This window comes from Heteronotia binoei, unplaced genomic scaffold, assembly GCF_032191835.1.
Source record: "Heteronotia binoei isolate CCM8104 ecotype False Entrance Well unplaced genomic scaffold, APGP_CSIRO_Hbin_v1 ptg000323l, whole genome shotgun sequence".
Lineage (NCBI taxonomy): Eukaryota > Metazoa > Chordata > Lepidosauria > Squamata > Gekkonidae > Heteronotia > Heteronotia binoei.
In genome coordinates, this window is record NW_026800017.1 from 327,447 (window position 1) to 399,535 (window position 72,089).

Sequence of the window (72,089 nt, forward strand, 5' to 3'; positions counted from 1 at the left end):
AACTCATTGGGCGGTAGAACACTCACCTTAGAACATTAAAAAAAATGAGTCTAAGGAAGATTACACAGCAAAAAAAGGGCAGGGGGAAAGCAGCACTTTTTGAAATGACCACAGCACTTCAGAGACAGCTCATCAATGGAAGGAAATTCACTGTATGGAACTCCTGTCCTTGTATAATTTTACTCAAAATCAGACCAACAACAAATAGCATCTGGTTTAGAATGGTAATGTGAAAAGGGTTAGTATTTTTATCTTTAGCCATACATGAAAAAGACAAACATAATTCAAAAGAGGTGATGCTTTGGCAAGTTTATACAAAGCCCTTTTGCAAGGGAGGATCAAGCCATTACTTTGTTGCTAGGTGATTGTTAGACTAGATTACCTTCATTACCTTTTATTTTTACCAGTATGGGTTTGTATCAAGGACTGCTAAGTAGTGACATTAGCTTCAGTAATTTTGCCCTCATTACATTTTTCCACTTTACAAATACAGATAGGAAAACTGAAAAACCTTTGGACAACTAAGCCACCTGATGAGTCTGTTTGTGAGAATGTTATCTCGCTAAAAAGTAGCTGATGGGTGATTTATTGGTTCATTTGAAAAATGTGGATTCCATACTGTCAACCCACTAACATAAAATAATAAAAAGTATGCTACAAATATCACATCAAACCCATAAAATAGCAACAAGCCATATTTATAGAATTGCCAAGAATCTTAAAATGGCCCTAAAATCAACAGTAGCATTGTAAAAAAAAAAAAGTAAGAGGAAAAGCTGAAACCCTTTATTTGGGGGGGGGGGGTGTCTCCTAGGGTGTGGAATACAGACTACAGGATGGTCTCATGAAAGAGGGCTAAAAAACCAGACCTGTAGGAAGATTTGCCATTGGGCCTCTGAGTCTATTTTTTATGGTATGGAGAGACTGTGGCATCTTAGCCAGGCCAATTAGCTTTCTTTCAACCATTTTCTTCAGTCAGCAGCCATTTATTGTGTATCTGCTGAAATACACTACACTCCATACACTGAGCTACCCAAACATAGGTTAGAACTGCAAGACTTCAGAACCTAGGTCTTCCGTGTACAACTGGTTCATAGCACCTCTTCACATTCCCTTCTGAAGAACAAACAGGGTTGGCCCATCCTTTTGATGCACCTGGGCAATTGCCTAGGATGCCAAAGGTGGAGGAGTGCCGGCCAAACCTGCTGCTGCTCTGCCAGCCCACAGCATCAGGGGCTGCCACAGTAAATGGCAGGCCCAGGAGTTCCATCCCACCCCAGAGGGTATCCTGCTCTCTCCTTCCCTCCTTCCATGGTTAGTAGGGCAGCGACTGGGGTAGGGCCATTATTACAGGTGCCAGATTCTCACCTACCCACAGTGTGTGCAATAGACAAAACAAGAAAAACTTGTGCCAGTAGCCACCCCATTCCCCACCTTTATTTACTCCCCTCTTCCCTACTTCTCTGTCTCTCACTCTTTCTCCTTTCTGCCACACTTACTCTCTCTCTCTCCCAGATGCCTGCCAATTTCTCCCTGTTTCTGCCCCCTACCCCATCACTTTGTCTTTCCACCCATCACTATCTCTTTCTCTCTTTTTCAGCTTTTCCCAAGCCTTCAAACTTTCTCTCATTTTCCCCTTATCCCACCACTATCACCCTCTCTTTATGCCTCATCATACTCTTTTTGCCTCATCCCTTTGCTTCTCTTTCTCCTCTAACCCATCACTCTCTGCCCCAGCACCTCATCGCTGTTTCTTTGTCTCTCTTTATGCCCTCACCCAATCATTCTTTGTTTCTGCCATTGTCTCTTTCTCTCTATGTCTTCATCTTCCCCTCTTAGCATCCTTCTCCCCCCGCCCCCCGCCCACCACCACTGAAAGACATACCACGGCTTTTCCCTTCCTAACCACTTCTGTCATCACCAGGATGCCATGGCTCCCAGCCACCACCCCACTCCCATTAATAGTGTTAGGCTTGGTACAGCTCCTGGCCTCCATTGCCTGGCCTGCTGTAGTTTCTACTTCTCAGTTGCTCCTCACCATCCTTACTGCCTGGATTATAGGTAGTGGATTATATGTATATGTGCAGACAATGCTTTTGTTTGACAGGGGTTAAACCACCAATGTAGGATGGCCTTGAAGTGGCTTACCTCATTTCTCCATGTCAGGGATAGATGGTGGTGTTAGAATAGAGGGTGTTGCCTCAATACCCTGTGGTGTGGGGCGTGTCCCTTAAGGAACAATCCTGTCTCTAATGTTGTTTAACATCAATATATGTCTCCTCACCCAGTTGGCATGGAGTTTTGGGCTGGGTTGACACCACTACACTGATGACACTCAGCTGTATTTGTGGATGGATGGACAGACAAATACCACCCCATCCATCCCAGCTGCAGGGTTGGAGGCCATGTCATGACAGTTGAGGCAGAGCTGGCTAAAATAGTAGCCTTCTAAGATGAAGGTTCTGTAGCTGGGTCAGGGGGCTTCTGAGTTGGGGTGCCATGGTACCTGCTACGAGGATCCTGGGTTTGCTCCAGGTCACAAATGTTACCAGGCTAGTGTTTCTCCAGTTGTGCCCCCTACCTGTCTCACCCTGCCCTAGCCACAGTAATCCCTGCAACAGTCACCTCCAGGCTAGAAAACTCACTCTATGCAGAGCTACCCTTAAGACTGACCCAGAAATTACAACTGGTCCAAAATGTGGCACACTCTGTTGCACTCCACATACCCCTCTAACAGCACATACCCTACTGGTGCTGCCCCAGCTACACTAAAAGGTGCTTTTCTAAGAGGGAGAACGCAAAAAGGGGGGGTGTTGCTCATGGTGGTAGTGAAAGGTGGTTTGGGAAGCAAACCCCTGGATATTGGAAAGCATGCCCAATAGCATCTTTTGGACACTCAGTCACAAACCTAATGAACCATGAACTGGTTCAGCAGTCCAAAAAGTTCATGGAGGTTTCCCTTTAGTCACCATGGCTAATAGCCATTGATGAACCTATCTTCCACAAACCTGCCTTTTAAAGTAAACTGTGCTCATGGTCATCACTACATCCACTGGCAGTAAATTCCTCAATTTATTGTTATCAGTAATCCATTAACTTGTGGCTTCATTGGACTACGGTCACATCAATTTCAGTCACTTATTCTGGCAGAGGAGTGGAGGGCAGTTTGGTGGAATATATCTGCTAGATGAATAAGATCTGGGTGGAGCTTCTGTTTTCCTTCCTGTTTACAGGTATTGAAGCTTGGCTGTAGCTGGTGGCAAGAGCATTTTGGTTCCATTAGCCCATGGCTTACAGTTTATGAGCCTGAATAAGCCAACCAAGTGAATGTGGTGTTTGTTTTTCTGGTTGTTTAAATTTTAGTGTTGCATTTTGTAAACCGCTTTGGGTTCCCACTGAGAACATGGTAAAATACTTAAATAAATGAGTGAGGCTTCTTTAGGTCAGTACATAAGGCCCCCATCAAGTGTAACAGATAGAAATTCCCATTTTGAACTTGAAGTTGGTTTTAATCTTTTTTCTTGCATCTGTTTCTAAGTAAGAAAAATGACACACTTCTGAAATCTGAGTGCTGTCCATTTAACAACAGAGTGGTGCTTTCCATTAGATCAAGTTGCTAGCCATATATCCTGACAAAAATGAAGTCATTCAAAGATATTGTTATCAGTTTATTACTAACAGTTTCTAAGGTCATGCACAATTGTGAAACCTTATACTCACAAAAAGTTGGACAACCCACTGGAACACATTGTGAGAGGAGAAGGGCAGTTGCACTAAAAGAAATGTTTTCCCAGCCCTTCACACCATGGCTCATGATACTGCAAAGAATTCTCTGTCTAGACTGGATATTTTTAGAATTTGCTGTCATTAAAGAAATGGCACAGTCAAGAAGCAAAACATTAAAGAAAAAATGCAGGGTTTATATTTTAGTGAGCAGTAGGAAAAGGGTGCTGTACAGTATGTTAAAGTGAAAGTCTCCATCTATTTTTTAACCATACATCCATTTAACCAAGAGTGGAACGCGGCCAGTGTATTATATTGTATTATCAGCCTTTCTGAGTTCAGATACAGGCTAATGGTTTATATGTTCAGTGGTAGCTTGCTGCTGCTGCCGGTTTCCCCCACGGATCAGCTGCTGCCTCAGGGGAGGGAGGTGAGCTTTTAAAGAGCTGGGAAGATGCTTTTCCCGCTTAACCTAATAAACAAAGAGGGAAGAGGAGGCAATGTGGGAGGGGAAGGAGGTGGCACGGGGGGGGGGAGGCTGTGGGGCACCGTGGGGGGGGGGCAGGCAGCTCAGCTGGCAGCCCAGTTGCTGATGGGCCTGGACCAGTACCAGTCCGGGGCCTGGTGGTTGGGGACCGCTGCATTAGATGGTCAAAATGGTCAAATCTGAAGGTGATGATCAGATATGAGCTGATACCTCAGACTGTTTGGTTGATTTCGAGCATCTGTGAACACCTGCCGAACATGTTCAGATCTGGGGTTTTTTTTCAAAACTGCAAATGTGCGAAGACTTTTTGTTGATTCAAACCGATCAGCAGGCAACAGCATCAGTAAGGACTATTTGGACAAATACTGAAGGGTAGAATTTTATTGAAACACAGCGTCTCTGGATGCCTGAGTTATATGATTTGTGAGTGATTTAATTATTTGACAATTGCCTGCTGAGCAGAGCAGTTACGCATCAGGAATAGGGATGGCAGGAGAACTCAACGGGGCTGTGTGAGAACACATACACACTAAAAACAGTGGCACTATAATGCATGGTTAGTAAGAAATACAGTGAAACCATATACTGAAGACCTACAGAATGGTAGTCCAATTATTTAACTGATTGTCAAAAAATCAGGGCTTGTTGTCAACAGCAAACTGGATGTGAGGTGTTCAGTCAGTGTTTATGGCTGCTCAGCACAAATAAAACAGACTAAGTGATTGGTTCACACGTGATTGCTACCTTTGCCTGTAGCTAGTGTACATGTATTCCTGATCATATAGAGTAAAATAACTAACAGGGTCTATTTCTGGAGATGCCTAGGAATGTCCTGTATATTGGGCCACAGAAGAGCAGATCAGTGTTGTCAGCTGGCAGGAAAAAGAAACTGTCTGAGCTTGCTTTTGATCCTTTAACAGCCATTCAATACATACAAATCAACTGGCAATTCTTTCCACAGCATAGAGAAATTTTTTTTGCATAATCATCTACTAATGGCTCCATATCAAGCTGCAGTTAGTGGCACAGCTACAGTCGTAGACTGAAAAGTTTGTAATCCTGTGATCAGCAGTTTCAGCTCTAATCTTCAGGTTCTGAATATACCTGCTGTCCTTCCCCTCTCCTTCTGTTTTTGATTCCAGTTACTTTGGGGGATCCCCCCTTATCCTGAGAAAGAAACTTCTTTCTTCGCCATCACCTGTAACTCCTCTAAGCCCTGTTGACCTTTACTCTACCTTAGGCCTTTGAAAGGAGAACAACTCTCATCCTCCCAGACATTAAAACTGGCCTCCCTTATGCAATATGCAAATAAATCGGCTCCTAAATTGTTGGTTGCAAAAGTATAAACCTTCCTATCCACTGGGGCCATCTTCAGGGCCCTACTTTGAGTGTCCCCAATCAGGGGCGTAGCTAGGGCTTTGGGGGCCTGGGGCCCAAGATTTATGTGGGCCCCCCTATGTGTGTGCACGCCGCCAGAAACAGGATATGATGTCACTTCCGGTGATGTCACTTCCGCAAGATGGCCACCACTTGCGAGGGAGCCCTGCTGGAAACAGGAAGTGATGTAACTTCCCCAAAATGGCCACCACTTGTGGGGGGGGAAACAGGAAGTGGTGTCACTTTGGGGGCGGCACTCCCCCCAAGATGGCACTGCTGGTGCGATCTAGGTCATGTGATTGATAACCTGATTACCCCACCACACCATGTGACAGGGAGAAATGCCACAAGCAGCCTGCTGGCCCAGCTGTTCCCCTTGTGCCCTGAACTTGTGGGACTTCTATATTAAGCAAGCTTACAAGGAAAACAAAAACAGGCATGCTGATGTGGTTTTCAACAAGCAAAGCTATAAGGAGGTCCCCATGGAACGTCTAATCACTTAGATTTTCTCCCAAGCTAGGATTTCCCTTGCCTTTATGCTAGTTGCTATTATCAGATCTTTCCAGGGATCCCTGGATGTCCCATAAGTAAGAATAAGCCAGTCAGCTATTTGTTAAATGCAGTTCTTTATCTATAACTTATAAACATATAGATACAAACAATGCAGGTTAAGATGTAACACATTACTGTTTCAGATGTTATGGAATAAGAATCAATTAAGGGGCTATCTGAGCATGTGCAAATTGCCCTCTCTCCAGGCTCCATTCCTAAAGCTTTAGGAATCTCCCAGCCCAACTCTGTGGTCTAATTATCATTTTTTTACATGCTAGATCTTCCTATGTCAATTTGTCACCAGAGAACAATGATAAGGAGTGGGGCACAGGTGAATACAAGCCCTCTGAATTCATTCATGCCCTGCATAGTATCGTGTTACCCATATCACTATCCCTTGCACTGCTACATTATTTAAGCTCCCTGAGCAAAAACACAATTATTTTTCTTCTTTATTCCCTGTTCAGAACGCACACAGTTAGATGGCCACTTCATGCATCCGACAAAGTGGGTTATGGCTCATGAAAGCTTATGCCACATTATATTTGGTTAACTTTAAAGTACAACAGGATTCTTATTTCTGTAAAATCAGTAAGGCTCTCCAACCCAGCACCTTACAACCCCCTTCAGAGAAATCTGCAATTTCTCTGGTGACTTTGTCCCTGCGGGGTTTCATTTCTAAAGGAGAGATGCGGCCCGCTGCTCATGCCTGCCTGGAAGCCACAGCCTCTGCAGATGCAATGTAAGCCCTTCCCCCAGTTACATTTGTGATGTGTGGAGGGGAGGAAAGTATTCTCTACATAGAATTGCCTTCTCTGGACTGGGAAATCCCTAGAGATTTGAGAGTGAGCCTAAAGAGGGGAGAGTTTGAGGAGAGGAGAGACTGCATTGAGGGATACGCTACAGCTATGCTATCCACCGTTCAAAACAGCCATTTTCTTCAGGGGAAGTGATCTCTTGTGGTCTGGAGATCAGATGTATTCTGGGTAAACTCCAGGCTCCACCTGGAGGCTGGCAACCCTAATGCCTAAGACAGCACGTTCTTCTATTATTAGCTGACCCGAGCCAAGCTCCTGCAGACCAGTCTTAACGAAGCTCTGTTGCACTTACCCGTGCAAGCAGCCCCCGAGCCCCAGCTGCCATTGCCACCGTTAATACGCATCGGTACAGTCAAGGCAACAGATTCGGCGTTGCCCATGGCTGGCCAGTGTCGATGGCGCCCTCGCTGAGGGAGAAAAGAAGCCGCTTGCAAGGCTACGAGGGAGGTTTGCAAGACTTTGGCCTTTGGCAGCTGCAAGTTCTCCCGCCGGCTGGCGAGTTCAAACGCGGCACGCGGGCAAAGAAACCAACCAATGGACAGCGGCAAGCGGGCGGCAGACGCCCTCCGCGCTCTTCCCCGGGCAGCTGCAATAGCCGGAGAGGTTCCGGGGGCGCGGAGTAGCGCCGGGCGCAAAAGGAGAGTTATAAATAAAGTGGCTCGTTGTCAACGCCTGTAAGTGCCAATGGTATAATGCAAAAAAAATCCGATTCCCAGACTGTCAAGCCTCGCCTTCCCCCCCCCATAAACATTTGCCCTTTTCTCCCCCAACGAAAATGCTGCCGCAGCGCAGCAACACAGCCATTGTTTGGGACCCCCCCTTGGCAATGCGGGGCCCCCCAGACCTGGGGCGACCCGCCCGCCCCCCTACGCCACTGTCCCCAATCATCTGCAGCTAGATGGGCGACAAACATCTATGTTCTATATTCTCTCCCCAAGGAAATTCATCTGCCTCTCTTTATCATTCCCTTCCACTATCATTTGTTTGGCATTCTCTCACTGACTCTTGCTTATGCGTGTTCTGGGGGGGGAGAGGGTGAGACACCACCAGCCCACCCTTCTTGGTTACCCACATTGTCAGGCCTAGCATCTATTAGCATCCATATAGGCTCAAAGGGGTCCTATATGCACTCTGTAAAGATCAAAGGCAGCCAGCCCTTCAATAGTCAGGCAGACACTGACAACTGGTCCTTTGTCAGCTAGCTCTCTGATAATTAGCTGTTGGGAAGCCCTGAGGAGTGACAGGGCAGAAAGAACACAGAAGATACTACTGGTCCCCCACAGGCTTAGCCAGGGGACATTTTGTAGAAAAATAGGTGGTGTAGCTCACCCAGCAGCTGCACCTACTATTCAATGGACAAGGAGGTGGAACTCTCAGGAGGAGGTGGAACTCTCAGAAAGCTGTGCTCCTGTGAGCTCTCACTGAATCCAAGGCCTGGACTTAGCTATCACTCCATTGGGCATCTGGGTAGAGAGAAGCCACTGAGCATGCCCTGGGTCTGGCTAGGAAGGAGGCTGGGGAGGACAGATCAGCTCTGACTCTCACTCAAGAAGAAGCAGAGCTACAGGAGAAGACAGCAGAGGAGAGGATGTGTTTCTCTGTGTGTTCTAGCTTAAACAGATTGTCGATCAACCTATTTCTGGCTCTTTAATCAAATATGTATTAGATGCCTTCAAGAGTATTATATCATCATTTTAACACCTGATTTTCCTGGAACAGACATCTATATAAGTCCCAAGAACACTTCCCTGGGAGTAAGCTCTGTTGAACATACCTAAGTAGCATTTTGAGTAGATCTGTTTAGGATTGCTCTCTGTTTGTCTTTAAAAGAATATTTGACTGAAAGGATATACCTTAGGAGGGAAATTATTTCCTGGAATGATCATGTTCATTTGTTTGTTTAAAAGCAAACTTTTTTTTCCCCTCACACACTTTCTAAACACACAAACTAAGCAGTGCATTTTGTTTGTTAACTGCTATGGGTAGTTGGATATAATCCTATAATTTCCCAGGCAATAATGAGAGGTTTAATTTTCCATTTCTTTCCACTGCATGGCACTGAACACTCACTCATGCCTGCATGGGTACACACTTTGCATTTGCATTACTGCGAAGTCAATACCTGGTGAATTCCTTCTTTATGATGGAATAAACACTGAAAATCCTTAACATATTTGAAAATTACCAATCTAATTGTTCTAGTTCTCTAGCACTGTCCAAAGAGTTGTGGAGTGAAGCATCTCTTATACGGGTGTGCAAGGAGAAAGGAAATAAAATTCAGAGCTGAGTTCTATTTCTTTAAACCATTATTTTTTAATATTAAAAACAAAGCTAGTTGTCTTATGAAAGCAATGCAATAATTGTTTCCATTGGTTTCAATGGAAAACACATTTCTGCTATAACTTTACCTCTGCTGGTACCCATTTGAGATGATATTCTCAGAGACTGAACTTCTCACCCAAGAGATCTTCTCTCCAATAAGGCAAATAGAAGAAAGTATATTCTCACTTTCAGAACACATGAAGGTTTTAAATTGATCCTGAGTTAACTTTACCATCCTTTCCCAGAATCTTTGAGTGGCCAAAGAAATTATCTTTAGTTAAAAGAACATAATATGCTGGTGAAGAAATCAAATCCTGCTCTTGCCTTCAGTATTTGTCTCCCAGTGGCTGACTTCCTATATAGTGGCTGGAGGGCAAGGAGCACTTCAAGCACCAGAGTAAGATGCTGAATAGACAGTGGAGGTCTTAGCCACAGGGCAACCAAGGCAGTTTCCAAACAGTAGTGGGCCCTGTAGGGGCCTCCAACTGCTCAGCTGCCCTGATGCCACCACTGATGGCCTCTTTGCAGTCGCAGTGGGCAATGGTGGCAGCTTCAGGGCAGCAGGTGAAGTAATAAACTGTAGCAAGACAGCAGGGACTTCCCCTCCAACTGCTGTGCAGCTGGTTCCCTGCTCTGAAGTTTCCCCTCCTCCACTATCAAGAGCAGACTAAAAGGAAAAAATGGCCCTGAAATGGGCTCTGCCACCTGGTCTGCCCATGGGCCTGTCCCCCAATGGAGAGAGAAAAAGAGGAAGAGGCAAGCAAGCTCCTGCAGGGCTACTGCAGATGGCTCACCACATTGGCATCAAGTACTCCATCACTCACTCACTGAAATGTGGCATGTTCTCTACCTGCCCACTCCCTCACCATTCTGGTGATATATCCCCTGCCCCTCCTCCCCACTCACTGTGGTAACTGCCCCACTCAGCTGTTTTCTCCTTGCTTGCTGCACCAGAGAGCACCTCTCACTCTTGTCACACTGGCAGCAAGCACCCCATCCAGAGTTCATTTAGTTGTTAGACTCATAACCCATGTGATACACTTTAGGTTACAAATAGACTCCACTGCCCCCCTTTCAGTGGCCCCATGTGCCCCCACTGGCTTTCTAAAAACACTTGGAAGGCACCAGGAAAGGTGTTGATGAGGTGTTATGGCACTCATAGTCACTATATTGAAGAGTCCTGAGTTAGACTGGCAAACTAGGATCTGGGAGACCCTGATTCAAATCCTTTCTGCCATGGAAGCTTGCTGGATGACCTTGGGCCAATCATGCTGTCTCAGCTTGACCTACTTCACAGAGTTGTTGTGGGGGAAAATTAAGAGTGGAATGATGTAAGGCTCTTTGGGTCTCTACTGGAGAGAAAGGCAGGGTATAAATTAAATTTTAAATAATTAAATAAACCTCAACTTACTAAAAGTCTGAGTTGATTATTTCCCATTTTGCATTTAAGAAAGCAGGAATATGTCTGTTCAAAAATGCAGACATATACTTTCATTCTACTTTGGTATTAATATAAAGATCTCTCTGTCATCATAAATTCATTCAACACTGCGGCCATTTTCTCACTGCCTTTTATAAGGTGGCTGTTGTACCAAACAACTGGATGCTGGATGCCAGTGGATGCTGTTTCCTGTCCACTCAAGGGATGTTCGGATCATGACTCTGTTTCCTCCCCTTATTCACTTACATCAGTGGAAGTTTCTCTACATGACATGGGGAATAACACTAATTATTAAGAGCATTATAGTGGCAAAGAAAACAATCTTTTTAAAATGTGGCTTCAGGGGCTGGTGTCATTGCACTGCCTGGGTGCTGAGAAGGAGGAAGAGTTGGTTTTAAGCCCCATTCTTCACTACCTGAAGGAGTCTCAGAGCAGCTTACAATCTCCTTCCTTTCCTCTCCCCACACAGACACCCTGTGGTAGGTAGGGCTGAGAGAGCTCTGAGAGAACTGCTCTTGAGAGAACAGCTCTGAGAGAACTATGACTGGCCCAAGGTTATTCAACTGGCCGCATGTGAAGGAGTGGGGAATCAAATCCAGTTCTCCCAGATTAGAGTTCATGCTCTTAACCAGGACCCTTCTAGCTTTTGAGGCCTCTAGCCACATACAAATAAAAATGGTAACACATGAAAACAAAATAGCTACTAGAACAAGAGAGTGAGACATAATTTGAATTGTTTAAACCCAAACTGTAGAAGCATATAACATTTTGGACTAATACGGATGCACAGAGAAACAAGTTGCAAAATGTACCAAATGCCAAACAAGTATTTATGTCTGAGGCTCCCTTTCAGCTTGAGGCTGTTACCTGAATTGCCCAAAAACTAGGCTTGGGGAATTAGAGGGTGGGGAATTAGGCTTTAGCGAGATCAGAATCTGTGTATACAGAAGGTTTCTTCTTTGGAAGTCACCCAGTAGCGAGGAGAAGTTTGGCTAATAATCAAGGGTGTTTATTATAAAATAAAGGCAAGCATACAAGGGTACAAATCCTACAACATACGGGGATGGACAAACAGGGTGATAATTACCTATCGTAGTCTTCAAGGAAGGCTCCAATGGCGATGAAAAAGGGAGCTGAGGGATGGACCCTCAACTGATCAGGTATCAGGGGCGTAAGGTAGGGGTTCTGTCAGATGCCCACGTGTGGGATGTAGGGTCAGAGGTTATAAGGTCTACCTTGAACCCTTATGCAGATTGCCTTATGCAGATGTTTGGGGCAGATGTTGGACACATGAGCCTCTCACTTCTCTCTCATGGAGTCTGGCAGTGCAGGAAAATGGTCGCTGCTGATGTTAGCCTAACAACACGTCTTTCATGGACAAGGCTGGAAACTGCTTGACTGGACAGTTCACGGCAGCACAACTTCTTCCACTGCAACAGCCAAGATTGTGCACACACGGTGTGGCAGGGAACTCATCTGTACTTCTGACTAACACCCTTCCAGAGAGAGTGCTGCTGTAAAGCTGAGGCTGTTAGTATCCACATAAGTCCCTTAGAAAATGGCAGGGAAAACCCACATTTCAGAGCAGATGTGTGTGAGCTGAAACTCCAGGCACCCTGGCAACCAAACGAGTGATCATGATGTCCATATATAAGTGAAAAATAGGGGTCTCTCACTCACAAGGCCCAGGCCAACTTGCTCCCCTACTTCCAACCCCAGTTCACCATGCATAGATCACTTTTGAACTCATTTACTTTGGAGTAAATCTTCCTAAACTACATTCAATTGTATGTGCATCAGGCAGCAAGCCACTAGACTACTCAGAAAAATACACACCGAAATTCTCACCAACATTCCAAGGCCTATGGGGAAAATAGATAAATTATAAAGTACAAGAGAAACAGAAAGAAGAGAAGCAGACAAGAGGAGGGAAAGATTAGAAGCTCAGTTCTAGAAGTACTACTTTTCAAGCTGTCTAATGAGAAATAGTAGAAAATACAGCAGAAATGTTAGCAAAGGAAGAGGAAAGAGACATTGCCATTGTAGAAATGAAAGTGAACACAAAATAATAGATCATAAAACTAAGGATAGAACTACTTGCCCCCCAGTCAGAATAAAGAGGCTGACACAGTGTGTTGGGTAAACCAGGCTGCTTTATTGAACATAACTGAACGAACTAGAATGGCAAGGGCTATAGGCCTAACAGGACAAGCCCTGGGGTCAACCCCATGACCCTGCCTTGTCCTGGGAGGGCGAGCCACCCTGCCCCCAGCACAAGCTCAAGGTATTATGGCTCGTGCTAGGCCAGCCAGGCCCAAAACTCCACCTCCACCTAGCCCAGCATCAATCCATCTGGAAAGATCCGCTCCAGTAAGACTTTGCTGTGATCTGCATTCCCAGCATTGAGCCGTGAAGCCCATCTGCTGCTCATACCGACCACCTGCACCAAATGGTACCGGGCCTTAGGTGCTCCCCTGAAAAACACTGTAGCCCATATCTCATCCTGTCAAGTGACCAAAGCGAACATAACTCCTCCCTTATTCCCTAACACTATCAAGCAGTACAAGGTAGGCAAAAAACACTTCCACGTACGCCAATTATGTGAAAATGAAAAAATTCCTACATGGCCCCTAATAAGGTGACCGGTGATAACCTGTACTGCTACCGGGTGGGCCGAGAGCCAAGAAAGAACTGTGTGGAGCTGGGCGAGGCTGGGGCTTTTATAGCCCCGGCTCCAAACCCCCCAGCAGTTCCCCAGATACTCGGGACAGCGGGACAGCCTCCCATCCTTCCAGGTCAGCAACAGCAGCCCCCAGCCTCTAGCTGCCATTGCCAGCCCGGCCGGAGGGGCTGACTTGCTCCCCCAGTCAGAATAAAGAGGCTGACATAGAGTGCTGGGTAAACCAGGCCACTTTATTGAACATAACTGAACAACTAGAATGGCAAGGGCTATAGGCCTAACAGGACAAGCCCTGGGGTCAGCTCCATGACCCCACCTTGTCCTGGGAGGGTGAGCCACCCTGCCCCCAGCACAAGCCCAAGATATTATGGCTGTGCTGGGCCAGCCAGGGCCAAAACTCCACCTCCGCCTAGGCCAGCATCAATCCATCTGGAAAGATCCGCCCTGGTAAGGCTTTGTTGTGATCTGCATTCCCAGCATTGAGCCGTGAAGCCCATCTGCTGTTCATACTGATCACCTGCACCAAATGGTGCTGAACAGTAGGTGCTCTTCTGAAAAACACTAGCCCATACCCCATCCTGCCACCACCAATGCCAAGCCTCTGCTTAGGCATTAGCGCCCACCGGACAGCCCAGAGCCGACTGCAGCCCCTGCCACAGATCATCCAAAAAGGCCCAGTTACCCAACTCCGATAAATGAACCCCATCTGGCCTATACAGGTCGGCATTCTCAACCCATATGGTAGGATGGGGAAGGAATATGCCTAAACCCCCCTCCATGGCCTTCTGCAGAGCCCGGTTTGCCTTGCATCTGGCGCGCTCTATCCCAGCAGGGTACAGGGCAGCCTGCCAGACCCTGCGTGACAAAAATGCTGAGCAAACCAAGATAACCCCTGGCCACCTGTGCTTAATGGCCTGTAGAGCCACCTGCGCCTGCACCGAAAGGGCCTTCCCTTTCATCAATCCAAGGTCATTCCGAGGTGTGCGGAGGAGGCGCAATCCTCCCACAGAACAGCAGTGGCATGATCCCAGGCCAATGTAGGCCATGGCGACCCAGCCACTCCACTGTTGCCTACTTGCTGAGACCCAGCAGCTGGGTGCCAACTGGCAATTTCCTGGCCTGGTGGGCAGCCCAGAACACCATACTGTGCCCGCAAATAAGGATCTGACACCTCTCCTTACGAGCCAAAGCACCTGAAAAACAGAAAACAGTCACAACCCAGAACAAACACGCCAATAGGCAACCCAACTGCTCAACTTGCACCCAAACACATCACTGTAAGATCAATGGGCGTACATATGATTTGTAGGCTGCTGATCGCCACCGACCCATCCACTCTCTTGCAGGGGGGGTGTAGCCTATTGCTGCCGCTGTGGATGCGGCTCCGATTCGAAATGAATGTGTGCCAAATTTGGCACCCCCTAACCCCAGTTCAGCCAGTGCCCTGCCGCTCACTGCCCAAAATTGATATTTTGTAAGGGGGGAACCGTCGCTATGGCGAAACCAGGGGCCATCACCCTCCTCCCTAAGCGGTATGTACTGCTCCAGGGCCTTGACTGGGCACAGCTCTCGTGATTCACACGGGCCAATCATAATAATTGCACCCCTCTGGTGTTGGTCCATTTTAGATCGCTGAACCGTTAAGCTGGCCTGCCCACCTGTGAATTTAATGTCACTGGCACGCAGTGCCCAGTCAGAATTGTCCTTTTTCAACTGCACCACCAACTCACTGATCCTAAGTGCTCCGAAAAAGGCAACCAATGAGGCTGTATGAAAAAGAGTGGCCTCAAAAGAAGATGAACATACTTCAGGCCAAACTCAGTATAGCCCTTTAAGCACTGATGGAGATATGGATTGCCGGGCATCCGCCCGTAGCCCCTGTTCCCGTGCCCAGTCCTCCAGCATCTTTCTAATTCTGAAATCCCAGTGCCTTCAGAAAGGCCCTGCGCTTTACTAATGAAGGCAATTGCCACCAATTGCCCCTGATTGACTTAAGCCCTAACCCTCTGTCTTTCTGGTGAATGCAAAACTGGATGAGGTGGGCAACAGGGACTGACCAACTATCCAGAAGCCCAGCAGAACTTCTAAAAACCCCAAACTGCAGGTCTGCCCTTCTATAAGCTTTTCGAGTACTCGGCGCCAATGCTAATCGGATTGCCCTCCCAGCTTCAGCCCTCCAAGCTGCCAGAGTTCCTGTAGCATTCGCACTGGCCGAGGGTCCCCCTACCAAGAAACCTCAGAGTTGCTGAGGACAGGACAGGCTGTCTCAGCTCTTAAACAGAGCCGCACCACCACTCCTCGACTGTCTAGCATGGCCCCATGTCCGGCAGTCCCTGCCGCTGCACTCCGCTGCTGCCCCAACAACCGGCTGCTCCCCGCCACCGCCGCGTGCAGCCACTGAACGCCTCAGCTGTGTGCCGCCTCCTGCCGCTGCTGCATGAGACCAAATGCCCCCGCTGAGCCGCCTCCAAACGCCACAGGCAGTCGACGAAGCCTGCCTGGGATGTCCCACTCTCCCATGCCTTGCCTCCACCATGCGTCCTCGCCCCAGACTCCGGCCCAGCCCAAAGGACTCCCCATATGCGGCTCTCTGCCGAGAACTAAGAAAGAACTGCGTGGAGTTGGGCAGGGCTGGGGCTTTTATAGCCCTGGCTCCAAGCCCCCCAGCAGTTCCCCAGACGCCCGGGACGGCGGGCCAGCCTCCCATCCTTCTGGGTCAGCAACAGTGGCCCCCAGCCTCTAGCTGCCATTGCCAGCCCTGCTGGGAGGGGCTAACTTGTTACAAGAAACAAAAAAGTACCATCAAAAATGGCAGACCTGTTTCAAGTTCCCCCATTTACAGCCATAACATGTAGTTCAACTTATTTTGTGTTTTGGCATTATTATATTGATTATATCCCTGCCTCAGGTACATAGTTTTGTTACTTTATCTAGAATGGTCATGGAAATGTGACAATAGAACATGAGATAATTTTAATTACACATAATGGATTGGGAAGATGGAACTCAAATATGAAGTTATTTTCAGTGAAAGCCCAGTGCACTTGAGTTGTGTTTGCTTGTTTATTATAAGAATGCATAAAGTGGGAAAAAGGGGACCCCGGACAGTATCTGGGTATAACACTAAACAACAAGAAAAGGGGAAAGAGAAACAAAACCATTTGCAGAGACATGAAAAGCTTATTGATCCCAAAGCAATTCACAGTGTCGTTAAAGCATTACTGATATTATAAATTGAACATTGTAAAGACAAGCCACCAACTGTCATTGTTTGTCTTTCAATGGTACATTTTTATCAGTGCGGTGCAATGCCCTTCTACAAAGTAGGGTCACGCACATCCCCTAAAGTTGACAAAAAGTACTGTCAAGATAAAGACTTACGAAGGTTTGTGATATAAACATTCTACTGTAACCCTACTGAGATTTTCAGTATTTCTGCTACATGTTTACTATTAGACTTGCCAAATCTATTTATTCCACCTGGAAAGCTGCTGCTTGGCATACCACTGTGTTCTGTAAACAGACTCAGCAATGCACAGGGTTTTAAATAAAATCATTGTGTAATCAGACGACTTCAATGCATCTTATCTCATCTCTTCCAATCCAGGTAGCGGTATGTCAAATTGGTATCTTTAGCAGCTTCAGTATTAGGCATTTCAGCTGTATTGGATTAATTCTCTTGTTTTTCTGTCTGAAAGTTGGCAGATGATACATTGAATTATATTCCAACTTTGCCCAGGATAAATATTAGTCCTCCATTTCACAGTACTATGGCTAAGAGAAGGATAGAAGCAAGGATATCAAATGTCAAATATGACCAGGTGAAAGCTGGCCTTTTATTCACTATTGCCAGATCATTCAACCAGTTTGTCCACTGTCTAGATGCAATCACCTTTTGTTACTTTTCTGGGAAGCGTCTCTTCCCAGTTTAATAAAAGTCAGGAAACCTGCAGATTCTCATCCTTTCCACCCTACACTGAGCTTAATTCACCCAAACTGCTTCTGGTTCTGAGACAGTGTCCCAAACTCAAGTTAGAGAGCTAGTATAGTGGTTAAGAGTGGCAGACACTGTTCTGGAAAACTGGCAAGTTTGATTGCCCACTCTTTGACATGAAGTCTGCTGGGTGACTTTGGGCCAGTCACAATTGTCTCAAAACTTTCTCAGTCTCACCTACCAGAAGGAAAGGCAATTGTAAACTGCTTTGAGACTCCTTAATGTAGAGAAAAGTGGGGTATAAAAAGAACTTTTCTTCTTCACACATGAATGGGAACATAGATGGTAACACGGCATTTTCTTTAATTCAACTGATTTTCTTTTTTCTCAGAATAAACAAAGTTGAGAAATATGGAAACTTCTTTAGATTACTCCATATGGCATCATCGCTATTATATCCTAGGAGCAGGGGACCCGCAATGCCTTGCAGGGGGGATTTCATTTTCCCACCCTCACAATTTTCTCTTTCCCTTTCCTGAAAGGTTCCACAGACTCTCCCATTTTTCCTGCTTCCTTCTCTCCTTCCTACCCACCAACCACTCTACCTTCATCTGCTTCCCCCATCTTCATCTTTCCTTTCTTCCCTCTCCCTGGTTAGACTCTGCCCAGGAAAACTATGGCCCAGCTGTGTGGCACCAGATGAGTGCTGTCCAGCTGTGTGGTGGGGAACCTGCAGGGACTTCTCACTTTCCCCTATAGCCCCTCCCCATCCTAGTTCCTTTTTCCTTCCTTTTGGCAGCCCTCATATCATCACCTTTCCTGCTTCTCATCCACCAATCTACCTACTTTTTAACTGCTCCCCCCATCTTCAGTTATATTTATTATTGATTTGCTAATTTTAGAACCTGCTTTTCTCCATAATGGGGGTGCGAAGCCAATACATCATCAGGAGAAATAAATTCTCCTCTCATCCATGTTATCCTCATAACAACCCTGTATCCAGCTGAGAATGTGTAACTCCCCCAAAATCACCCAGTGAATTCCCACAACAGTTCCCAAAACTATAACAAATACACCTCACTACGTCTTGTAAGTTGGCTGTTGTACCAAACAACTGGGCTGGGTGAACTATGCAAGTCACATGGCAGAAAGTAACCCATTGGCAGTCCTGCCCAATATGACCTCCCTCAAAGGCCTGAACAGCCCCAGAAAGAGCCCCTCTACATCTCCCTGCCTTTCCCTGAAAGAAACCAAAGTTTAAATAGTGTTGTGGTTGCTTAGCATTGGTCACAAGCAGCATCTTTTTCTTACAGGTATCTCTTTTATCTTCAAGGGGGGGGGGGGTTGTACTGTGTTTATTTTAGAATTTTCAGCAAATCTATGGCTTTTCTAAGGTTGTAGAAAGATTTGTCTTGTCTGTCCATGGCCCCAGTTTCTGGATTTAAATATCCATATGTAGGGTCATCCTTATTAGCAGTTAGTACTGTGACTACATCATAACAGGTTCAGATAATTAAACTATGGGATTTTCTTAAAATTATCTGTTTCTGCCACCATCCACCCCAAGCACTTTCATCCTTTCTATAAGTTTTAAGAGTCTTCCTTTGTGCACTTTTCCACCTCACCTCTTTAACTGGTGACTTTAACAACTCAGTTAAGCTGGTGACTTTTTTAAAAAATCGGGCAAAACTTTCAGTGGGTTACTACATGACACACTTGTAAAGAAGAGCATTTTTGTTTACTACGTTTTCCAGAAATACATTGCTCAAATTCTGTTTCAATACTTCAGCAGTAAGGTTTTCTGCAGTATACAATTGCCAGCTGCAATCAGATTTATGTAGTACTTTTTCTGCAGTGCTGTCAGTCCAATCAAAGCTGCAACTTCTGCAAAGCACAATCTTTGATACAGCTCATAATATAAAAATCAAGAATTCCAGAAGAAAATCATAAAGGCAACCTAGCTGAAGCATATAAATAAAAAGGGCTTAAAATGATAAGACAGGAAGGCAAGCTTTTTAGAGTTGATTCTACTCCTGAATAGAAATGATGTATACTTCACATTCCTATAGAACTTGCTGAAAAACAGATTTGTAAATGAACCTAATTTGCACACTTTGTAAATCTATTATTAGGGTTTATGCAGTACTTAATTTTGTTCAGAATGGCAAAACTGCTTTCCCAGTGTTGGCAGCTCACCTGGAGCTGCTTCAGACAGGTTCACCAAGGCCTCCTTCCCCTCCCACTCTTGGCAGCTCACCTGGAGCTGCTCTGGGCAGGCCTACTGAGGCTTCCTTCCCCTCATACCCTGTCTCAGCAACTCACCCAGAACTGCTCCAGTGGGCCTGCAAAGGTTTCCTTCCCCCTCCCTACTCTTGGTGGCTCATCTACAGTTCCTCCAGGCTGGCCAGCTGAGGCTCCCCCGGAGCTACTCCAGGTAGGCCTGCTGAGACTCCCCTCCCCACTAGGCCTGCCAGCAGCTCCAGGGCTCTGTTGCTGCAGTAATTGCAAGGCCCCTCTCCAGCTGCTCCACAGTAAGCGTGTAGCCTTTATGCCAATAAAGGTATGAATTGAATTGAACTGAAATGTGTAGCCTGCATGTATGCAGACAATGCTTTATATTTGGGGGAGGAATTTAAACTCCCCAATGGCTGGGTTCAGACTGCCATTTTACGCCGACACAGGGACGGGACGTGGGTGGGCCAAAACAGCAAAACCAAATGCATGAAGCTGCCTCCTGTCCCAATCCCGCACTCACCCCCTCCCAGTTGCGCCTCAAAAGGCTTTGTGTGTTTTGTTTTTAAACTTCAGATGGTTCTGCAAACCCAAGGGGTCACCTAAATCTGCAGAAAAATCTTTTTGGATAAGTGTGTCTCCTATCTACAGATTTAGGTACCACAAATAGGGGGCACACTTGAGAATTAGATATACAGATATAAATCAAACAATTGTAAAACAGGTGCTGAAGCTCAGACATCCATTGCTTCTCTGTAGATTTTGCAGAGGAACAAGATGAATGGACTGACACTTCCACATACCAAAGATGTGTATTTTTTTTAATTTCAACAATTTCATTTGGTACAGCTTTATTTAAGAATACAATCAACAAATTTCAGACAGATTGAATAATAAGGGTCCATATTTATGAGCTACTAAAGGCTCAGCATTTTTGGCTAAAGTATCTTTGCTTTACATGCAATTTGTACCCTTCACCAAAGGGATCAACCCAGCCACATTTTAGATGCATGGCAGACAAAACTCCCTGCGTTTTGGACACTGTGAAAATGTTGTACACAATGAGTACACAATGAGTATTTATACCATAAGTAATATACAAAAGACAACCAAGCTCACATTGAAATGAGGCAGTCATACGCAGAAACAAAGAAACAGACATACTTCAACAAACTATTCAACCACTGACTACTTATACGAAGAGGAAAGAAATATGCTAGGAAATCTCACATACTTGCTATAGCAAAGCACCAGAACCCCTGGAGCACACAACTGACTCAGGCAAAAAAAAGTTGGGATGGGATGCTTATATAGAATAAAGAAATCCTTCTCCAAGTCACTGAGCCAGCATGTTGATTAATAGAAACACCATGAAGGAAAAAGACCTATGAGCAAAATTCCTTTCTCTTGCAAGATCCATGTGACAGTGATTGGTAAGCTCCACAGACAGTTTCATCTCTCCTGACTCTCTGGCACAAGCTACATGTTACGTGTAACATGTGTTCATTCACAGCAGGACAGCAGCTGCATGCTCCCCATTGAAATTCAATTCTGAAGTGCTGCAGAGGCCTGATTTAAATTCACCTTTCCATGGGCCATTTTCCTACACAAACAGTCACGGAGGGCATAATATGTCCCAGGGAGCCGCATGTACAAGTATTCAGTGTCTGTGCAGCCCCTAGTGGAGCAAACAACACAACTCATATTAGGAAAATGGCATGTGAGTAGGTTTGCCAACTCCACATTGGAAAATTCCTGGAGATTTGGGAGTGGTGTCTGAAATCTGGGGAGAGAAGAGAGCTCAGTGGAGATGTAATTCCACAGAGTCTGCTTTCCAGAACTTCCTCCTGGGAAACTGATCTCTGTAGTCTGAATATCACTTGAAGATCTGGAAGAGCTCCAGGCCTCACCTGGCCCATGTTGGGTGGGAGATTTGCACTGAATGCCATTTGAGGTGAAGAAGGCAAAGAAGACTCTTGCAATAGAGAGGCTCTTCAGATGATTGGATTGTGCTTGTTAACACTGTAGAGTCATTCTTTGATGTTTATGCCTATGTGGTTATACAGTAATGTATTAATTGTTATTGAATATTTTGAAAATTTTATATAGTCTTTTGTAAATATATCACGGTTGTTACTAATTATTTCTTACTTACTAATTCCATGGTCTCTCTTGGTCACCTTAACCCACCTGGAGTTTGGCAACCTGATGTGAGGCAGCCTGATAAGAGAATACTGGGATTAACTGCCCAGCAATGTTTATTAACTTCTCTTTCTATCTTTTGTTAAACCAATTTTCTCTCTCCCAGCCTTAGAGAGAGAAGGATCTTTTATATATACGCCCCACGGTATCTAAAGGGGGAGGCACAATTGAGATATTTTTCTGAATTCTCATCTTCTCCTGATTTTGGGTCTAAAGATACAAATTCAAACTTTTGAAATTATGCAAGAATGTCTCCACAAACAAAATGAGTAGTTCAAGAAGACCACTCCCAGCCAGGAAGATGCCTGGAGGGAAGACGTGCATATGTTGAAAGAAGCAAGCCAGTTTGAAAGCTCCTTGGCTTGGTCAAAACACTACTTTGTTTTGCAAGGGTGCCACTCCCAAAAATATAATGTAATGCCCAGAACATTAAGGCCAGTGCCTCTGGGAGAGAAAGTGTCCAAGAAAATGGACTGCACGCCTTCAAATTTAATCCAAATATTCAGAAATCTCCAGCTTGGAGCTGGCATCCCAAAGTTCCACTTACAGCTAATCCTTCTCTGCTAGAGAAAAGGCCCTGTCTGTAAACTGCCCTGAGGCTAAGAGTTCTCCTAGATTTGAAGCTTTTCCTCTGATAATTTTTTTTTTTACTTTACCTTTTGAGTCTGAAAATATTTTTCTAGTGGCTGTTATCAGTTTCCCCTGTACTTAGATTTTGTAGCTTTAATTTTAAGGGGAACACTTTTAAAATATTCAGCTTGTGATCTCCTTTGTTTTAAAGAAATTGTGTACCTAAATAGAAGATCTTTTGTTAAAAAAAATTTAATCTGAAACAATGGGTTAAAAGTTTATATTTGCAATTTTGGGTTACATGGAACATCTTTTTCTGCTAAAGCAATACAGTATCAACCCTTTTGGAAATTTTATTTCTCTTGTGATTTTTGTTAAGTATATCTCATACCAGGAGCATGTGGTCTTCAAGTGTTACATCTAACAAAGTTTTCTATCTTACTTTGAACTGCTTCCCAATTTTTCATTCATTTAAATCTGAAAATTCCTTTTGTTGTTGGTACTGAATTTTTATTTTCTGAAAAGAACAGTGTTTTAAAATTCTACCTCACAAATTTTGGTTCCTACAAGACCTCTTTTCATTTGAAGTTATAGCATGTGTTATAGAAGAACATCTGTACCCTTTCTTGGGTAAAACTACCCTCTCACTGTGCATCTTCTCTCTTAAGTCTTGAGAAACTAATACTTTGTTTTACCAGTGACGCAGTTATTCTCAGTGTCATGTTTCCCATAGAAATACCTTTTCTAGATTTGTTGGTAATTCACTAGGCAGAATTCCTGAAAACTCTTGGTCTTCATTAGAAATCTGGACTTTAATAATGTTCTGCATTCCTCAAATGTATATCTTCATTTGCTCTCTTAATGTCATTTATAGTTATGTTCCATCTTTGAAGTGTGAATATCAATCTTCCTATTTAGCTATTTGGTGAACCTCTTACCTGTGGAAAGAGGCATCTACATGCTTACCTATCTTATTTTATGCCCATCTATAGTATCTTGTTAGAGCTTGACCTTTTCTGAGTGTTTTGTTTAGAAAATCCTTTCTATGTTTCATGTTCTTACCATGGTAGGACTCCAATTCTGCTTGATTTTGTGTTTCAATCCAGTCTCCAGTCCTGGCCAGGCTTGCTACTGGATAACACATTTCCATTTCCTTGTTTAAGTTTCTGGCTCTCCATTATTTCTACCTTCTTCGTCAAGGTGCATGTTTTAGCACCCTGCTTTATGCATCAGTTTTGAATTATATCTTTGCACTACCCCACACATCTCCTTGGCTGTGCAAGCTCCTTACTAGGTTTTCTCCTAAGTTCATATATATATTGCATGCTTATTATAAGTAGATTTAAGAATTGTTTTGTGTATTTGTCAAGGTGTATTAACCAGAATTTGCTTTCCAGGATTGTTTTGTTATATATGAAGGAAACCCAGACCTGCAATTCAAGTTTAGTGCATGCTCATCATTATATAGTAGTTTTAAGAATTGCTGGTATGTCTGCTAAGAATTGTTTGTTCAAGGATTAACTATTATTTGCTTTTAGGATTTTGTTGTTAAAGTTTGTTGATGTATTTTTTAAACCTTTCCACTGAATGATCTGCATTTGCCATCACCCTTTCCTTTCCTTCACTTTCAGAAAGGGTGTTGGCAAATGCAGAGCATTCAGTGGAAAGGTTTTAAAAATACATTATATGACATTCACTGTAAGAGCACATAAAGAAATCAGATGCAATCAGGAATTTTTTTAAAAAAAATTGCAGTGGCTGGCACTTTCCAGCCAGACCAACAGCCTTCCCCCCCATAAGAAACACTGTATTGAGGGGTATCTACTGTAGGGTCTATAAAATCAAATGTCCATTCTGTCTAAAAGTTGGGGATTCTTTACATTAGGACTGCATGCCTGAACAGCTCCTACATCATGAAGGCAACATCAGAAGGAATCTCTAGGGTTGCTTCCACATGGGGGTAGGAAAAGTCATCCCTGTTGTGGAAGTATTGAGCAGTAGTGTGTCAGCTTGCAGAGGCACCATCCACATATCAGGCCCTTGTGCTGCTCTTGGCTGATGCTGTCCCTTTCCCTCCATTATACATGCTCCATACAACCTGGTAACCCCCCCTCCCTTTTCTGCCTTCCCCAAAGTATACTAAAATTCAGCTGCAATTTTTTTTTAAAAACCACCTATGAGAGGACTGAAAGGAAAGCAGAAAATTCAGATCCTAGTTCTGCCATTTTGAAGCAGAGCCCAGCATTAGTCACTCCCTACATTGGCTGAAGGCAGAGTGACTGCTAAAACACTCCACTTGCAGCCACCCCACATTTCTTCCAGTAAGCCAGGTCAGAGGTACAATTTCTTTGATCCAGCCAGGGCTTTTTTTTTTAGCAGGAATGCACAGGAACGCAGTTCTGGCTGGCTTGGTGTCAGGAGGTGTGGCCTAATATGCAAATGAGTTCCTGCTGGGCTTTTTCTACTAAAAAAAAGTCCTGGATCCAGCTAAAAGGAAAAGAGCCCAGGAGACTCTCTTGAAATAAGTATCCAATTGTCCACTTGGGGTGGGGAGAATCCATGTCAAAGCAGCATAACACTCCGAACAGGAAATGGCCAAGAGAAGCACAAATATCTTTTGTTTGTTTGGCTAGTTATAACCCTGCCTTTCCTCTTAGCTCAAGGCAACTTTTTGTCCTCTTCCCTCATGCTATTTCTCAAACCATCCTGAAATGCAGACAAGAATGAAAGATAGAACAAGGCTTTCAAACAAAACTTCACTGTCTTCGCAGAGGTTTCCAGCAAGCCTCCCATTCAGCTTCAGATCTGCTTAACTTTTTCAGCCCCACCCAGCCGAGCGGCCCACCGAGCGCCTTAGGCTGGGGGCCGTCCATTGCCTCCCCTACTGGAGGAAAGACAATGGTCTAGCCCTGAGCTGCTGGGGGCTGGGCGACCTTATATAGGCTAGCCCAGCCCCTTATGTCGCAGTTCGGCGCTCAGGGTCTTCGGCGTGGTGCAGCTCGGCCGTTGTAGCTGGGCGGTGAGCTGTGTGGGCCTTTCTACAGGCCGGGGAGCGACCGGCGTGGGATGCTTCTAAGGGCGTCAGGAGAGCGGCGGCTGGAAGGATCAGAGCGGAGCATTCAGGCGGCAGCTTCCTTTCAGTGTAGTTTGGCGGCTGTGGCTGCATCCTTTCCCTACCTCAATTGTGTTTGGGGGGGTGGGGCCCTGTCGCCTGGTGGGAGAGTGTGTGTTGAGGCTGCTGGGGGTGCAGGGTGTCAAGGGTGAGGTAGTTCCCCCCTCCCCTTCCCCCCCACCCCCTCACCTTCCATCCATTAGTTGCCTGATTAACAGGCAGGTGGAGTGGAGGGGGCAATTTTATTGCTTTGAGCGTTTAGGTAATTTTTTGGCTGCTTAGTGGGTGCTTGGAGGCTAAGCAGAGGGGTTTTGAAAAGGGAACAGGCCTGGGGCTTTTAGTCTCTGTTGGGTGTCTTAGAAGGGTAGGAGAGCTTGGTGACCTATTTAGTTAACCAAGTAGTCTGAGGAACAGCCATGGGGCCGAAGAAGGGTCAGGGCCCTTCAAAAGGCAAACAGCCAGCTAAGAAACCCGTTAAGAGGCCCACTCCCGCTGAGCCTCCTGTGGAGCATTGGGACGATGCTAGCACGCGCCAAGCCATTTTAGACTGATTGGCAGCTTTGGAGGGTGAAAGAGGTGTGGCGGGCCCTTCACGGAGAGTTACGGGGCTCACAGGTGCCGGTAGGGCTGCCACGATTGCCTTTCAATGGGAAGTTCTTGCGCGCCTTTCTGCTTTACAGGGCGGGGCAGACAGCAATGCACCAGACTTGGGTGACGCCGGAGGAAGAGCACAGGCAGGAGCCTGAGGAGGTGGTCATGGTTCCTCAGGATCAGGAAGGTAGGTCACCTGTTCAGCAACGGGGGACAGTGGGGCCCTTAGGGCCCGATCGTGGGACCTGGTTTAGGTGCAACTGGGCCACCCCAGTCGATTGGTTCCCCTTATGCGGTTGGAGGCATGTCTACGAGTCAGCAGGCTGTGGCTGGATAGCCATCTATTCTGCCTTCCATGTCTGGGCAGCCGGGGACCTGGTCACCCTGGTCTTCCTCTTCATCAATTGTTGGACAGTCTGGTAGTGCAGGGGGGGCAGTGAATCCCATGGTTGGCAGTGGTTTCCCATGAGGACTTCAGCAGACTTCTTTGGCACCTACATCGTGGCCCCCGCAACAGTGGAGTTGTTGGGGGTTTCCTCCACATCCAACAGTTCTGTTTAGTTCCGTGGCTTTTCATGGTATCCCATTTGGAGATCCAGCTACGCCGCTGGGTGACCATCTTACGGCCGCAACCAGGGAAAAGATTTTGAAAAGTGAATACGTCGACGTATTCAGTTTGTTATACAGGGAGCTGGAAAAGAAGCCCAAAGAGGAGATGGATGAGAAGGATAAGGAAAAGCTCAAGAAGAGAAAGGTGGATAGGTCCTGGTCAAACTGGTTGCCGGGGTTCCTAATATATGCTGGCGTAATTGCTAGAGCACAGCCTTGGAGAGCCGCCCCCCTTTTCCAATATTGCGATATTATTTATCGCGCTTATAATGATTTGTGGGTGGGGCATGGCTTCAATACGACGAAGCGTTCCACATGCGGGCAGCCGTTAACCCAGGGATGCAGTGGGATCAAATCAATCAACAACTTTGGCTGCAGCTTATGGCACCAGCAAAACCCAATTTGGGTGATAGGTCGGATAGTGGTCACCTTGTTCAAAAAATGGCTCAATCTACTGGTGCCAGCATTACTGCAGGGCAGTCGGTTCAACCTCGGCTGCTTTGCTGGGAGTTTACCTCCCAAGGAGCGTGCGCCAGAAAAGCTTGCAGATACAAGCATGAATGTCCTTTGTGTGGGGCCCCCCATGCCTTTACATCTTGCAATAGGTCTAGGCCAAAGGGGGGCATTAAGCGGTCAGGAGGCCCTAGCCAGCAACCTGGAAAAGGGCCCTAGCCCCATCAAAATGATGGTACTTAGAGAGTTGTTACATGTTTATCCGCGTTGCGAGGATAGGCATTTTCTGTTAGAGGGGTTTGCTCTTGGGTTTAGGATCCCTTACCAGGGTCCGTGGATCCCGTTTGCGTGCTCCAACCTGAAGTCTGTGAAAGGGTTGGAGCATGTCGTGAGGGGAAAAAATAAAAAAAAGGAATGTGCAGAAGGACAAGTTTTAGGCCCTTTCATGGTGCCTCCGGTTCCTAATTTTCGGGTCTCCCCTTTAGGGGTAGTGCCTAAAAAAGCAGCGGGGGAGTACCGATTGATACACCATTTATGATTCTTATAAGTATAGCCACCTTCAAGAGGGGTTTAGATAAAAATATGGAGCACAGGTCCATCAGTGGCTATTAGCCACAGTGTATGTGTGTATATAAAAATTTTTTGCCACTGTGTGACACAGAGTGTTGGACTTGATGGGCCGTTGGCCTGATCCAACATGGCTTCTCTTATGTTCTTATGTTCTTATTTATCGTATCCGAGGGGCAGATCCGTTAATGACGCCATTCCTGTTGAGTTGAGTTCTGTTAGGTATACGTCTTTTGATCGGGCTGTGCGAATTGTGCGCCGCTGTGGGGTGGGTGCGGAGCTTGCGAAATGTGACATTAAGTCAGCTTTTCGCTTGCTTCCCGTGCACCCCGATGATTTTGAATTGTTGGGTTTCTGTTTTGAAGGGAGTTTTTACATGGATCGGGCTCTTCCCATGGGGTGTTCCATGTCGTGCACCGCTTTTGAGCGTTTTAGTACGTTTTTGGAGTGGCCGTTACAATTTAGAACGTGTGTGCACGACACGGCATATTATTTAGATGATTTCTTTTCATTGGCCCTGCGGACAATGCACTCGTTTGCTCAGGTCTTTTGAGCAGTTGGCTGCAGAGTTGGGCGTACCATTGGCAGACGAAAAGACGGAGGGTCCTTTGACCGTTCTGACATTTTTGGGGATAGAGCTCAATACCGTGCAGCAGTTTTCAAGGCTACCGCTGGACAAGTTGAAGACGCTGCGGGGAAGAGTGGCGGTGGTAAAAAGAAAACGGAAAGTTACGCTGCTTGAGCTACAACAGTTAGTAGGCCACCTGAATTTTGCCTGTAAGGTGGTGGCGCCTGGTAGGGCATTTTTGCGGCAGTTTTATGAGGGCATGTCTGCCTTGTGCTCTCCCCATCATTTTACTCGCATCACTAGTGGAATGCGCAGCGACCTGGAGGTTTGGGAGACCTTCTTGAGGGATTTTAATGGTACGTCTTTTTGGTGTGGGGTGATGCAGTTGGAGGCTGAACTACAGATTATATCAGACACTTCGGGTTCCACTGGTTTCGGGGTGTATTTTCGGGGACAGTGGTGTGCAGAACCTTGGCCTGTTGAGTGGCTGAATTCTGATTTAATTCATAATTTGACATTTTTAGAGTTCTTTCCTATTGTGGTAGCAGTTTTTATTTTGGGGCAATTCCTTGCCAATCACATAGTGCACTTTTGGTGCGGCAACATGGCGGTCATTCATGTTGTCAACAATCTTACATCCAGGTCCACGGCAGTGATGAGGTTGGTTAGGGCATTTACGTTGCGTTGTCTTGAGTTGAATGTGTTGTTTTTAGCCCAGCACGTACCCAGCATTAGTAATGGTGTGGCAGATGCCCTGTCTCGCCAACAGATGGTGCATTTCTGGCAGCTAGCTTCAGAGGCAGATCCTCGTCTAGTGCGCATACTGGCAGAGCTGTGGCGACTTGGAGAGACGAAGTTAGCCGGGCAATTCAACTCGCTATAGCACCTAGCACAAGAAGGTCGTATGACCGGGCAGTGAGTCAGTTTTGTGTCTTTCAGTGGGGGTGCCGAGCTTGAAGAAGCTTGGCCTGTTCCGGTAGAGCATTTGCTGCAATTTTGTGTGTGGCAGAGGAAGCGCGGCCTCTCTGTTAAAGCTATTAAGGGTCAATTAGCTGGGTTGTCTTTTGTTAGTAAGGCCAGGGGGTATTCGAAAGTGACTAAGGATTTCCGGATTTCAAAGATGTTGGAGAGGTGGTCGCAGGAGGCTGGGCAACAGGTTGACAGTAGATGCCCTATTGCTCCTTCCATCTTGCGTGGGCGTCACAACACCTGGGCCTTAGTTTGTGCTTCTAGTTTCGAGCAGGCGTTATTTCATGCTGCTGCGTTAACGGCGTTTTTTGTTGCGTTATGGGTGTCAGAGTTGGTGTCACTCTCCCGTAACAACGTTTCTGATAGGGCCCTTCAGGTTGGGGATGTTAAGTTCGTAAGTGGGCAGGTGGTCATTTGGGTCTGCCGGTCAAAGACTGATCAAAGTCAGAGGGGTTATACAATTACTTTGGGCCCCTGCACTGATAAGGAGCTATGTCCGGTGCGAGCCCTGGCGCAATATTTAGATATACGCGGGCCGTCGGAGGGTCCTTTGTTTAGACATGAGGACTCATCCCCGCTGTCTAAGTTTCAATTTTGGACAGTTACCAGTTGGGCCCTGGAAAAGTTGGGTCTTGGGGGTGTAAAGTTTGGCACCCATTCTTTTCGTATAGGTGCTGCATCCACAGCGGCAGCAACGGGCTATGAGGGCGATGTTATTCACCGGGTGAGTCGTTGGAAGTCTGGGGTTTTTCGGACTTATATACGGCCTCTGCCGACTTAAGGGGGTAGCAGTTGCTGGCTTCCTGTTTTGATGTTTTATTGTTATTAGGTTGTAAGTTCTAATGGTTTCTCTTTTGTAGTTGCTGTGGCTGGCTCGGAAAAAAGGAGGATCCTCATTTGCAGCCACAGTATTGTTTTCTGGGTGGCACATCAGGCCCATCGGACGCCGGTTGGATCTCAGTTGGGCCTGAGTGAGCAGACTGTAATTGAATGGCAAGGCCGACATGGCATGAAGTGGGAGGGTCTCCTTTCGCTTTTGTTTAAGGAAAGGAGGGGCCTGGTGCCGCATATATTGGTGATTCACCTGGGGGAGAATGATTTGGGCTTAACGAAGGGTAAGGCCCTTTCACTTCAGGCCCAGGATGACATCACCTTGATCAGGAAGAGATGGCCGGGTGTCCTTGTCCTTTGGTCGGCCATGCTGCTGCACCATGAGTGGCGGGCAGCTTGGGATCCAGCAGGCTTGGAGGGGGCCCAAAAGAAGGCTAATAGAGCCTTACGTATTGCTATGGAATCAGGATTGGGTGTTTATGTTCCCCACCCGTCCATCAGTGCCAGTTGTGTTGATTTGTATAGGCCTAATGGGGTTCATCTTTCGATAAAGGGCAACAAGGCCTTTTTGGCAGAGTTACGGCAGGGGCTGTTCTCATTTAGTGGGGGGACAGTGGCCTAAGCTGAGGCTTGGCCCTGTCTGTGGCGGTTTTACTGTTGGGAACATGTTCTTTTGGGGTATTGGTGAGCTCCCATGGCAATGCACCATTGGGGTGTAGGGTGTCCCTGGGGTGACCTAAGTTGTACAGCTCAAGGTTGGCTCCAGGGAGCCTCGGGATCCCATTACTTTTGAGTTGTCCACAACCCGGGCTGTACGGCTTGGGTGAGGGTGGAGCTTTGTGAACAGGATCTAGTGCCTGGCCAGCCGGGTTTGAGCCATTGTGTCGGCTCACACCCGGGGCTTGGAGCTCGCCCAGTTTTCGGGTCAAGGAGGTGGTCTAGGTTATGACCCCTGGCTTGACCTGGCCCCATTTTTTCCCCATTGCCGTTAAGTTTAAATAAAGTGGCCCTTTATCCATATTGTTGTCTGTCTCGTTATTCCGAATGGGGGGGGGGGCAATGCACAGTTGTACATGTGCCTCCATGTCATGGGTGCTGGGGACCCTGCAGAAGAAGCTGAGCCTGCAGAAGAAACTGTGCCCTTGCCACCTGCACCAATGCCCCTGCCTCCTGCTGGAGAAGATCCAAGCCCCCCTGCCTCGCCCTCTCAGGTGGCTCGTGTGCGTGACCGCCTTTGTCAGGACCTCAGGGATCGGAGGAGGGCGGCATGCTCATGAGCAAGACGCTCCCTGAGCCCTGAGTTTTGAAAGGATTCTAGCCCTTCTAGGAGGAAGGATGCTTGAGTCTCAGCAGGATCCTGGCTGCCTCTCTGAGCCAGCAATTAGCCCAAATGGGCAACAGACAGCAGAGGGCTATATAGTTGTGGGCTTTGGGAGGAGGCTTTGTGGAAGCAACTAGTCACTTACCTGATGTTCTAGCATCCACTTCGGCTTTTGACTTTGGCTTCTGGACCCCCTGACTTCGGCTTCTGAACCTCTGACCTGCGATACCTGGACTGTGATTCGGTTTTGGTGCCTTGGACCCTCTTTGCTCACTAGCTACAGACCTTGGACTGCCCCTGGACTTTGCCTGACCCAGCCCCAGCCCGTGACACTCCACACCTTGGAACCAACATTAATAGTTATGCTGCAGATTCATTTTGTGTACAGACTGATAGAATGTTTCATCAGTTGTGAGACTATAAGGTCTTCCTTTGTCTGTGAGCCTTGAGAAATTAATGTCTTCTAGCCATGTATACCTTTTACATTCACTTCTCTTGCAGGAGTGGGGGTAAAGAGAGAGCCATATGGCTATCTATTTCTCTTTCTGGCAACACTGCGCTTTAGAACAGGTGAGAAAGCCAGAATCAATCTGTAATTATAAGAAAATTTACACTTTCCCTGGGAGTTAATATACTTTATCCTAGGCAGTTTTATGAGAGCCAGCAAAGCTTATCCTGAAGCTGATGGTCATAACAATGAAATAATAGTATAATTTTTTCCTGCTAGAAATATGGCTTTTAACAAAATTACATTAAAAGAAAGAGCTGCTCTAGGACTTCATATGGAAGATACTAAAAGAGCTATTATCCACTAAGTTCTGAGGAAGTATCAGGTTCATTTAGCATTTGAACTGCATAAAATCCAAAATATCTTTCTTTTGAACTATTGTCCACAGTTCTCTACATGGGGTTAGTGAAACATTATTCCATTTTCACTCCTCTTATAGATGCCATTTTGTTTGTGTGAGAGCAGTCTCTAAACACAGTCTGCTGTGGGCACATTCAAGCAGATCCACATTCTTTTGCTTACAAATCTTTTTTTAATCGCCATTGCTATTCTCAATAGCTTCTCTTTGGGGAGAAAAACTTTTGCCTGCTTTGTGTTTCTCCTGGCCCCCAAGTGGAACAGGTCTCTGGATAAGGTAAGGTGACTGTTTTGTAAATTTATCAAGAAACCACATGTCTGTGGTAGCTGGATTGTTGTTCTGGTATCTCTGATGGCTGACTCTGAGTCCTTGGCCTTGATCAGGATATTGTTTAAGTTAGGGTAAGTGTGGAACCCTTGTTGTATCAGCTCTCAAACATCTGAAGTTTAGTCTGTGCGGCTCTTACATTAATCATAGTCACCATTACCTTGGTGAAGACTCATGGAGAAGAGATGGCAAGAGGCACTGCTTGGTATTAGTAGTGTTGATGTAGGAATGAGAAATGAAGGAACCATCTGGAGGACTGGTGTATGGGTACATGCAAGTAAGCCTCCTCAAGGTCCAGAGACATGAAATAGGCATTCTACTTTATAATTTGTGGTATAGACCGGAGTGACCCCATGCAAAACTTGGATTTCTTGACCCACAGGTTTAAGTCTCTCAGGTTGAGAATTGCTCTCCAGTCACCCAATTCTTGGGGACAATGAAGGGGATGAAGAAAACTCCTGATACCGCTGATGAGAGGGTACTGGCTTGATCACTCCAATCCTGAGGAGATGTTGGACCGCTTCCCAGAGTAGGCTCCAATTTTGTTCCAGTATTGGAAATGGGGATGGGGTAAACCTGTGTGACAAAAAAAATATTTTGTAGCCATGCTCTATAATTGAAAGAACCCACTGATTGGTAGTAGACTTCTTTCAGATTTGAGCAAAGTTTAGCAGTCACCCCCCTATCAAGTAGTCATATGGAAGGTTTTTTTGCCAGATGCATTCTGGTCTTGTTTGCTGAATAAGCATTGAAACTTAGGGTGGTGGCTGAAGACCTGATTGCTTCTGAAATCCCTGATCTCTCTGCTTCTCCAGGTGCCCTGTAGCTGTGAAAGGAATTAAAAACTTTCTTTCCTTTTCTGTCTTTGTCCTTAGAAAGGGATGTGGAAGGCATCACTTTTTTCATCTCTTTGATCTCTACAAGAACTTTGTCCAGAGCTCTTTCCCCAAAGAGCAACCCGCCTGAAAATGTTCCTATGAACATAACATATGAAGCTGCCTTCTACTGAATCAGACCCTGGGTCCATCAAAGTCAGTATTGTCCACTCAGACTGGCAGCGACTCCCCAGGGTCTCAAGCTGAGGTTTTTCATGCCTACTTGCCTGGACCCTTTTTAGTTGGAGATGCCGAAGATTGGATCTGGGACCTTCTGCTTACCAAGCAGATGCTCTACCTCTGAGCCACTGTCCCTTCCTCCCCTGTGGATAAGTTTGATGGAGATAGAGGATCTACCTTACAGTGCTTTAGCCACAGGTTTCTCCAGACAATATTTGCAGCTTGAGTTCTTGTGCAGAACTGCATGGTGTTTTGTAATGCATCCAAAACAAATTCAGCAGCTCTTTTGATTTTAAGAATTCATCTCTTAAAGGTCAGAGGATCAGACTCCATATCCTGTAGATCAGGGGTGTCAAGCATAGAGCCGATGGGCTGAATCAGGCCTCTGGAGGGCTCCTATCAGGCCCGCAAGCAACTCCCTGTTGTCTGCTTCCTTCTACTTCTCTTTCTTCCTTCTGCATCACAGCCTGTTTTGCCAGGCTTGCTCTATCAAGCTACAGAGCAAAGCCTCTATTTACTCCATTGGCTGACCAGCACATGAAACAACTTACATACAAAACCTCACAATGCCCAGCCATTTCATATTTTCCTTTGGGTCTTAGGCTCAAAGCATTGACCATGAGATTTCTGTAATACATGTCAATAAATTAAAATAGGTTTGCAAGTTACAGATACACACCTGAACAACACCCCAATAACTCAAGTTTGCTACAGCATAGACATTGTCTCCAGATTTTGATGCAATAATTCAGAGCAAGAGGTGTCCATTATCAAACTGTTAAATAAAGAAAATATTGCAAAAGTGCTAATCTTTTAAGCATGGTTTAAGTTTTAAAAACATCTTTAATTGTTTTGTCTGTGTCCTTTATAAAGTTTATATCTTTGCTACCTGGCATTACATTTTATGACACACATGGCCCAGCCTGACAAGGTCTCATTTAGGTCAGTTCCAGCCCTCATAACAAATGAGTTTGACACCCCTGCTGTAGAAGATTAGCTGCCCAAATCACAATTGCTCAGGTAAAGTTGGAAGTAACTGCCAAAGCCCTAATTGCTAGTGAAGCCACATTGTGTGATTTCCTGAGGCTGTCTCATTTTTCCTGTCCACTAGATCTTTCAGAACATTATCCCCATCGTTAAACAAAATGGCTCCAGAATGGAGGGCAACCACAAGAGCATCAACTAAAGAGATCTTCTATGGTCCCTTCTAGCAATGTGTAAAAAATTTTGGTGATGCCATTGACAAGTATGGCCCATTCTGCTCTTAATACCTCAATAGACAAGTCTGCCTCTCACCCGAGAAACTATGCTTGATTCGTAACATGAACTAACGTAATCTGTGCCCTTATTAATTCCTCCTTATTATTAGTGCTGCTTACCTTATATATTGGGCTGCTCAAGTGTTTCCAGAATTATGGGCAATACTCTCAATACACCTCACTTCTCCTTGCTTGCATGCCAAAATATTTACCATATTTTATCTCCCAATCCTTACTTCATCTATTCAATTCAGGACAATATGTGTGTCCTACTGCATCTTCACAACAACACTGTGAGAACAGTTAGGCTTAAGAAAGTCACCTGCTTTATACCAGATGAACTCCATTCTTGTTGAATGTTAACCAGTATGCCATACTCCTCTAGTTAAACATATAATTACCTAGATTATGGTTTGGAGGATGTTTTGATACAAAGAATCTTGCCTGGGAGAAATGACTATCCTATTCCTGCCATTTTATGATTCTAAAATACATCATCAGTCCTTTTAAAAGTAACACTTTATTTCATTAAGGAAAGATAAAACTGCACTATGTTATCTTGTCATCTTTAAAGATGACTCTTTAATTACATCTACATGTAGCTTCAACCTTGTTTGCATTTAAGAGTAGCAAAATATGGTAGAAAAATATTGTAAAAATTATGGATGTGCAAAAAAAAAGGTAAAATTCAGATCAGGAGCATTTGGGGGCAAAAATATTCAGGGGCCAAATACCCCTGAATATCAGACTCAATGGCCAAATCTGATTCAGGAGATGTTTGGCTATTCCCGAATATACAGCTGCATTATACCCTAAGGGCCATTGAAGTCAATGGCAAAACATAGGGTATAATGTATGGGGGCTGGGAGGGAGGAGGTTTGAGGTATACGCAACATATTTGCAGGGCAGCTGCAGGAGCCTCTCTCCCCCACAGAACCCCCAAGTTCCAAAAAGATTGGACCAGGGGGTCCAATTCTAGGGCACCCAAAAAGGGTGCCCCCATCGCACCATATTTATTGGTTTGTTTGTTTGTTTGTTTTAGACTATTTATATTCTGCTCTATCCCAGAAAGGGCTCAGGGTGGATAACAACACTATAAAACAGTATAAATAACAATTAAAACATATCATATCAATAAAACAATACAATTTCATCATAAACAGTTACAGGTGGTGGCTCAGTTGGGCAGAAGTTATATAGATTAAGAACCTGGCACAGTAAAGAGGTAGTTTAATATTACAGGAAAGATGGTACTGCAGTATAGGGCCAGCCGATGGAAGGATTTTGCAGTATTCAGGGTGGCTGAATAACACTAGAGAATCTGATTCAGCAGGAGCTCACAGGAGCACAGTTTTCCTTCCTCTCCCATTCCTTTTCTGATATAAAATTTCCTTTCTTCAGGGTGCTTTACAAGGGAGAATGGACTGTCTGGCATTTGACACACACAGTTGCAGTGTAATGCATAGTTTGTCTCCACTTGTACACCAAATATTAACCAGTAGTCTTGGTGCATGACCTGCCCATAATAATAATAATAATAATAATAATAATAATAATAAAATTTTATTTATACCCCGCCCTCCCCACCGAGGCAGGCTCAGGGCGGCTTACAGAGTGTGGCAAAAGCCATGTTAAACAATAAAACAATTATACATTTCTGTACCATTTAAAATTTACCATTAAATTTACATTATATCCTAAAACATACTGGTAAGCCATCAACTATGTTTGTACAAATCCCTAGATGGACTTGGAAATTATGTTTCTATCCTCAGTTTTTAAGTAACAGTGAATGTGATCCACAAACTACTTACACCTAACTCCTGCATTTCTCTCTAAATGCATTGCCAATGTTTCAGACAGAATATAAAAATCCCTTTTTTCTCCCATCCAGTCCCTTTCCTCTTAATTGTCTCTGTGGGAAATATTTCACAAAACTGCAGTCATGTTGGATTCTTCATTTTCTCTCTCTGCTTTATAAGATATAGCTAAGTCCAGAAGCTTCTTTCTCTTCAGTAACTTCTAAGATCCTGTGCTATCTGTATCTGCTATAAAATGTGTATGCACTAGTCATCTCATCCTTACTGGTCTTTTCTCCTAGTTCTTGTATCTCGTCAATCGTTTTAGGATTAGACTATTAATATCTCAATGATTTGATATTCACTTGATATTAGATCTTTCTTTCTTTCTTTCTTTCTTTCTTTCTTTCTTTCTTTCTTTCTTTCTTTCTTTCTTTCTTTCTTTCTTTCTTTCTTTCTGGACTGATGCTTTGTGCATACATAGTGGAGTGCAGGAATCAGTTTTAGACTTCTGTTGTTATTCAAATGGCCTATATGTGTGAATCTCTCTTCTATAGGAGCATCCCCTTTTAAAATGTAAAGAACATACACACACCCACAGACATGTGTGCTCTTTATTTTGGGGACCTTTTGCCTGGTATATAGTGGTGTTCAAGATTTGGACAATGACTCATAAAGTGTGCAGATTTTTGGAAATGAACAGATATAGGTTTAGAGTTGGATATTTATTAGAAAAACTACTAGCAAACCAAATACAAGATTAGGAAAACATACATGTACACACACACTAAATACTGGTTCCATAAACCCTAACTTCTACTAAATCCTACTTAAGTAGTTGTGCTAGTCTAAAGAGAGTTGATAAGGGAGGGAGTAAGCAAGTGTGTATATCCTTCTCAAACAATTACCTTTCTTCCTCCCAGATAGATCCAAGTGGGCAGCCATGTTAGTCTAAAGCAATAGAACAAAGTAGGGTCAAGTTGCACCTTTATGAAGCCCAGTTAACAAACTAACAACCACCAGACCCCAAATTGTGCTTCTCTTAATCTGAAAACAAACATTTCCATGATTTTGTATACTAATTCACTGCCCACTCTCTCTGTATTTAGGACTGTTTGCCATTCCAGTCTATTGTGGCAGAGCAGTTTTTAAACTAAATCTTGGGGGAAAGCCGACAGGAGATGAAATGTCTCTGGTTCGGGAGGACTCTTCTCAAAGAGATGAAGGGTTGGCTGCTATTTTTCTACCGGGTAACGGATCAGAGTTGTCCACTGTGATGGTGACAAACAGGATGGACTGTCTGCCAGAGTCTCGAGGCGGCAGGAGGAAGGTGGCAGGCCTAGCTTGCCTGGGAAATTATAGATGTTTGTATGCAAATGCTAGAAGTGTCCGAAGTAAAATTGGTGAATTGGAATGTTTAGTGTTGGGAGAAAACATAGACATTGTGGGAATTTCAGAAACTTGGTGGAATGAGGAGAATCAGTGGGACACGGTGATTCCTGGATATAAGTTATATCGGAAGGATAGGAAAGGAAGGGTTGGAGATGGGGTGGCTCTGTATGTCAGAGAGGATATACGGTCCAGTAAGACTGAGGTCAGAGAATTAGATTCACTTTTAGAAATGCTTTGGGTTGAAATAGAGGGCCCAAAAGGAAATTTAACTATGGGAGTTTGTTATCGCCCACCAAATCAAAAGAGAGAGGACGATTATAATATGATGGAAGGCTTAAAGATAGTGGCTAAACGTAAAAACTGTATCGTAATAGGTGATTTTAACTACCCGCAGATTGATTGGGTCAATATGTGTTCTGGTTGAGAGAAAGAGATTGAGTTCTTGATGCTCTCAATGACTGTGCTATGGAGCAGATGGTCTCAGAACCTACCAGGGGTGGGGCGATCCTGAATTTGATCCTAAGTAATGCCCAAGACTTGGTGAGAGATGTAAAAGTGATTGCGCCGCTTGGGAGCAGTGACCATAATGTTATTGATTTCACCATTTGTATAAATAGGGAGTTGCCCAAAAGTACCGCCACAACCACGTTTAACTTTAAAAGGGGTAAATTCTCTGAGATGAGGAGGCATGTGAAGAGGAAACTGAAAGGAAAGGTAAATATGGTCAAAACCCTTGGGGAAGCTTGGAGACTATTTAAAACTATAATCCTAGAAGCTCAAATAAAATACATACCACAAGTTAGGAAAGGCACAAACAGGCATAAGAAAAGGCCTGCATGGTTAACAAACAAAATAATGGAAGCTGTAAAAGGTAAGAAGGACTTCTTTAAGTGGTGGAAAACCAGTCCAAGTGAGTTTAGTAAAAGGGAACACAGGCTGTGGCAAATCAAATGCAAGACTGTGATCAGGCAGGCAAAAAGGGACTATGAGGAGCATATTGCAAAAAACATAAAGACCAACAATAAAAATTTCTTCAAATATATTAGAAGTAGGAAACCAGCCAGGGAGGCAGTGGGGCCCTTGGATGACCATGGGGTAAAAGGATTACTGAAGGAGAATAGGGAAATGGCTGAGAAGCTGAATGAATTTTTTGCCTCCGTCTTCACTGTGGAAGATGAGAACTTTTTGCCCGCCCCAGAACCACTAATTCTGGAAGGGGTGTTGAAAGACCTGAGTCAGATTGAGGTGACAAAAGAGGAGGTCCTACAACTGATAGACAAATTAAAAACTAATAAGTCACCGGGTCCGGATGGCATACATCCGAGAGTTCTGAAAGAACTCAAAGTTGAACTTGTGGATCTTCTAACAAAAATCTGTAATCTTTCATTGAAATCTGCCTTTGTTCCTGAGGACTGGAAGGTAGCAAATGTCACTCCCATCTTTAAAAAGGGTTCCAGAGAAAATCCGGGAAATTACAGGCATGTCAGTCTGACTTCAATACCGGGAAAGTTGGTAGAAACCATTATCAAGGACAGAATGAGTAGGCACATTGATGGATACGGGTTACTGAGAAAGACTCAGCATGGGTTCTGTAAGGGAAGATCTTGCCTCACTAACCTGTTACATTTCTTTGAGGGGGTGAACAAACATGTGGACAAAGGAGAACCAATAGATGTTGTTTACCTTGACTTCCAGAAAGCTTTTGATAAAGTTCCTCATCAAAGGCTCCTTAGAAAGCTTGAGAGTCATGGAGTAAAAGGACAGGTCCTCTTGTGGATAAAAAACTGGCTGAGTAATAGGAAGCAGAGAGTGAGTATAAATGGGCAGTCTTCGCAGTGGAGGACGGTAAGCAGTGGGGTGCTGCAGGGCTCAGCACTGGGTCCCATGCTCTTTAACTTGTTCATAAATGATTTAGAGTTGGGAGTGAGCAGTGAAGTGGCCAAGTTTGCGGATGACACTAAATTGTTCAGGGTGGTGAGAACCAGAGAGGATTGTGAGGAACTCCAAAGGGATCTGTTGAGGCTGGGTGAGTGGGCGTCAACGTGGCAGATGCGGTTCAATGTGGCCAAGTGCAAAGTAATGCACATTGGGGCCAAGAATCACATCTACAAATACAAATTGATGGGGTGTGAACTGGCAGAGACTGACCAAGAGAGCGATCTTGGGGTCGTGGTAGATAACTCACTGAAAATGTCAAGACAGTGTGCGTTTGCAATAAAAAAGGCCAACGCCATGCTGGAAATTATTAGGAAGGGAATTGAAAACAAATCAGCCAGTATCATAATGCCCCTGTATAAATCGATGGTGCGGTCTCATTTGGAGTACTGTGTGCAGTTCTGGTCGCTGCACCTCAAAAAGGATATTATAGCATTGGAGAAAGTCCAGAAAAGGGCAACTAGAACGATTAAAGGGCTGGAACACTTTCCCTTTGAAGAAAGGTTGAAACGCTTGGGACTCTTTAGCTTGGAGAAACGTCGACTGCGGGGTGACATGATAGAGGTTTACAAGATAATGCATGGGATGGAGAAAGTAGAGAAAGAAGTACTTTTCTCCCTTTCTCACAATACAAGAACTCATGGGCATTCGATGGAATTGCTGAGCAGACAGGTTAAAACGGATAAAAGGAAGTACTTCTTCACCCAAAGGGTGATTAACATGTGGAATTCACTGCCAAAGGAGGTGGTGGCGGCCACAAGCATAGCCACCTTCAAGAGGGGTTTAGATAAAAATATGGAGCAGAGGTCCATCAGTGGCTATTAGCCACAGTGTGTGTGTGTGTGTGTGTGTGTATATATATATATATAATTTGCCACTGTGTGACACAGAGTGTTGGACTGGATGGGCCATTGGCCTGATCTAACATGGCTGTTCTTATGTTCTTATTGTCTGATGAAGTGTGCTTCTGGCACACGGAAGCTTATGTTCTGAATAAAACTTTGTTGGTCTTAAAGGAACAGCTTGACTCCTACTTATTCTCTCTCTTCCTCCCTTTAAAGTAAAGGAGATACTTCAGTTCATGTAGATTCCCTTTTTGCTTCCAAGATTAAGAAGATACATACCTTCCTAATATTCCAAAACTTGGGTAAATCCAAATTAAGAAATAAATAACAAGAATGAATAGCCCTTCTGAGAGGATCTATGAAGGGGCTAAAGTTAAATACAGAGGCACTGATCCAAAGTCGTACATGGTCACTACAACGTCTTCAACAAATGCAGAGTGCTGTATCTGAGCCAAAGTTTGTCTGTGCATTTAAGATGTCCAACGCAATTAAGGAGTAGATGGATCAATCAGGCAAACATACATTTTGAACCCTGGTAGGTGAAAGCTGTTTGTTTGAGTAGGGAAACCATGGGGAAAGCAATCTCCCTTACCATTTCACTCAAAATTATTAAGCACTTTTTCTATTAAAAGGAACTGTGTCAATACACTGGTTCAGTTCTGACACTATATAAAGTCATGGTTTAATTACAATATGGTTAATCCAACTGTCTAAATTTGGGCTTCTCCTCTCACTATAGTTAGGATCCGTCAAAACTGGTTCTGAAACCATAATGTGAAGTCATTGTGTTAACCGATAAGTTTCAACTTTGCTTTCTTATAATGAACAAATATCCTGGTTTAAAACTCAGAATATAATCCACAAAATACCCTTCATTAGGGTATCAAATGACATGTTACAGTGTACAAACTTCTTGAGTTCTCCAGAACTTTTCTTCAGGCTAAACTTTATGCGAGGGGGAGAGGTGTTAAGGCAAAATGCTAGGACATGATATAATCAAGTCCTGTTGCAGTCTACTAATGCATTGTGCTCAGATGTTAGATGCAAAGCTGATGTTGGGATTGAGTAACTTCCAACTTTTTATGAGCAAGTTTCCATGAAAAAAAAAATTACATTCCACAGAAAACACAAGTAACACCAAATCACAGGACACCAGCATCATCTTTGCTTTTAATATCTGAGCACAATGCAAAAGCAAACTGTGACAGGACTTTATATCATGTCCTAGTTTTCCTAATTTCTTTTTTGTGTTTTGTTTTTGTAAAATCTATCCTGAAAAAGAGTTTTGAAGAGCTCAAAAGCTATTGCATAGTGAAGCTACAACACAATACCCAGTTAACTTTAATTAAATGGGGGGGGGTGTTATTTCTAAAAACTCCAAGGCAGAGGACTTGGTTTGCAAAAGGAGATATAATAATACTTAATTAAAAACTCTTTCATGCCCACTGGATCCACAGTTCTTCTGGCCTGAGTCTGAACAGTTCTGGTAGGTTCTATAGCAGCTTAGTATCAAAGAAACTGTGACCTACTCTTGCACTGAGGCCTTCTGGGTTAGCCTCTTAAGGAGGTAGTACTCAACAAACCTGTGAAATTGGGGGATCCCCAGCTCCCACTTGGAGGCTGGCAACCCTACTAATTAAACAACATTTAGCTCACAGTCTTGGCTTGCTACAAATGCTAGTTTCCTACTGAGGCCCCTCCCATCCTGAAACCTCAACCTCCTAAGGCTCCACCCCCAAATCTCCAGGAATTTCCTAGTCAGGAGCAGGCAATCTATCACCTTGAGCAAGGGGACTCTATGGCTGAGCAGCATGAAAGGATAATACCAGGCAAGATTAAGCCAGGATGTCTGTGTTCATGTGAAATCATAACTGGGACTGTGATTATTTAATTAAACTGTGTTTTTTTGCTAGAACAAAGGAAATCAAACCATGATTGTCAAGGCAAACCAGGACTGGAGTAAACTAAATCCTAATTTAGCAAGCTAACCATAGTCAAAATGAACCACAGATTTGTGTTGTCTCAGCAGAGCCCTTTCAGGGACCACTGGAACTAAGTGTGTCCAATCCTTCTTTTAATCTTCATTATACATAGTCTACTTGATTGGAAACCTAGGTGAGGGTCGCCTGCTACCAGGCCTCACCTCTCCACTGACAGTCAGCTGGCTGGAGGGACATAAACCCCAAAATGGAGGAACACAGGACGTTGGGGTGTTTTTTCACCTACCCTGCATAGCCTGTCAGTTGAATGGGGATTTGGCTAAAGGGAGGTGCTGTTAAATAGGTTGGTCACTTTGGTTATGGCAGGTTTTGTGGTTAATGAGCTTATGCGGCTAGGGGAGGGCCAGAAAGCATCCCCCCTTTGTGGGGTTAGGGGTCTGTCAGGATCAACCTTTGTGTTTGCCGGCCTGGGGTGGGAGAATGCCTTTGGGGCTTACCTGGACATTTCCTCTCATTGAGTTGCTGAGCTCGTTGGTGGACTTTCCAGGCTTTGCCTGCTTGCTGAGCTGGCCTGGTTGAAGTTGTAGTATGCAGCTCTGGCCAGGGGCTTGGGCTCTCGCCCATTAAATGACAGGGGAGGTGTCTGTTGAGACCCCTGACCCTGACCAGGCCACTTGCAATATGTTGCCCTTGCCGATTTTGAATTAAATTTAATAAAGTGGCCCTCAGTTTTATCCAATTTATTGTGTGTGACTCTTTATTCCAACTTTGGGGGGCAAATGGAAGAGATGTAGGCATGTCAGGGATATCAGGGCAATGCTCTGGTTTTGGGGCTTAAAACGTATGGTAGAAACTACTTCTACATTGAGGTTTTGCCCAAAAACCAAAACATTGCCCCGATGTCCCTGAGGTTACTCTTAGGTCATATTAGAAGTCATCTGGGCACCTCACTGAATTGTCGAATGAAGCTCCCTGTAAGCCTACCCCTCATCCTCTGCCATCAGTCAAGAGGGACCTGGAAACCCTACTAGAATCCCAGCATCCACCCAATGCATTTTAAACCAACAACGTATTTTCAGGATCTTGTTAGGGTATGATTTGTGTTGAGTGCCTACAAGTATGCATCTTAGCTCAAAATTTCCAGAAATACCTTGCTGAATCAGAAGTCACCAGAAACTGGCTTGTAGTCTATCACCAAATCATGATCAACCTGCTTCCCACTCCATCTTAGATTATAAACTTCCTGACTTGATTGTCATATCAGTTTTGCATTCTGCACAGTGCCCCAAGCCTGACTGGTGTTTGATAAATGTTCAATAGCAACCCAATACTCCATTTCAAAACAGTTCGTGATTCAGGTTGAATGTAAAGCAGAATCGAGGTGAGACAGTTTCTCAGGGAACCTAAAGAGCAAAGACATCCTTATCTCAGATTTAGTACTCTATTTAAATTGAGGATATTGAAGTATAATGTAACACACAAGACAGCATGTGCCATATGGTAGCGTGTAGAACTGAAGAATTCCCATATGCTCACTATCGTCTTCCTAACAAAGGCATCACCATGTGTTTGCAATAAGCTAGAATTAACTTTGAGTTCTCCCTTTTTATTTTTAAAAGAAACCTCAGAAATCAAAATAAGATGAGGGCGAAAAGGAAGTGTATAATGCATGAAGTTTAAAAATCTAAATATCAAGTAGTTTGAATCTATAATTTCACACCAGGACAGGCTTATTGTATTTGATTTTATTAAGCCTATCTTCACCTAAACACACTATGTATTCTACAGCTGGTTAAAAGCCAAATTGTTTTGCAACTGTGGATGGTGTCTACTGTGATAAGACCTCCTGCAAGAGAGATCAATAAAGCTTCCCTTTTTTTTTCCTTGCCTCACAGCCTCAAAAATTATTTTGTGCCACAATGATCACTACTGGGTAGGAAATAAAGAGATGTTGAAATCTATCAAATTTTTCTTAGCAAGGCCGGATTAGTTCAGAACTCCACAGCATGATAGTTAAAGTCCTCTATCAACACAAGGCTGACAGGCAGACAAAGACTGTGATAGGGTTGTTGTTTTCCCATATTCATTTCAGGGGCCACAGACCTTGTTCCTTATAATGAGGAAGACAAAAGAAAATAGCCATGCAAGGTTTTTAAGAGTCTGTGAGCATCCAATTCAGAATGAAACAAATAATAGGGGGTATAGCTCAGTGGTAGAGCATTTGACTGCAGAATGAAACAAATAATTTAACAGAGCTTTTCTCCTTGGGAACTTTGCAGCAGTGTGGTGAGACCAGCAATACTTCCTGCTAAAAGAAAAAGAGCAATGTTTAAAGCTGCAAGGTGATCCATGACTGTTATAGATGTCACAATCTTCACAGGTATTCAGGGCAGGCATTAAACTAAGGCTTCACTGCCATCGTCATAACTGTTCTCCGCCAAGCTAGGCATTATTTTGGCATATCCCATGTGTTACAATGCAGGAACTACACTTTCCGATATAGCTGAGGTTAGATCCATTCCAAGTGCTCAGGGTGTAGGGCTGCTAAACCCCCGGTTGGGGTGGAGAACGCCCTGCCTGATTTCCCATTGCCTGCTGCTGCTTGGAGTGGTGGCAGAGGATAAATTAAAATTTAAAAATAGAAAGCCTATCCATGTGTAAAACCATAGAGTTCTGAGAGATTTCTATAACTACCCACAGTCACTTCTGGGTTGTACTTGATTGTATCTGGAAGTGACATCATTGTGTCTGGGATGATGCCCCACAAACCATGTCCCTGCCCACCTAGCCTTCTATTGGGGTGTGATGAACCCTTCCTCATACTTTTCCAGCCAGGCTTTGAGATTAGAGGTAAGCCCCATAGTGAATCATCAGTTATCATGGATGAAATTAAATATGAGAAACTGCAAGTAAGAGAAGGGTTGTTATTCCTGCCCATCAGCTTTCTGCTACAAACACTTTTTGATCAATCACAGATTTCCACTAGCTTGGCAAATATGGCTGTGAGAGCATGTGCTTACTAAATGCAACATGTAGTTGCATCATTATAAACAGTAGAGATGTGGATATTGGGGGGGAAATGTATTTTTCAGAGTCAGATTTTGGAAAGAGCATAAATTCCAGCATTTAATGGTATTAAGATCCCCCAGTACCATTTTGGGATTATGGTTTTGGCTTTTCCACAATTCCACATTTATTTTGGTTATCCCTATTAGAGGACATTTTCAGAGTAGCTGGAATGGTTGTATTTCAATCAAACGATATATTTGTATGGCAGCTAGTGCTGTCTGTCCATTACAGACCTCCCATTTTGAAAGAATTGCACGAATGAGTCCTATTCTACAGGGCCTGAATAAGATCCCCACACACATCCTACTTGCGGAGCTGCAGAGTGGAAGGAAAAAATGGCCCTAGCTCTGGAAAAAGCCCTGTCCTCACAAAGGAGGGAGAAAAGGAGAATGAGTCAGCCAGAATCTCAGTTCTGCCATTATGGGAGATTTTTCAATTGAGCAGGGGTGGCCAACGGTAGCTTTCCAGATGTTTTTTTGCCTACAACTCCCAATGGCTGGGGCTGATGGGAGTTGTAGGCAAAAAACATCTGGAGAGCTACCGTTGGCCACCCCTGCAATAGAGGAACTGGAGAAGCTGTTTTTCAACCAAATACCAAAATTTCAGGAGAGGCAGTGCTGCCTGTCCACTAAATACCCTACATTTTAAATGAATGAACCAAGAAGACTCCAGTTCTGTGGGCCCTCCACAAAAATTTCCTCAACCATCCTACTTTCAGAGGAGGAAGGACCCGCACAAAGGGGAGCAAAAGGAACCAGTCAGACTTGTAGCTCTGTACCTAGCTTGTCTCAGCCCACAGCCATCTTCCCTAGGCCACTGCCTGGGAAATTCAGAGAATCAAAGAAAAACAAGATGCCTGAAAAACTGCAAGATGCATAAAAACAGATTTTTCAGCAGAGAGGTTTGTAATGCCTAAGAATCCTAGAGTTGTATAATCATTCCAGGAAACCGTGGTAACAACCTGAAACATAATTTTTTGGTATATTTTTGATGCTGGAATTCTGGAATGTTTGCCCCTAATAAATATATATATTCTAGTTAACAAACTAAACAATATCCCAGTTTCCTCTCATTAAAGTGGAAAAACAATGTCACTGTGTATATCTACGTACTTATATAAGTTTTTACCACTCACTATCGTGGCTTCTTCCCAGGAACCCTGGAAACTGTAATTTAGGTGAAGTAGCTTAGTTAGATCCCAGACTGATCTCACTGAAATATGGCTCCTAGATAAAATTATTAAAACAATTCAAACCTATAGTGCAGATGCAAAACCCAGGAATGAAGAAATTATATATATTATAATGAATGAAGAAATATCAATAGAGGTTCTCTTTCATAGAAGAATCAATGAGCATGAAGAAGGGAGAAGAAATCCCATTTGATTAGTTCCTCCTCTCTTCCTCCCCTTCTCTTCTTCCTTTCTTGCTGTTACCCCATCATCACTGTCTCCTCCTCTTGCTGCATTCTTCTTCCTACTGCTGCTCCCACCTGATCCCTGCCTCACTGCCATTGCCTCCTCCTTCATCACCGCCTGCTGTTCTCTCCCTCTAACCCTTACTTTCTTTCCTTTCTCTAGGCCACTCTTACCACTTACAGAGAGCCAGTTTGGTGTACTCTTATCTGAGAGAACCAGATTTGATTCCCCACTCCCCCACTTGCAGCTACTGGAATGGCCTTGGGTCAGCCTTAGCTATTGCAGAGCTATCCTTGCCCACCTACCTCACAGGGTGTCTGTTGTGGAGTGGGGAGGTAAAGGAGATTGTAAGCTGCTCTGAGACTCTGAGATTCAGAGTGTGGGGCAGGATATAAATCAAATATCATCTTCTTCTTTTAATATTTGTATGGAGTTTCTTGGCAAATGTATAGATGATACCATAATATTGTGACAATCTAACATTGTGAGGTTATTTGATTAGCACTCTGAGGCCTTCAGAATTAGATATGTAATTCTGAGGTATACCTATGTGTGGGACAAACCACTGAGTGAGAATAACTCTGTCTATGCAATACCGTTTGGGATGTCAGATGTCTCAATATACAAATAATTTGAGGTTGGGTTCTCACTAGAGAAGCTTCTGGTGGACTGTACACTTTATTTTTAGATTATTATCAGCAGATGGTCAGAAACTTTGCTTTTTCCTTAAGAAGTCTACTGAACTTTCTGCATTTTACTAATGTGAAAAGCAAATTAAAAGTCCTACAAGCTGAAAGCACCAGACAGATGACACATTGTCTAGGAGATTCTGAAGATATTAAATGCTACTTATAAAAAGCAAAGCTATGTTTAAATGCCTATCTACCCCCTGCTGCTTAACTATATTAAAGATTAAAACCAATCGTTTTGGAGCCTGAAAACTCTGTAATAGGTTCTTAGGAAGAACATGTCAGCATACTAGATAAGGCAACTATTAAATTGTTGCTACCATGGACTGCTGACTTGTGTCATTCATTTAAAATGAGTTATTGTCATTGTTACCGAGTGAAACAGAAGAATCTTCAGTTCCCGGTTATATAGCATGCCTTTTAAATGGGTGCCTTTGACTGATTTATAAAATAAGGTCTCTAAAGGAGAAAGTACCTGGGTCTTGGGCATTTCAAAGTGATTTAGTGGGAGTATCTTCAGAGCTTTTGTGCATTTGAGAAGACAAATAGCAGAGTCTTGCATTAACATGTTTTCAATAATGTTTTGAACATCTGAATTGACTGGGAAAGAGACTGCAAAAAAGGGGACAAATTTGTTCCAGTTCACCTGGAAGATTTTTTTCCCAATGAAGTAAATTCAAGGACTGCAACTTTAAAGAATTCTATAAATTATTCATCCCAATAAAAGGCTCAGATGTGCCCAGTAATCTTCATTTCACTTCCATTTGTTTCCAATAACCCTACTGATTATAACAAAGTTCACTGCCACACTAATCTAAGACCCATTGATTTCACTGGATATTCAGGGACTCTTTGCATTACCATTTTACTTGAAATGAACACCATCATGCAGAGTATTAGGCTTTCAGTGCACATCAGCTTGTGCCTGAACAATAATACTTAGCAATGTGTTATGACTGCTCAACCATGCATTAGATCATTACAGGCTCATCAAGTAGCCACTGTGTCCCCAACTGATGAGATAAAGATGTCCTTACGTGCATGGAACAGTGCCACACCCTTTGCCTATTTAAAGCTGCAGTCCTGATAGCAACTCTTTTCCTTCTCTACCAGAAATTATTTCATTGATGAAACACTGGTTACTTACAACATTTTAAAATTAAACCTAAATAGATGAAAATGTAATAGAAGGTGTGCAAACACCTGGTATATCCCAGCAATCTTTCTCTTCTTATTCCATTATGTCTCCAAATGTTTCTTAATGAATTATGCACATTGTACATGGATTACACCCTTTCTTATAATTTTATGGTTTATTCCAGTAGATTATTCCAGTTTAAGAATTCTGTCATTATCACATTCCATCGAATTAAAATTGGTGCTCTGTGCAAAAGTTATCAAAAGTGTGAGAGGTTGCATTTTATTTAATATATTCAGAAGTGGGAACTGGAAGTACCTGCCATGGTGATCTGAATAGGCATATGCATATGAAAAGCTGTGCTTTTCGGAATAAGCTGTCTTGAGTCCCTGAGCGTATATTGAACAATTTCTCATATATTCCCTGCCTCAACTTGGAAATCCATCTAAAGTTTCCTATCAAAAGTTTAGGTTGATAATCAAGAGTGACACTAACTGTGCAATCCTGTGCAGAGTTACTGCAGTTTTAGCTAATTGAACCCAATGGACTTAGACAAGAGTAGCTCTGCATAGGACTGCCACTGTAAGTGTGTTAACCAGATACTTACAGTGTAATTTTTCTTTTCCTGGTGCAACCTCAGTGCTTAAGCTGTACATAAATGTCTGTTGTTAAGGAGGATTCCCCCCTCCTCCAAAAAGGCTTGAAATGGTTGTGCTCTCATTCCTACCTTTAAAATAAGTCTTTAGGATTGTCATGAGTGTTGTTTGAGGCTTGCCTGCCCAGCTTCACATATTCAGGAGGCTTGTAACTGCATCTGTCAGGCTTTAAGGAAAGCTTGCTTTTGCCACTAAGAATGATCTAGGTTACGATAATTCTGCAACTTTTAAGATCTTTGCCCCTGTTTCCAATTTGCCAGTTAAAAAAGAACAGGACTGGCATCAGAATGCTTTTATGCCTGAAATTGCCTGAGATTTGCTTAACAATGTTTTGTTTGCCCCTAGGTAGCTTGAAACTCCATCCAAACCACAAAGAAATGTTTTACATTCAGTACAAAATGGTAACTGGCATATACTTTCAATCTGTAGCAGCTGTGGTGTTCTGTCAGTCCATGCTGTCTTCAGTTAAATCACCCCCGGCAAGACAATGATGAGTTTGCTGCCACCATGTGTGGGACTCGGTCCTGATTTCCTTCTACCACATCAGGCCACCTCAGATGGAGCTTTGTGACCACAGAACAGGTGGTAAGCTGGAAAGCATCCTGGATTTGACAAACAAAAAATGGCCAGTGCTTTTGTCAACTTACTCATGAAAGCTGTAGATCCACTAGAATTCCCAAAGAATATGGGAAAGGGTGGCATTGGGACAAATCGGAGGTATGCCCCAGGGTGAAATATGGTTAGCATAGTCATGAATTCAAAGTATCAGCTTATGAATCAATTGGCTGTGCTATTTGATCTTTGGCTGCTTTGTGCAATCGCTATGTCTCCTGCCATCTCATGGCTTTAAAAGTCAGGTCACTGTTCAATTTGTACCACCACCTGTTACCCATATGGTTTCCTAGAGCATCCTTGACACTAAAACATTATCACAGAGAAATTAAATCAGTATATCTCAATAAACAGAACTAGAGAAAAGGCATAAAAATGCGCTGTAAATTTGAAAAAAAAAACTTGTCTAGACCACATTTATGATTTATTAGTATTAAAGGATCCTTGGCAGGAATGGTTGACACAGCATATCAGACCAATTTGTGCCTCCTTCTTAGACATCCATCTTTAGGACAATTAATTGCAAATTTGCTGTGCTGATCGATGTACACATCAGAGTCGCCAGATGTTTTTATACTTCATGTAATTGTTATGTCCCTCTACACTCTTTGCCTCCACGCCTAACAATTGTTGTACCTGTATTTCCAGACACCCTCTGTGGTCATTTTCACAAATGATGGCTTAATCTTTGCATTTCCCATGTCTGTAATTTAAATGAAAAAGCTACATTTGCTACAATGGCCATTCATTTTTAAATGGCTCTCTGAAGCTTCACGCAGCTCAATATCAACATTCACAAAAGGTTGTGTTTCAAACTATCATGATAATATGTTTCCAATTACTGTGATATGGCACCCCATGAGGCTATACCACTCTGCTCTCAGGTCAAGCACACTTAGAACTCACACAGGGAAACTTTGCTGATGCAAATTCAAAGAAAGTCACTTTGCCCAAATAGCTGAGCAGAAGAACGACTGTTGTAATATATGTCTAAATCAGGACACAGACATCAAAGTGAAGCCTCCATTCTTATAACTGGGCATGCAAGACCAGTGTAATTGATACAGGTAAACAAGAGTGGGATGCCATTCCCCAAGCTGTAAGTGCTTCACCTGTTTTTCTGGTTCCCCCCATAGCTGTCTTGTACCTTGCTCCATTATCCCCACACACATACAACAGACACTTCCCTGGCAAATAACACTGTCAACATTGTGTTATGCTGTTGTAACTCTCTCAGCAAGAAGATACACAATCACAGATCTAACAGTTTTGGGGACTAACAGCCACACAAACACTTTTGACATCTATTGCTCTGCAGGACTGAAGCCCCATTGTACATCTCCAGGAGAAAGTAAAGTGTCAGTGCAACTCTCTTCAACAGATGGGTAAATATTGACTCAGTAGCTTTATTATAGTCTTCAATATGTGCACTCCATCATGTATGAACCCCCAACAGGAGGGGAGGCTGCTAGAACTGCAAACACTTCATATGTGGAATTTTGGAGCCTACTTGCTGATTGCTGCTATTGCAGACCATTTCTCATGACCATCCTTGGGTCTCTTTTGAGTCTTCACAATCATCCAACATGAGTACAGAACAGGATGAAATCAATTCCCAGAGCAATGCTCCACCTCCTAGCTTATTACATGACCAACAGTTACAAGGACCAGCATGCATCTAGCTGCTCTGTTATGGAGTAGCCAGCTCCCTTGATCTAGCCCAGGGTGCCAAATGTGCAGCCTGCAGGCTGTATCTGGCCCCCATAGGGTTCCTATCAGGCCCTCAAGCAACTCACTGTTGTCTGCTTCCTTCTGCCTCGCTCTTGCTTTCTTCTGTGTTGCTGCTTGCTTTGCCAGGCTCTCTCAATCATACAGGAGCAAGACAGCTTGCTTTGCCAGGCTCTCTCAATTGCACAGCAGAGCTCTCTCAGTCACACAGCAAAGCTACTAAGACAAGCCTCTCTGCCCTCCATTAGCTGAGGCTCCCCCCCTCTCCTCATCCCATGAGAAGGGAGGGAAACAGCAACAGCTTACTTTGCACAGTTCCCTCAATCACATAGGAGAACAGGGCTTTTTTTGAGCAGGAACGCACAGGAATGCAGTTCCAGCTGGCTTGGTTTCAGGGGGCGTGGCCTCATATGAGTTCATGCTGGGCTTTTTTTACAAAAGAAGCCCTGTGAGAGAGGTACAAAGAAAACACCTTTAAGACCAACAAAGTTTCGTTCAAGGCATGTGCTTTCTGCAGAGAGAGAGAATGTGTTTCTGTTGGGTTGTTATGCCAGTGTTTTCCTGGGCTGTTATGCCAGTGTTTTCCTGGGTTCCCCTCTTATTTTCACTATATTCATGCCCTCATGATCCAGTCTTTCTCAGTAGGAAAGCAATGTAAATTATTTAGATGAGGAATCACAACAAGCCAGTGAGATGGATTAGGCTGAGAGTGTGTGTCCAGACCAAGTTCCTCTTTGCAAACTGGGGATTTTGAACTAACACTTCCCAGATTGTAGGCTGATACTGACCACTATATATTGCTGTCTCTATGTTCTTGCACTGCCACATAGGAGTTGTAGTTATTTCTCTGGGGAAGACTATAGTTTTATAAACAAGTACATAGCCCTCAGTCTGTGTCATGGTACCTTCACATGTTCTTGACCAGCACAAGAAGCAACTTATGTACAAAAGCTCTCAATGCCCAGTCATTTCATGTTTTCCTCTGGGTTTTAGGCTCAAAGTGTTGGCCATGAGATTTCTGTAATGAATGTCAATAAATCATAAGTAGGTTTTCAACTTATGCACCTGAACAGCATACTCAAGATTGCTACAGCACAGACATTGTCTCCAGTTTTTGATGCAATAATTCAGAGCAAGAGGTGCCAGTAATCAGAGACTGTTGCATAAACAAAATATTGCAAGAGTGTTAATGTTGTAATTAATAATGTTTTATTTTAAATTTAAAAAAAATCTTTAATTGTTGTTGTCTGTCCTTTATAAAGTTTACATCTCCACTACCAGGCATGACATTTTATGACACAAATAGCCCAGGTCAACCCAATCCAACAAAGTCTCATTTATGTCAGATCCTGCCCTCATAACAAATGAGTTTACACTCCCGCTGTAGCCTGGCTGCTTAACCAACAGCTGATCAACCAGTATGCAGTGTTAAGGAGTGTTCTACCTGTGCTCATTCACCATGAAGAGCAGAAAGCAGGGGTAAACCTGTGCTCTTTTTTCTCTTCACAAAAAACAGCTGAGCTCAGCTGTTTGGAAACCCCTGCTCCCAATGAAAAGCCCCAGGGAGAAGAAAGCAGGGGTTTAAACTATAAATGGTTCATTAACTGATATGAACTGATTAAATTTGTGAACTGGCATATCAGTTCATGGTTTAACCATGAGCCAAACCACAAAAATGCAGTTTGTGCCCATCCCTAGTCCCAAAAATGCAGTTTGTGCCCATCTTAGAGTAGGTTTCTTTAGGAGCAAACACACCCCTGCCCTCTTCAAAGCAGGAGAACCAACTCTGTCTCTCCGGGCGCCATTTACTGTCTTCCAGACCCAGTCCAACAGCCTCCTTGGCAGATTTAAACATCCAATTCCAGCCCTCTCCATGTTCACTCACTCTCTCTACATTGTAACTAGCTCAGTCATTGAAATGTATGGAGTCGAACTGGTGTGGGTTTCTTTGTAGTTCCTCTTCTTTAAACAAAATACAACCTCCAGTATGAATGTAATTCTTCATTCCCTGAACGCTTAAGAGGAACATGATCATGAAGATTTATGCATGTTCAAAATTTGGTTACTTGTTGCGATTCAAATGTACTACATAAATTCAGAAATAACCTCTCAGGAAATTGTTCCATTTCCCCCCCCCCCCCCTCAAAGCTCCAGAGATTGCATCACAGTTCATACTCTACTGAAGTCCCAGTTAGAGAGATGTGAATGCTTTTAACCTAACAAAAACATCAATGACTGCAAGACATCTGGCAGAAAATCCTTGACATTCTGGAAAGGCTAAAGGATAGGAAAGTGTCTCTTGTACAGATTTTTCCCTGTTTGAAAACAAGAGAGAAAGAGGAGAATATGGAGGCAAGCAAGCAGATCAAAGCATCATCAAGGTCACTCCTTGTGACTCCTTGCAAGTGACAAGAAGAAGTCCCACTGGATAGAAGAAAGAGTCCTTGCGGGCTGTTGTGAGCATAAGAAAAATGGCAGGCATGAAAGAGATAAAGACAGAGACAAGAAAATGCTCTTTTTTTCTGCTGACAAAGCTTGTCAGAGAAAAAGGGCAGAACCAAAGCATCTGGGAATACTTCTACAACCTTAAGGTGTGTTTTGAAAATTAATTTGTAATAAAGTTACATTAGCCTCAAGCAGAAAATATACTGGCATGTTTGTTTAGATTTTTAGCCTGTCTTTTTCCCCAGGACTTGGGGCAAGTTATGAAATTTCAAAATGACAAACCAATAAATAAATATAGCCAAATAAAGAAGGTTCTTGCGGTGCTTCCAAAAGATTGTGGCTGCAATCCTATGCACATTTTTCCTGGGTGTAAACCCCATAGAATATTGCTGAAGTAGACTTTATAGCCTTGTGCTGATTAAGGCTCTGGTAAATCTCTAGCAATACAGTTCTAACTAGAATTACACACGAGACTCCAGTGGCTTTAGAAGTATGTCGTAAACTTAGGATTGGAGAGCACCACCAAGGCCATGTTGTGTGGCCTTCTTGTATATACAGTGCATAGCTAAAACCGAGAAGGTTGTCTTTGAGTGGATACATGAGGAGCAAGGCAAACCATTGGAAGAAGAGGTTTAAGCTATATCCAGAGAGTACATGTACGGTAGTTTATTTCCAGGACTTCATTTTATATATAAGAGCAACCATTTTGTCCAGCATCCTCCTGTTTTGCATGGTGGCTTAAGCCATCTATTTAAACACTCATGAGTCATCCCTGCATGTTGTGGAAGTAATTAATAATACCCCACCACCTACCTTCTTTGCTTAGTTTAAATGGAGTCTATTATGCTGAAGTATTGTAGAGTATAACCAGTTCTAGCACTTGAAGACTCAAGCAACAGAAGAGGCATTTCAAACAGAAGAAGCAAAAATTACCTAAGGCAAGTAATGTAAAACTCATAGCATCTTCCTAGAAAAAATCCAGCAGGAACTCATTTGTATATTAGGCCACACCCCCTGATGTCACCATTGTTTCATGTGAGGCTTTTTTGTAGGAAAAAGTGTGAATGCACATATTGTTTGTGGCCTGTCTCTTTAAAATGCTCCAAAGTAGTGTCTGGAACAGCAGCCGAGTCCTGCTTCTTCTAAAAGAGACAAACAGCAACTAATGCATGCATACATACTTCACAAATGACAGAGAGTGCATGTATATTGTATATGTATATCTGCATCAGAGTATGAGCAAGGCCAAATGAACTAAAACTTCCACACAGAGAATGCAGCCACCACAATTTGTATGTTAGTGATGGTGCTTTTTTGAATGTACAATCACACAAATTGAGTTGTATGTCCACAAGTTTATACAATTAGAATCCAGCTCAGTGACAGGACCGTCTGCCCCGCTCATTACAATGGGTTCAAAGAACCCCATCTAAATGAATGTTAGACTTCATTCTACTCAGTTGACCAAGTTAGGACCACATTTAATGTTTCATTTCAGGAAACAGAATGTGAGGCAGGCACCCACACACACACCCGGTTGTCCCACTTGGATACTTTTCTATGGTTGCTTTTGGTCGCTCTGTTCTTTCTTGGCTTCCCTGACCTCAGATATGGATGCAGAGTAGGTAAAGGCATCTGCTTCCTCCAGCATCCTGCCTTGCTGGTTCCCCAGCCTGGAGCCTGCATGACTGTATCTTTCCCAACCTCAGGGAAGCCATCCCCTTTTATATCATGCCTCTCCCATCCCCCTTACCCAATAAGACTGTCAGCCTTCCATAACTCTCTCCTCCTGCTGGGCCTCACCTAACTGCCTGTTTGCTCCTGGGGCCATGCCCAACCCAGCAAGTAGGATGTTGACTTCAGTGGTTCCTCTCTCCTGCCAGACATTCTACAGGGCAACGTGGGGTCTGCCTTCAAGTTGTGTGTGCCACTGCACTCCCTCCAGTGCAGCAGACCTACACATCACTTCTTCATGCACCACTCTTCCACCAGCTCTGCATGCCATCCCTGGATGGGCCACCCCTGTAATCACATTGTATACTCGGCCAGGGTCCACTGGGCCACTCCTCCCCACTGTCCCAGTAAGGCCGTTGCCCACTACTCTTCCACTCACTGTGTCTCTTTGCCAATGACTGGGGGGATGATCCACCCTGGGCAAGCATTATTCCCCCACTAGGCCCAGACACAGAAATAACCATTTTTCAGACTAACAGCAAGATCCCTCACCTGTGATTTGCATCTAGGTCTGTGAGCTGAAAACTCAACTAAATGAGACTGCTCACTGATTGTAGATTGAAGTTAGACCAATATATAATGATAAGGATGCTAAATACTGGAAAGGCTTTATTGACTATGGGTGGATGACTCCTCACAGCTTGGTGGGCTTGAATTTCAGCATGGTAGCTTCACAGAGAATCCTCCAAATCAATGTATTGAGCTTGGATTATATAATAGATGGGTACATTGCTATTTTTTACAGGTTGTGTTCTAGAAAACAACAGACCACTGTCATGCACCAGGACATGGTGAGCTGCAGACAGGTGGACCTGGAATCTAATGAGTGCTACTAATTTATTTTGGGGATGATACCAAGGCCAAGAGAGTAATTTCAAAAGAAGAATTTGTCACTGACTCAGCAGAGTCTGCATGTCCTTTTCTTCTTGACATTTACAACAAATGTGTGATTAAGTCCATAGCATTTGACTAAGATTTTCTCTCCTTTCACAGTTCTAGAATTAAAACATGATTCTGAAATGAAGAAAACTTCATCTGCATTACACTTTTCATCATTAATTACATTGGCTGGAAATGAGTGATGCACCAGAGAGATTCCAGCTGGGAGATAAGAGACTTCTTCAATAGCTGATAACCTGGTAACCAATCTGCATCTCAGTGATGACTTCCTCTTAATATTAAAAAGGACCTTAAACAGATCTTTTGAAAATCACCCAGTAATTGCTCCACTAGATGCTATTTTCATCTTTTATTCTTCCCAGGCTGGTGGGGGGGGGGGGGGAGAGAGCTGTAATTGATATTGAACAGCCAGTACCCTAAAGATGGTTTCAATTAGAAGATCCTGGATTGAGGATATGAATTCTTTTGTTTTCAGAGAAAGGATAGGAAAAGAGACTATCCATAAAGGTACGGTTTTTATCGCTGATGAGCAGTGATGGGTAACCTTGAGACAGTGAGATGAACTTTCCCAGATGAAGCTCCTCAAAGCTCATGCCTTCGACACATCAGGTTTCTGGAGAGGCAGTAGAGATATTTTCTGAATAAAGATGACATCATGGGGCTCAAGGAGGAGGCAATAAAACTGGGGAGGCTTTTCCATAGCTAAAGAGCAAGTCATATTCCCATCCCATAAAGAAATGAGAGATTGCCCTAGAGATTCCTGTATCAGAGTAAAGACCTTTGAGAGTAATTTTCTTTCTTTACTGTATCTTTTTAAATTTTCTATACTGGCTCTCTTTGCACAGAAATGTAATCTTATAGGGAAATTGTTATGCAAAGGAAGTAACCTTTAGTCTCCTGAAAGGGATCAAGGTAACATGCAGGCCTGTTGAAATTGGTATAAATATTCCCACTTACTTTTGTGTACGTGAGGTAAGAACAAGAGAATATTCAAAAGGCATGAAATAAATATTTTGTAAATCTCTATTGAACAATAACAATTCAAGCCAGAGTTCCACATTACTTTTGGCATGATAAAGTCACCATGAAATCATATTTTCCCTATCAGTTATTTTTCTGATTAATGGTCTGTTTGAATCTCACATGGTGAGATTGCATATTTTATATGTAAGGGAAAAAACGGGGCGGGGGGGGGGAGCTTACCCCAGCAATGAATACCAGCTTTCACCACAAGGGGGTGCAAGTGGAAGAATGTCTGAAATCATTGTTTCTCAAAGTGGACATTAAGAAGGACATTAATTAAATGCAACATATCGGAGAAATCGGTAAGAAAAACATGGTACATATTTAAATTAAAATCTGTGTTTAATCACATGTTTTTGAATTAACAGCCCCTACAACCCATTCTGAAATAGGAATTTAACAGGTCATGTTGCAGGCTCCTTCTTCCTAACAGTGCATTATTTACTAGCTCATTCCTAAACAGGATGACATCTGGCATCAAAACAAATATTCCCCAAAATCCATAACTTCAGGTTTGCAACCAAGCCCTGTGTGGACTCTTATCTGGGATAACTGGGCTTGATTCCCCACATACACCTGCTGATGTGATCTTGGGTCAGCCACAAGTTCTCTCAAGGCTGTTCTGCACAAGAGCAGTTTCTGGAAGAGCTCTCTCAGCCCCACCTACCTCACAGGGTGTCTGTTCCAGGTGGGGGAAGGGAAAGGAGATTGTAAACCACTCTGAGACTCCTTGAGGTGGTGAAGCACGGGTATAAATCCAATCTCTTCTCTTCTTCTTCATTTCATTCATCCGAAACTCTTTCCTCACTGTTTGCCCAATACACTAAATCTTTACTCTGGGCAATCCCTGGTCTTTTAGTGCTTATTCAGTGAATGAATCATCCTCTGGACCAATCCAAGGGCTTGCTAGATACCACCAGCCAGTGGCACATTATAACACTGCACTGCAGCTCTAACAGTGCAATGTTATGACATGCAACATTACTATATGTGCTGCTTCAGGACTTTGCACCAGCATGCTGAAGATGAAGAATACACTAGCAATCGCAAGAAGGATAGCAGAACTGTACAATGCTGTCACGTGCCTCAGAGCCAAATAAAGCAAAACAAAAGCAGGGGGGAGGGTGTCAACAAACGCTGCATTCTGTGACCTGGAGGAATTATACAAAAGAACATTTACATGATTTGTTCTGCTTTTATTAATCATGCCAAAGACAAAGGAATTATGCATAGCCCCAGCTACAAGCCATATTATTCTATGGCTTTTGAACTTTCAGCAGGCATTGTTCACGTACTTCCGAACATATCTTGCAGCCAACAACAGCTCCTAGCTGCCACTGCAAAGCAAGCAAGGAATCATATTTTTAGTAGTTGGCCTGGGAACATCTTACCACTATGTAAATACGTAGTTACTTACTGGTCAGCAGCCCCCAGCATGAATATAAGCTGCTGACATCAGCAAAGCTACTAGCCAATCAGCAAGCATATACAGACACAATATGACTTCTTGCCTCTTTGCTCTTTCCTAATGGTTACCCACTATTCCTTCCTTTACTTCCCCTTAACTATCCATCCACAGCACCAGGTATTTTCAGAACCACATCACCAGCCTTTGACAGCCAGTGTGGTGTAGTGGTTAAGAGTGTCGGGCGGAGGTCAGACGCACATAAACTGACGAGATGGGCATGGATGAAAGCCAGATGCATGTCGGATTTTATACGATTGTCCAAACATCAGCATCAGGCAATGGTCGTTGGCTCATTCGTGTCCCGAACTGCCACGACTGAGACACGGACTTTTTTGATAGTACATTAAATCCGGAATAAGAATGCTTCTGACGACTCCCGCGCGTACTTTCTATGTTTGAACGCTCCATTGTAGCCGACTCGTTGCAAGCGCACATCCACTTCCCAGTGAGAGCCCACTCCAAATGATATCATTGCGCCAGCAATTGTTGACTCAGCCTTCCAACCTTCCAAGTTTGTTAAAACATGTACCCAGCTTGCTGGGGGGGGAGTATATTGACTGGGGAAGGCAATGGCAAACCACCCCATAAAAGGTCTGCCGTGAAAACTTTGTGAAAGCAGCGTCACCCCAGAGTCTAAAACAACTGGTGCTTGCACAGGGGACCTTTCCTAAATAGGAGGGGAGGCAGATGACACACCTTTGCCATCTCCCCGCCAGGCGGAGAGACAGCAGAGAGAGTTGCCGTGCTCCCCCCCCACATTTAAACACCACAGTGGGGTGTTTAAAGGGGGGGGGAGGAAGATGACACCTTTGCTATCTCCCCGCCAGGCAGAGAGACAGCAAAGAGAACTCCTGGGCTTCCCCTTCCTTTCTGGGTGTTTAAATGGGGGGGGGGGTGCAGATTGCCCACCTTTTCTGGAACCTTTTTTTTTTTAAAAAAAAAAAAAAAGTCAAGCACAATATCCCATGGTACTGTGCTTGCGCGAGTGTGGAATGCCATCTCAAAAAATGAGGTCCGGTTGAGACCTCTGATCAACCAACGCTGCTTAGAACTGAAGGATGGAGGGATGTCTGATCAGGAAATTCGTTGTAAAAAAGCTGCGGGGTATAATAGCGACGGGTTAGGGATGGATTTAATGGTGAGTGTGACCGCGGCCTTGGACTAGTATCTGGGAGACCTGGGTTCCAATCCCCACTATGCCAGGGAAGCTTTCTGGGTGCATTTGAACTAGTCAGACTCTCTCTGTCTAACCTACCTCATAAGGTTGGCGTGAGGATGAAATGGAGGGGAGGATAACAATGTAAACTACTTTGGGTTCCCACTGTGGAGAAAAGCATGGGACAAATTACTTAAATGAATAAATTACTATGTGTAATGCTCAGGGATCGTTAATAATTAAGATGTGAGAAAAGAACTGAGATTTTGAAGACGTTGACTTCTATATCCATGACTGGCTGACTGACTGACTATCTATCTATCTATTATTCTTCTGAACTCCTGTAGAACTGTAGAATCAACTGAAATAGTGATTAAAATGGGGGGAAGTGCTGAAGGTTATTTTTATAGTTTATACATTCATGGGGAATGCTTACAAATTGCTCTCTTCTATCCAAGAGGAGTATATTCTGTTATTCCAATCTTTTACAATTAAAAACCTTGTCCAGCATGGCCATCAAGGCAATAGATCAAGGTGCTTAGTAACCGAGTTTTTAGAGATATTCGATTAAACAAACTTCATTCTTTTACAGAGGGTAAAGACAAATTGATACATCCTTTGCATTCATTCTGCATGACAAAATATTAATCTTAAGTGGGTGTTCACTGTCCATCACGATGAAGCATAAGTACTTATTTCTCATCAGCCAGGACAACTATTTAATCTTCTGCTTATTAAACAGGTGAACAGAAATGATGATAATTTTGTTTCTCACTTTTCCTTTACTGTCAGTCATATAACAGTAGCAGCAAGGAGGAAATGTGTATTAGAGAGGAAACAATTGGATCTCTGGAGAAAATACAGCCTGTTTCTCACTGAAGAGGTAAACTTATGTTGGAACAGTTCCAGTTCAGTTTTCTGGTAGTAACTCAAACAATGGAACATTTCTCAACATACATGCACAAAAATATTCCCCACCCATGGAAAATAAGCATTCCAGTGGATTGCGGAGGCTAGACTAGATACTTTCTTTCTGTTATCTGTCTTTTCTATTTTTGTTTGTGTTATGTATGTGCCTTAAAGTATGTACTTCCTGCCAGCTCATTGGAGCCAGGAAAGCAAAGCTTGGGGACTATATAACAATGGGTAATGGGATCCAAATACCTGCCGCCCTGCACCAATCACAGACACCTGCCTGTTTGAATGAACCAATGGCAGGCTAGCGCGGGAGATTAGAGTTGTATATAGACTTGGCCCACAGGCCCTTAGTCAGTCTTTGTTGGGAGCAGCCTTAACCAGGCTTCCCTTAATAAAGAGCTGTCCTCACTATGATCTCATCTCTTCAATGCTTTGAACCCACTATATTATAGTGGCGACAAGGATGGGATCCTGGTAGGCAACACAGCAACCGGCAACGCACTGTGCCTCACAGCAAGCTCTCACTCCGCTCATAGCACCACCATTGCTCACAAGGGTAGCCACACCAGGACAGATGAGTCAGAGCCAAGCTTCTGGCTCCGCCAGCGCTGGAGAAATTACTTCTCCAAGGGCCAACCGCAACCAGGCCGCTGCGCCTGACCCCTATGGGCAACTGCCGGAGTTCAACCCAATCAACCCGAAAGATGGGACCAATGGGTAAAGCGACTCAACTTCTATCTCCTCTACCACGACGTCAAAAATGAGTGGAAGCAAAAACAGCTTTTTCTCAGCCTCTGTGGAGAAGACACGCTAGCGCTGGCAGAGAGCCTGCTGTCGCAGGTGCGGCTGACTGATGATGCCACCACGTTCAAGGACATCACAGAGAGGCTCACCAAGCATTTCTCATCCAGGCCAACGCTCATGGCCCTGTGACTACACAAGAGAGTACAGAAGGCCAGCGAGACTGCTTTGAACTTGTTAGTGGAGCTGCGCCGCCTGGCCCGAGATTGTGATTTCACGAGCCTTGACGAAGCGCTGCTGTGCCGTTTTGTCACAGGCCTCCACGACAAGAAGATACAGGCCAAACTGATGAGGCACTGGTGGATGCCCTGGACGAGGCAGCCGCCTACGAGAAGTCACATAAGGAGCAGTGGGCCACTGCAACGAACCAGCTCGCTAGCGGGTCTGGCAAGGAAGACGCACTGCAGACACGCCAGGCCCCGAAATGCCAACAGCCACGTGCCACTGACCATACTGCGATGGGAGGATGTGCCAGCTGTGGGGAAGCCCACGAGCGCCGTTCCTGCAAGTTCTGGAATGCCGTCTGCCACATGTGTGGAAAAACAGGGCACCTCGCACAGGTCTGTCAGTCGAAGAAAGATGGCCGCCACCACGAGGTTGCATTCATGGAGGACACCCAGGCGCTCACCGAGGTGAGGGACCAGGTATGCCAGCTTCCCATGCCCTCCCCAGGAAAGCACAAGGTGACTATGCTCATAGCGGGCAGGCCCTGCCAGATGGAAGTCAATTCAGGGCGGGCCAGACAGTAATCTCGGCCCAGACATTTAGGGAACTGTGCCCGGGGAGGGAAGCCCAGTTGAGCCCATCCCCCTTCGTAGTCCGGAACTTTCAGAAGAGGGAGGTCGCAGTACTGGGAGTAGGAAATATCCATGTAGAATACGGCCAGTTTTCCGGCTGGCTGCCCCTGATTGTAGTCGAGGGGGGCCTGTGCAGTCTACTGGGGCGGTTCTGGTTCAAGGCCCTGGGAATCCAGGTAACCAACATCCATCATGCACCCGCACCCTCCGAGACCAATTTCTAGAGGGTGTGTGAAGAATTCCCCGCCATTTTTGATGGCAGCCTGGGTACCTACATGAGAGAACCAGTGACCCTACAACTAGGCCGCAATGTGCAGCCCATTAGATTGAAGACCCGGCGAGTACCCCTGGCGTTAAAGCCTAAGATAGAAAAGGAGTTGGACTGCCTCGTGGCTCAAGGGGTACTGGAGCTTGTGGCGAACATCAAATGGGAAACCCCCATAGTCACTCCAGTGAAGCCGAATGGCAGTGTGCTCATTGGTGCAGATTACAAATGTATGATAAACAAGGCACTGCAAGGCCACACTTATCTGGTGCCAGTGATGGGTCATGTGTTGGCCTCGCTGGTAGGAGCTAAGATTTTTGGGAAGCTCGATTTGGCCCAGGCTTATCAGCACCTTTCAGTAGATGCCACCACCGCAGATGCACAAACTATTGTCACACACAGGGGAGCTTTCATGGTCAAACGGCTGCAGTTCAACATCAGCGTGGCCCCAGGGATCTTCCAGAACTTAATGGACTCTCTCCTTAAAGGCATTCCCGGGGTCCAGCATTTCTTCGATGATGTGCTGATCACCGCAGCCACGGAGGAGGAATTCGCATCCTGCCTCCAAGCAGTTTTACAGCGTTTCGACAGGGCGGGGTTGAAGGTCAAGAGAGAGAAATGTGAACTGGGTGCGACCAGCATTGACTTCCTGGGGTACAGGGTGGATGAACAAGGGATTCACCCAGCTAGGGACAAAATCAGGGCGATTTATGATGCACCAGCCCCCAGGAACAAAGCGGAATGACAATCATTTTTGGGACTTCTCAATTTCTACCATGCCTTCCTTCCCCACAAGGCAGCAGTAGCAGAACCTCTGCACCGCCTACTGGACCAAAGGGCTCTGTGGGTTTGGGGTCGCTGGCAAGCCTCGGCGTTTCAGGCGGTAAAGGACATTTTGACTTCCAACAGCTTGCTGGCGTACTTTGACGAGCGGCTGCCAGTCATCTTGGCCTGCGATGCATCTCCATACAGGGTGGGGGCAGTCTTAGCTCACATGCTGCTGGATGGCCACAAGGTCCTGGTGGCATACTATTCCCGAATCTTGCAAAAGCCGGAGCGCAACTACGTGCAGATTGACAAGGAAGGTCTGGCTATAGTTGCAGGGGTAAAGAAATTTCATGACTATTTGTACGGCTGGCCCTTCATAATACACACAGACCGCAAGCCCTTGCTAGGACTATTTGTCCCTGACTACCAGAAGCCACAAATGCTTTCACCGCAGGTCTTGCAGTGGTCTATCTTCCTTGTGGGGTACCAGTACGGCCTGTGCTACCAACCGGGGAAGGCGATGGGCCACGTGGATGCGTTGAGTGGGCCACGTGGATGCGTTGAGCTGACTGCCACTGCCTTCCATGGACCCAGATCCTGCCCCAGCTTACTAGATCATGTTGTTGGAGTCCCTTCTGGACCACCTGGTACATGCTACAGACATTGCCCGATGCTCCAGGAAAGACAAGACCCTCTTGCAGGTGTGGAGGGGATGGCTGGCGGCCCAGCAGGGATCAGAGTTCTCTGCATTTGTATCTTGCCAGGATGAATTGTCTGTACACAAGGGGTGTCTGTTGTGGGGAAACGGTGGTGCTATTCCCGGGTTTAAGGCAGCAGGTCCTCAATGCACTACATGAGACACACCCTGGTATTGTGCGCATGAAGGCGCTAGCCCGCAGTTATGTCTGGTGGCCAGGGATCGATGATGGACATGGACATATGAAGCTGCCTTATACTGAATCAGACCCTTGGTCCATCAAAGTCAGTATTGTCTATTCAGACTGGCAGCGGCTCTCCAGGATCTCAAGCTGATGTTTTTTCACGCCTATTTGCCTGGACCCTTTTTTGGAGATGCCAGGGATTGAATCTGGGACCTTCTGGTTACCAAGCAGATGCTCTACCACTGAGCCACCGTCCCTCCCCAATGATGCTGTTGAGTCATGGGTAGCTCGTTGCCAGCCATCCCAGGAGACCCAGCCAGCTCCGCCTAGAGCCCCAGATCAACAGTGGGAACACACATGAAACCCCTGGTCCCACCTGAATTTAGATTTTGTGGGGCCCTTCCAGAGACATAGATCATAGATTTTCACTCCAAGTGTCTATAGGTAATCTGGGTAGTATTCACTTCCATCAGGGCAGCGCTAGGGGCACTCCAAAGGGTTTTTGCCACACACGGGTTGCCAGACACCCTTGTCTCGGACAACAGAACAGCATTCACTTTGGCCGAGTTCCACGACTTTTGTGACTGAAATATAATAAAGCATATAAGGTGGGCCCCCTTCCATCCCACCACCAACAGCCAAGCAGAGCGGATGGTGCGGGCTACCAAAGAATCACTCTGCTGCATCGTCCAGGGCGACTCGGAAGCCCGCCTAGCCGAATGCCTGCTCGCCCAACACTACACCCCTAGTACAGTAACCGACCGAAGCCTAGCAGAACTGCTCATGGGTAGGAGGCTTAATACACTACTAGACCACATGTACCCAGACTGGGACCCAAACCTACAGAAGGTACCGGAGACGGTCTGGGCTCCCAGAGGTTTCAACACAGGGGACCTGGTGTTGGCTAAAAACTTTTTTTGGGGGGAGCGACATAGATACCGGCCCGAGTCTCCAGGGTACTGGGGGTCATAATGTATGAGGTCACCTCAGAAGAGAGATTCACAATGAGGTGACACATAGACCAGTTACGACCCCGCAAGGCACCAGAAGGTGGGGTAGCTAGCCCCAATGCCTCACCGTCTGACAGTCCGGAGGTGGAGACGGAGGAAGCGACTGCCCCTGCTGCCGCAGCTCAACAGACACCCATGCCACAAGAGAAATTGGAACAGGAGGGATAGTGGCTCAGTGGTAGAGCATCTGCTTGGGAAGCAGAAGGTCCCAGGTTCAATCCCTGGCATCTCCAAAAAAGGGTCCAGGCAAATAGGTGTGAAAAACCTCAGCTTGAGACCCTGGAGAGCCGCTGCCAGTCTGAGAAGACAATACTGACTTTGATGGACCAAAGGTCTGATTCAGTATAAGGCAGCTTTATATGTTCATCCAGCCGGGGCCGAGCATCAGGAAGACCCCGGGCCATTGGCCAAAGCTACAACACTACTGGGCCCCCAGCCTGCTGCACCCGAGGCCACAACCTCCCTGCCTGCAGCCCCGGAACTCAGAAGGTCAACATGCGAGCGGTGCAAGCCAGTGTACCTACAGGACTACATACAAAAGGGCTTGCGAACTGAGGGGGGGACAGGAATGTTATGTATGTGCCTTAAAGTATGTACTTCCTGCCGGCTCATTGGAGCCAGGAAAGCAGAGCTTGGGGACTGTATAACAATGGGTAGTGGGATCCAAATACCTTCTGCCCTGCACCAATCACAGACCCCTGCCTGATTAGAGTTGTATATAGGTTTGGCCCACAGGCCCTTAGTTAGTCTTTGTTGGGAGCAGCCTTCACCAGGCTTTCCTTAATAAAGAGCTGTCCTCACTATGATCTCATCTCTGCAATGCTTTGAACCCACTATATTATAGTTTGTTTTGGTTTTGTGTGGAAGACAGAGGGCCAGCTGTGGTATAGCGGATAAGAGCGGCGGACTCTAATCTGGAGAACCAGGTTTGATTCCTCATTCCTCCACGTGAAGCCAGCTGGGTGACCTTGGGTCAGTCACAATTCTCTCAAAGCTATTCTCTTAAGAGCAGTTCTCTCAGAACTCTTTCTGCTCCACCTTCCTCACAGAGTGCCTGTTGTTGGGAGAGAAAGTGAAGGTGATTATAAGTTGCTCCAAGACTCCTTCAGGTAACAAAGGGTGGGGTATAAAACCTACTCTTCTTGTTGTTGTAGGTCTCCATCTTCTTGAATTGGCACAGCTCAATGGCCTGCAGTTTGCCAACAGTCTCTGCTGCATACTAGGATCAGGAATGAAAGTAATTTAACAGTGAGTGCAGTCTTAAAAACACTTTCCTGAGCATGAGCCCTATTGAGCAGATCCTAGTCTAGTTCAGAGTGTACCTGTTCAGGACCACTGTTAGTGTCTCACTGAGATTGTCTGTCTTGAGATGGGGAGGGCTCACAGAAGAAGACTGGGGGTTCTACTATGCCATTTTCTCATCAATACTCAGTTCTGGCTTCTATCAACTTAATTTCACCCCTGACCAGGGGGTGAAATTAAGCTGATAAAAGGCAAGTCAGACTACTTTGTAGGCTTTGCAAGATGCTGGACAGGGTCTGTTGTAAGTGCCTGCAGACTTCAGGCCACCACTACAGCTGCAGGCAGCAACTCTTACAAATAGCTTCATTTCCTCTCTGGATATTGTGGGAGCAACAGGTATGACGGTGTTTGTGGTGCCTGCCTGCTGGTGCTTGTAAGCACTTCTGCCTGTCCCTGGACATGGAGATCTGCTGGTCATTAGATATCAAAGAGAGTGTGTTAATTTCAGAGCTGTCTGTTTTTAAAAATTAAAATATGTAGTTAATGCAGCCTAACTCCACAGCTAGTATATTCACACTTCTTTTAAAGGGAGGAAGAGAATGACACTGACAAGGCTTTCCTCCCTTTACCTCTGCAGCCAGGTCCACTTACAGTTTCAAGGCAAAAATGAAGAAAAATTAACAAGCCCTTTGTCATTTTCACTTCATCCTTGGAGTAGCTCCAGCACTAGCAGAGGAATGAATTTGAGGCACTAAGAGAAGGACAAGGAATTGGCTGCAGTTCTCACTAAGGGTGATTGTTCCTCTTCCTGAAGGTACAGCAGAGGCAAGGACTCCAAGCAGTAGCAAGCCAACAATTCCTAACAGCAAAGACAGTGGAGAATGCTGTATTTAAGTTGTAGGTAGCTAAGAAAGTTTCTCCAGGAGAGCTATGAAATGATTCCGCTCACTCTATTGCATGGAGGCTGGTAGCCAAAACATTGACTGGTTGAATCAATATGGAACTCAGATCATCTCTCCAGGTCTCCTCTAGTTTCTTTGTTCCACAGCCTCCAAAGTTTCCTTCAGTGTCCACTACATGTCTGTCAGTAGTATCAACTCCTCTCCATCACTGGGCATGTATCCAGAGGCTGCAATAAAAGAGACTGGTTTGCCTACCACAATTTCCTCAGATCCCTTCTTTTTGGCTTCTACTAATTCCAACCCACTCCCCTCAGCCTGCTTATCAATGCAGAGATGCTCTTAGAGGCCAATTAAACTTCATGCCAAAGTAGTGTCAGTTCGGGTTGTGTGCCCTATTGGCCACTAAGTCAGGCCATAACTTTACTTCAGGAATCAAAATTCTTGACTCATTTGAGCTGGTTCCAGTTTTCTCTCCTTCTTTGCTTCTCATTTGTTAGCTTGCATACTGAACGGGTGCCTAAGTGCCAAGAAACCTGTTTGTTCAGGAGTTAAGGAAACCTATATTGCGCAATGCCCCATGAAAATGACACCCAATATTAAATTTGTGACTGGCCTCAACACAATTTGCCAACCTTCAGGTGAGACCTGGAAACCTCCAAGAATTACAACTGATCCCTGGACTATAGATATAATTTTCCTAGAGAAAATGGCTGCTTTGGAAAGTAGACTATGTGGCATTATATCGTCCTGACGTCTCTCCCTTTCCCAAATCCTGCCTTCCCCTAGTTCCACTCCCCAAATCTCCAGGAATTTCCCAACCCAGTGCTGGCAACCCTAACTCAGCCTGTACTTCTTTAGGTTATCGGGGATTACAGGACTGAACATTTCTCCATAGGGCAAAACTCCATTAAAAAAACAACATGTCACAGAAGGGTTCTGGGCTAGACTTCTCTTTTATTCTTTCATTGTTTATTGAAAGAAAATCCAGTCTATTAAGCATTTATCTTCAGTCTGAATTTGAACACGTGAAGTATAGGTTTACCACTTCAGCATGAATGCTCATGAATAAGAGTTATTTACTACCTTAGTACATTTCACAAACAAAAAATATTCTACACTTTTCAGAATTCAGCCTTGTGCCATTAGTATGAAAATCTAGTTCTGCCTCACAGTCATGACCATTATGGAGGCTTAGCCATTCTAAATGGCACAATTCATTTACTAATTTGAAGGACAAGAGGCAAGCTATCCTCTATGCTATTTATTTATTTATTTAAAACATTTGTACACTGTCCCTCCAAAATTGTTTGAGGTGGTTTCCCATATATAATAACACAATCAGACTAACTGTATAAACCAAACAACATAATCATAATCAAAAAAGCATAAAATTTCATCATAAAATGACACTATTAAAAGTTAAACAGTCAAACCATTAGCAGAGCACAAGATCTAAAACCTAGTGATAAAATACATTCTGGCTCAGTCTGAATGCTGACAATTTGCAAATGCAAATAAGTTTTTAAAAGCCCCATCCTAATGGGAAAAAAAGTTAGCAAATGTGATGCCAGGCAGATAAGGAGAAGCGCATCATGTAGCAGTCCTGGCACAATGATACATGATGAAATCATGAGGCCACAATTCATTCTCCTCATATTAGGCAGAGAGCTTACTTGGCCCTTTCTCAGCAGCTCACTTTGACACTGTTGTGCCACTTACATGCCATTCCTCCTGTGGAGAAAAAAACATCACCCTCCCTTTCTCAGTTGTTATTTACCTGTGCAGACTTTTGTTTATTCCCCTGTACAGGGGGGAGAAATGAGGCATGAGTGCAGCTTTTGTGCACAGTAAAAGTTACCTTCTCATTTATTACACTCTTATTTTGATAGATTTTTGCACACATGCTTGGACAATTTTTAGAAGTGTCATCAATCTCAGACTGCAGTGCCGTTGCTCTCTCACCCCCTGTTCAGCCTATAAGTGAAGAGCTGCTTTTAATAAATGAGCAATGCAGCTGAGTGTCACCAACCTGCTGTAACATTTAATAGATATTCATAACATGTATTAATCATAACCCATTCGGAAGTGCTGCAGTCTTGTAAAGTACCAAGCACCTTCAGCTCGCAGGCTTGTCAGTGGGGCTTCAGATCTGAGGTCTTCTGCCCCTATGAAGCTGTTCTTGTCATTCCTTTGCTGTGTCCCATAGGCTATTAAAACTCAGACAGAAGGAAATGAGCAGACTCTGTGCTCTGACTTTCTAGTAGTTCTACAGATGGGTGCTGGTTTTGGCTTGTTGTAGCTAAGCACCAAAAAGAGACTCCATAATGGAAGGAAGGAAGGATAAACAAGAGGTGATGAGGAGGGTGATTCCTCCTCCCCCCACAAGATAATGCACTGGTAATGTTGTGTTTGTGGCTGTGACTTTCAAAAAGATATCAAGGGCATTTTAGGTCTCAGATCTGAACCTTCAAAACCACTACCCAGAAAAATTGAGCCAACTAGCTCAGGTAGCCTGTCCAGTGATTAAAGTATCGAACTGGGATTTGGGATCCCTGGGTTCACACACTCTGCCATGGAAGCTTGCTAAATGACCTTGAGCTGGTCATTTTCTCTCTCTTCCTGGCTTACTTCATGAGGCTGATGTAAGGGTAAAAGGGAAAGGGGGGGAAATGTGTTATGCCAATGAGATCTGGTTAGATAAAGGGTGAGATAAGAGTGTACTAGTTATATATTTACTTCATTTGTACCCAAAGCAGCTTACATCATTCTGTTCCTCCTCCATTTTATGTTCATAGCAACCATGTTGGGTAACTAAGGCTAAAATATCGCATTGCAATTAAGATTAATGAGTAAAGACCACATTGAATTGCCAACAGTTCTACACTGTAGATAACATGGTTCCTTTTCACTATAAAGGAAAATTATACATCCTAAAGTGAGTAATATTCTTTCTTTCCTTATAGGCATCGTAAAACAAATCACTGGGAGAAGAACTATGAGAAGAAGAAGAAGAAATATGAGAAGGAGAACTAAGAGAAGAACTATCAGAAGAAGAAGAACTATGTGAAGGAGAAGACTGCAGATTTATATCCCGCCCTTCTCTCGGAATTAGAGTCTCAGAATGGCTTACAATCTCCTTTATCTTCTTCCCCCACAACAGTCACCCTGTGAGGTAGGTGTGGCTGAAAGAGCTCTTCCAGAAGCTGCCCTTTCAAGGACAACTCTGCCAGAGCTATGTCTGACCCAAGGCCATTCCAGCAGCTGCAAGTGGAGGAGTGGGGAATCAAATCTGGTTCTCCCAGATAAGAGTCCATGCACTTAACCACTACACCAAAGTGAACAGTGACTCACAAAAGATCACACCCAGCCACAGATTTTGTTAATCTTTGATGTACTATTGGAATCTTGCTCTTTGTTACTGTTACTGACAGACTAATGCAACTACCTATCTTGAAAACAAAAGAATTAGACTATTTTTAAGAAATTATCCAAGATTCTGAAGCAGAACTATAGAATGGACCACACTATATTCATTAGTTTATACCACTCAATCACAGGGGTGACAGAGTCAGTCATCGAGTTGAAAGGGATCTCCAGGGTCATCTAGTCTAACCCCCTGCACAATGCAGGAAATGCACAAATACCTCCACACACAAACACCTCATGTTGTGAACTCCTGAAAAAAGATACAGT